This window comes from Solanum stenotomum, chromosome 8 (genome assembly GCF_019186545.1).
Source record: "Solanum stenotomum isolate F172 chromosome 8, ASM1918654v1, whole genome shotgun sequence".
In the NCBI taxonomy this organism is placed as follows: Eukaryota; Viridiplantae; Streptophyta; class Magnoliopsida; order Solanales; family Solanaceae; genus Solanum; species Solanum stenotomum.
The window spans coordinates 50,244,394-50,314,278 of record NC_064289.1 but is presented as its reverse complement, the minus strand read 5'-3'; the positions used below and the strand labels follow the sequence as shown (position 1 = coordinate 50,314,278).

The window sequence follows — 69,885 nt, the reverse complement described above, 5'->3', positions numbered from 1 at the left end:
GAATGAGGTGAAACGAAGTGCGTTAGGTAGCTAACTCAAAGGGCTTTCCATGGATATGTTATGGGCCACCCAATTATTTGTGTGCTAGGATATATGACCCTCCAAAGTAGACCCTCGAAAAAGGCTTCACTTGGAAATTTCGGATTTTGATACGGTTGCTCTAAAATTTGGGTTAGACCCATTTCCCACTCAATTTGACCCCCTAAACAATAATATGAAGTCGGATTTTCGAAAAATGAAACGGATCTTTTTATATACAGCTAAACAAGTTTCCGGTAACTTCCGAAGCACATTTTAAGAACTTTTTGGGTCAAATTCAATTATAACCATTTCATTAAGTTCTCGACTCCAAACTCACATGTGAGGCTCTAATTTCACTCTATCATTTTCCGGGTCGTTACATTTGCAGACTTTGCTAACTACTTGGCAAGTGGTTTGGTGCCATCAGATTTGTCTTTTCACCAGAGGAAAAAGTTTATGCATGATGTGAAGAAGTTCTTTTGGGATGAGCCTTACTTGTACCATAGTTGTGTTGATGGTATTATTCGTCGCTGTGTGCCCAAGGTCGTGATGTTGAGTGTACTAGAGGTGTGTCAATCATCGCCTATTGGTGGGCATCAAAGTGGTATTCAGACTGTGCATAAAATTTTGCAGTGTGGGTATTACTAGCCTACCATCCACCAAGATGGTCATGATTTTACCAAGTCGTGTGACCGTTGCCAAAAAGAAGGAGGAATTTCAAAGAGGCAAGAGCTTCTTATGAATCCGATATTGTTGATAGAGTTCTTTGATATATGGGGCATTGATTTTATGGGTCCATTTGTGAGTTCACATGGGATGAAGTATATTCTTGTTGCGGTTGATTATGTGTCGAAGTGGGTGGAAGCAATTGCGCTTTCCAAAATGAAGGTAAAAGTGTCACCACATTCCTGAAAAAGAATATCTTCTCTAGATTTGGTACACCTAGGGCGATTATGAGCGATGGAGGTTCCTACTTTTGTAATAAGTTGTTCTAGGCGCTACTTGAGAAATATAGCATCCGCCACAATGTGGCCACTCCTTACCATCCACAGTCTAGTGGGCAAGTTGAAGTGTCCAACAGAGAAATCAAGCAGATTTTGGATAAGACTGTGAATGCTAATGGAACTGATTGGTTAATGAAGCTTGATGATGCTCTATGGGCCTATCGCACCGCATTCAAGACTCCCATAGTTATGTCCCCCTACCAACTTGTATATGGGAAGTCTTGCCATTTGCCGATAGAGCTAGAGTAGCTAAATTTAGACTGGGGCGCTGCATCGAATCAAAGAATGAGTGACTTGAATGTTCTTGATGAGTTTCGCCTAAGAGCTTATGAAAGTTCAGCATTGTACAAGGAGAAGATGAAAAAGTATCATGATCAAAGGATTGAAAAGCGAGAATTTGTTGTGGGTGATCTTGTGCTTTTATTCAACTCTAGGTTGCGCTTGTTTCCGGGAAAGCTCAATTCCAAGTGGACCGGGCCATTCTTAGTCACTCAAGTACTCCCACATGGAGCGATTGAGCTCGAAAACAGCAAGGGAACAAGGTTTAAGGTAAAGGGGCAAAGGATCAAGGTCTACATGCGAAAAGCAGAGAATGTGCAAGAAGTTTTCGAGGCTTACTATCTTAATGAAGTCTGAGTAATCAAGACGCATGCGTTGTGCCGCGACGTTAAATCAAGCGCTGCTTAGGAGGCAACCCAAAATGTACAATCTAGCCAACAATAGGTTTTTCTTTTCGGTTCAATAGTTTTCTTCGTTTATTTACTTTTCTGTATTCTTTTAGATATATGCTTTATTTTTGTTTTAGTGTTGGCTACATATAGCACGTGTCTAAAAAGTGTCCGGAAAATGTAAAAAGAAAGGTCTAACGGTTGCTACATGTGCAGGGTTGAAAAGCAAAATCTGCAAAAAATATCTAGTGCAGAGGTCTACAGAGCCCATCGACGGTCCGTAGGTCAAACCACGAACCGTGAATGGTATCCATAGACCCTAGGTAAGTTTTCTAATTGTTTCTAAGTGTTAAGTGACCTACAGTCCGTAGGTCGACCCACGGCTTGTCGACGGGGTTTCTTGGTTCCAAAGCTAGGGTTTAGTTGACTCGACCCGGACCCCTTTTTAAATAAAACTTTTCATTTTCAAATCATTCCCCCCACTTCCCATATTCCATCCTAACCGTTTCTAACCCCTCCAAATTCCATAACTCCCTCATTATATCCCCAAATCACTTCCATCTTCCATACATATCATCACCTATACCTTAATACCATTCCTTTCTCCCCCAAAATCTGGTCTCTCCCAAGAAGAGTCCAAGGTCCGGGTTTGGTGTCCAAAAGGTCTAAGGAGTTTAAGCATCACACAATCATCCACTTACATTACTTGTAAGGTAATCGACTTCAACTTAACTCTGAATTTTGATAGTCATTGTTCAAAATAAGAAGTCATGAAGTGGATTTTGATCTTAGGTTGTTTTTGTATGAAATTGCATGTTAAACTAAAGTTAAAAACACCCTTGGGACGATAGAATGTGATTGTGTTGTCGTTGTAATAATTTAAATTAGAGAATAAGAGTCTAAATGCAAGTTTTGACTTAGGGTTCCTAGTTTTGTATGCAATACATGTTAAAGATTGAGTAATCGGAACCCTAGGGATGAAAAACTATCATAAATTGTGTTGAAATGCATAAAAGACTTAGGATGACTATTGAAATTGTTAAAAAATGGTGTCACCAAAGAAGAAAGTCTGATACCTGGCACAAACTTGACCCACAAGACCCCGTCTACAGACCATATGTCAATCTATGGATAGTAGGTCAGGTTTGTGGGTCTGCACACAACTAAGAAATTCCCAGTGTGGAACCACAGAAGTGGACTACGGTCCGTAGTTCGATCTATGGACCGTTCTGCACATCTGTGGTTCACATTAGAGACCCATATTTTGGGCACTCTAATCTACGGAGGGGACCTACGGACAGTGGATCCATCCACGGACCATAGGAACCCATCGTGGGTCAGCATTTCAGCTATTGTCCAAAAAAAATTTCAGTTTTTGTTTTGGTTCATTTTTGGTTCTAAGGTTTTTTCGAGTGTGTTATTGGTTTATTTTGGTACTAATTAAGCCTCCACATGTACCATGGCTCCTAAGAAACCAGTGACCTACACAAAAAATGGCAAGACCAAATCGGTGACGCCGACTTTTCACTGATTAATGAAGAGACGGATGCGATCCCTCATATGTTCCACCGGCCACAAGGACTTCCCCCACAGCACCCCAGACTACCCAAAATCAATCCAAGCAGGTGATTCCCGACGTAGTCACTACCTTCCAGTCTGGTGAAGAGGATACACTAATCGGATCACCAGCTATGTCGGCTTCCGATTCTCAGTCCGCCTCTGCTTCTAGCTCTGAGTCTGCCTCTACTTTTTGCTTCGGTTCCGGGTCGAGTTCACATGGTAGGGCTGCCTCGTTTGATGAGGCTACTAGTGAGGGGGATATTTTAGTGCCACAGAACACCGACCCTGCCTTAGTTGCAGAAGAGCCAAATAGGTGGTGTGTAGATGGTCAGTGGTAGATATACAGGGATGCCAAGATGATAACCGCGAAGAATAGGATGGCTCGGATAGTTACAAAAGGGCGCAGTGTACTCACGGTAGCCTGCACACCATGCTCGACATCCACCGACTCTTCCACCAGCATAAGTGTGAGTGGATGGCCCAGGAACCTGGGACGTATAGAGAGGAGATCGTGAGGGAAGTCTATGCTTCCTACACAACCACTCTCTGAGGCTCTATTCATAAAAATGCCAAGCCTGCAGCCCAGGCATCACTCACGGCTACACTAGTGCGTGGGGTTTCTGTGAATATATCTGAGATCACCATCCGTTGGTTTTTCTACGGCCTAGCCCGCACTTGGGCTCAACACGGCTCAGTTTGACTATAGATGGGACATTATGCGGAGCGTGGAGTTCCAACGGAGTGCATAGAAAAGGGAGACAGTATTGCACTGGCTGGTGAGTTACATTACTACAGACGGAGAGTGAGACGAGTTAGTCAGCACCTCGAGGTTAGGGATCAAGAAGGCCACTCTGAATTTTGTAGTCAAGTTCTTCTAGCTATTAGTGCCGAACTGGGTGTCGCCAACTGAGGGATACAATGGGACTGTGTTGTGATGGTTGCTGCTTTGGTAGCTGGGTTTGATATAGACTTCGTCTGCATGCTGCTTGCGGAGATCCATGAGCAGGTTTTTCGAGTTACCACCACTTTACCCTTTCCATGCCTTATTTTCCAGTTGTGTAGAGATATTGGGGTTCCAATTTGGCACTGTGACAAGCTGGTGCAGGCAACCAAAACTGTAGACATCGGCCTGATTAGGGATGAGGACAACATAGTTGCGCCGCGATGAGAGCCACAGGTTCAGGTACCTTCACTTGGTGCAGACTTAGTTGTAGATGTGGAGTAGATGCAGGGTCATGAGCCTGCCCCTCCAGCCACTACTGAGGATGCCTCGTCCTCCCATTCTCCGGTTGCTTGTCGAGCTCCTAGATGATCCAAAGCCACCCCTTCATTAGGATCCGCTGTCGTGCCCCTTGCTTGTGTTCAAAAGTTGAAGGCACAAATGGCCACACTACTTCAGCATGTGAAGCCATGGATGCATCAGTCTATTTCAGAGTCTGAGGCTAGAATGGAGTGGCAGATGGAGCATATGATGGACTTGAAGGTCCAGGCTGTTAATAAATGCCTGGACGCCTTCGAGTTGCGAGTCCTCAAGCGACCAGCCCCCACCACTTATGTTTTTTCCATTCGGAATGAGTTGGCTAGTCTCCGGGCCGATCTTGATACCATCATTGGTCCACCTATAGATGAGCTAGAGTCCACTCATACTGTACCGGCTGATGATACGATGTTTGATTCCCTATTCAGAGAGGACATAACACAACATGAGCCCACCCGTGCTCGAGAGAAGAGACCCCGCTCCAATCGCATTTCTGATGCTACTGAGGATGCACGGTTTAAGAAGCGAGAGTCCCAGTAGACCAAGAAGGCTAGGAGAGCCTCCATTCTGGATAAGGAATTGCGCCAGCATAGGGAGTGTGAGGATGCTGTTGGGGCCTTGAGTTTTGTGCCTACTACTGAGGCCGTTGCTGAGATGATAGATGGGAGCGCTACTGATGGTGTTCCCCATGATGTGAGCACTACTGATGGTGTTGCGATGATAGACGGGAGCACTACTGATGGTGTTCCCCATGTTGATCCAGCGGGCTCCGGGAAACTGGACCCATCCACTTATTGAGTTCTTCGGTGCATTTGCACCACATGTTTGCTTCACCTTCATCTTACACTTTATTGCTTATTTTTGTGTGCTTTAAGGACAATAGCACTTTATTTTGTTGGGGGTGGGGTAAACAAATTATGAGTGATAGGGTGAAGTTTGAGTAACCCAACTCATAGTCCTCTCTTGGGGTTTTCTTGCTTGTATTCTTTTCCCCCAAGAGACTGTTTTTATTTCTTTTGAACCGGCATGTGTTAGAACTGTATGTGTAGGAGCATGAGAAAGAATAAAGCATGATGGCATGAGCATCAAAGAAGAAAATGATACCCATCCAAAAAAAAGTGATATGTGCTAAAATTTGTAAACTTGAATGAGTTGAATGTGTTGGCTTTGAATTTGACATGATAAGAACCGATGTGACCCCATGACTTAAGCTAAAGAAAACTTGAACTGGGTAAATCTGATAATGAAACAAAATGCCAAGAGTGTGTGAGGATAGTTGAATGTTCAGACAGTTTTGTGCCAATCTAGAACTTGCCCTGTTGGTCCTGCTAGGATAATCTAGGCTAGAAGTTGGGAAGTGATCATAGGCCATTGTTCAAATTAGTCCACTTAAGCCTGAAATGATCTAACCAAATGGTAGCATTGTTTCCTTTTGATCTAATTATTTGAGCCTAAAATTGACCATTTCTTTTGATTCACCTAACTCACCTTCCCTTAAAACGTTGTCTTGGCCCCGGTCCCTCCTTGGACATATGCACCTTGACTTAGGCCAAAAGCCTAAGCTAAGGGTTGCTAAGTCAAAAGTGACCTTTATCTTGGCCCTGGTCCGACATTGGACATTTTGCACCTCAACTAAGGCAAAATGCATAAGTTGAGGGTGGCTATGAAAGAGGAAACCTACTGAAAAAAAGAGTTTAGTGTTGAAATGAGAAAAAGCAAGAAAGAGGATGTGACTTTGTGCGAAAAAGGCAAAAGAATGTGATAAGTGAAAGCATGAAAAAAATAAAGAAAAATAAAGTGAAAGAAAAAAAAGTGAAAAAGAAAAAAATAAACAAGTCAAAAGTCGCATCCTTGGTTGAAAAGAGAAGGGAAAGAAAAAGGGAAGAAAAGTTGCCAAAAGTAGGTCAAGGAAGAGGTAAAAAGCCAATGTAATGTCAAGGAGGGCACAAAATCACTAAAAAGTACCCAAATGTACCACACCTGAACCTGAGCCTACATTACAAACTAAGAAAGTCCTATAGTGATCCTAGCAACTAGTTCGGAGAGTTTAAGCAATGAAAATAAGGGCAAGCCTATAGTATTGAGCACTAACTGTACTCGAAGTTACTTCTGAGCGTGAGTGTTGAATGAATCTTTGTACTCAAAAATGATATTCATTATGTGAAAAGGATTTTATTTGAAGTGAGGGCACTAGTTACATTGTCGGAAAGTTAGTATCCTTATGATTGTGAAAAAAATGTATGTTGTGTGTCTATTGGTCGATCTTTGTCATATTTTGATCCGCATGAGTTAGCTTGTTGAGTCTAAAAGAAACGATTTGCACTATAAAAGAGAGTTGGGATAGAAAGCCATGTGATTGCTTGAGTTTGAATGGATGTTTCTACACAAGTGTCGTTTAGAGTGTTAGTGTGTCGCTTGAGGACAAATAACGGATTTAAGTTGAGGGTGTTGATATACTGTGAGTTTACGGTATTTTTAATACATTTCACTTAAGAGTTGTGTGTGTCTAGAGTCATTTTGTATTGGTTTTAATGTGTTTTTATCATGTTTGTAGGAAATAAGTTCGAACTAGGAAGTAGAGAGACACAACTGAAGAATTGTGCAGAAAAGGGCATCTAAGGACGTGACCTATGGACCGTAGGTCCAGTCACATTCCATAGGTGGTGGGCGTAAATCGACATGCAAGGTTTGAAGGAAAATCAAGGAATTCTTAACTAAGTGTGGAACCACGACTACGAATGATGGACCATAGATCGACCTATGGGTCGTCCTATAGCTCATTCAAATGATTCAGAGAAGGGGGTTCTAGTACCTGATTTCAAAAGTCTAAGTATGGAACTACGGAGGAGGATCCACGGACCATGGATCAAACCACGACCCATCCTACTGATTCATCGATTTTTACTGAGAAATGGAGGTTTTGAGATGTGGAAAATTGCCTAAGTCCCAAACCATGTAAGGGACCTACGAACCATAGGTCAGTCCACAGTGGGTAGGTCAGTGTCATAGATTGAAACCGAGTCCAGAAACTTTATTTCCTTATTTTGTTTCCTTTTTATTTGGGACATGTTTTTCTATATATAGGGCATGTAAACCTCATTTTTTGGGGGGTTAGACACTATTATTCTAGTTCTAGTTTTTGGCTTTGGAGATTAACTTGCAATTCTAGAAATTTTTCTTGATTTCCTAAGCTCGTTTTGAAGATTTTAACTTTGAAATTCAAGTTGGGTTTTTGGATTACTTCTTCTCATTACGTAAGTGCATGAATTCTTCTTCTACAAACATGAATTCTCCTTCTAGAAACATGAATTGTGTTCTTTCTACTATGGGTAACTAAATCTACAACTAGGGTTGTGGGAACCATGAGAGATTAACAAAGTATGAATAGTAGCTAAGTAATTCTTGAATAGTGTTATTGGATGCATTGATAATTCTTTTGTTTAGAAGTCTTTTTAACGGTTGCAAACGTTATAACTCGCCTTGTTGCTACTTGCCGGACCAAGGAGGTAGTTAATAAGAAAAGAATTATCGACATAGATTTAGTGTGATACAATCTAATAGTCTAATGTCAATTGGTGCGAGGGTGAAAACTAAGTCATACATTGATGTGATGTCTAATATGAGGTAAAGGTAAGGGTTAGTAAATTATACACAAGTAGCTGGACCAAGATGCGGGGTGAAATTCTCTATTTGTTGGACCAAGGATTTATGGATACATAACTTATCAATTTGCATGTAAAACACTAGGAAAGGATTGTTATTACTATGATTAATGTGTTATTAGCTTATGAGGAACACATACACCCTAGTTACTTTCTCTCATTAATAACAACTAAAGTTCAAATCTTGCTCACTTGCTCTCTAAACAACAATTAGTTATTTGTTACACAACCCCCCCCCCCTCTACTTACTTGTCTCGGAAATATGTTGACTAACCGAATATAATCGTAACTTAAAGTTAAGTCTAAACCATATTCCTCGTGGGATCGACCCCAACCTACAAGTTGGGTGCTTTACTTGGTAACGATCGCTTATACTTCTTAAGGAGGTGTAATAAACTGCAGGCAACTCTTTGTACAAATGTATCAACATGGTAATGAGTTGGCATTATAAAAAAATGATATAAAGTAACTTTATTTAGCATATATGGAAGAAAAATTTGATGTTTCTTCCAATACAACAAGAAATGTAAAGTTAGTGTTAATTACATTTTGTCAGTCCATGGCTTCTGTTGAATCTATAAAGGGTATATTGCTCTGCTGCATAATTGGATAATGTTAGATTGTTCCCTTTAGATATTAATAGGGTGAGCGGGAAGGATAGAGCCCTATCTTACATGAGGCAGTAAGATCATTCAGAGGTGAATATGGGAGATTAAATACAAGTGTGGTGTAATGACCTAGTTTGTTATTTTTTGGAAAATTACTATTTTGTCCCTCCTGGTTTTGACCCCGAGTTGATTCTAATTGAGTTTTGGAAGTTGGTTTCAAAATTTAAGTTTAATGTTGAGACTTTGTGTAAGTTTTGAGTTTGAAAGGCTTAAGTTGTCTATATTTGGTTTTCGGAGCCTTTTGGAATTTCGAGCGTCAGAATGGAATTCCGTTGATTCCATTAGTTCCAAAATGTCAAAATTCGTCTATGAGATTTATCGGTTTTAGATTTCAAAGTCTTTTTGAGGATTTGAGGTCCTAAGTTGGAAATTATTGAGATTTTAGCCTTAGGGTTACCTTTAGTCGACATTCAGAGTTTAGATGCTCGAATCAAAGTTTCGAGAGTTCCGTTGGATTCAGGGGATGATTCTAGGCCTATGTGAAGTCTTGGTTGAATTTTTAGAAGTCCCGAGCCTGTTTTAGCCTTTTTAGGCATTGTGTTAGTTTCTTGTGGTTTCCACGGATATCAGGTCAAGGATACCTCAGATTCAATTTTTGATGATTCCACTGAGTTCAAAACGTTGAATATAATCGATGTGTAATGTGATTTGTGAGTACGGATTTTTGAAGGAATCTCGAGGGTCCTTTTGATGATTTTGTGTTGGCTGATATTTCTAGTGCTATAGTCCTCACTTAAGAAAACCCTAGTTCACAAAAGTGAGACTGCTCTTTTGGGCGGGGCTCGCTTAAGTAGAGCCTGGTTTGTAAAAGTGAGACTGGCCTTTTTGGTGGGGTCTGCTTAAGTGAACCATGACTCACTTTAGTGATGGTCGCTTAAGCTAAACCTGGTGGGCAAAAGTGAGACCCCAGTTTTTACGGGGTTCTCTTAATTGGAACCTAGTTCACAAAAGCGACATCTGAGAAGTGTTTCGACCTGCAAATTTTGGGGTTTTACCCCCATTTTCTATTTTTTAGCTTAGAAAACCCTTGGAGGCAATCTGTGAAAGGTTTTCTTGTGCTAAATCATCTAGGTTAGTTTTAATGACCCTAAAACTTCATTTTTATTTGATTATTTATAGATTCTAACACAAAAAATTGGGGTGTTTGATTTGCAAATGATTTGGCTATTCAAGAACTCAAGTTTTAAACTAAAATAGAGATTGTGAACTGATTTTGATCCCTTAGTCGAAATGGTTTTCACTAATGAGTCCCTAAGGCCTTAAATATCATTTTCAAGTATTGGTTTCCAGAATCAAAACTCCTTTTTGAAATTGGATTTTGAGTTGATTAGCCTATTTTTCTAAATAATTGATGTGGGGTATTATTGTTTCTAGAAAGTGATTGTGAATACTTGATTGATATAGATTGTGTGGCTCTAGAAGTGATTTCTTCACGCCCCGAAGCTACCTCCAGGGTGTAAACATGGGACCTAGGATCACGAGTGACCCCAAGTTAACCCTTCTTGCATATCATAAGCATACAAAAATAAACTGAAACAAGAAATACTATGCAGAAGCTTAAAACAGGAGATCAACTGAAATGATGGGGAATACCCAATACTATCTGAATAAATAACTAAGAAGAGTTCAATAACAACTGAAGATAAAACTCAAAACTAAAGGTGAAACTGTCTATGTCTGAAATAAGCCTCTAACTGACTAGTGATGCTAGGACATGCCCCCAGCTAACTCTAGCAAATACTGAAAACTGAAATGAAAAGACTAAATGTAGAAACATGTCTATTGTCCTCGAAATATGAGGACTCACCATTAAAGCTGCTGAACTAAAGATCGGGAACTGATCTATGCGTGATCTGAATGTTGATGACCTGAACCTACATCACGAGAAGATGTAGAGCAGAGTATGCGTTAATACTTGAAAGGTACTGAGCATGCATGATAGAATAAAGCTGAACAATATACATAAGTGAACAAAGCATACTGAGCAATGATATAAGATGAACATCATATTTTATACTAAAAATATTGAACATGAACTAACTGAATGCAATGACCAAGTTTATAACATGTTGAATCTGAATATTGAACTGTGACTGGTAACCTGGTCAATGCACTAGAATCTGGCTGTGGGAGCTACTAATAACTGACATAAAACCACATGAGCTAAACGTGGAGTCCAATGTATACGCCCTATTGAGAGGACCCAATATACCCTGCCAAAGGTATAGAGGCATGACTGGCGTGATTACTAAACTGATACCCACATAGGGGACTTAGAAACCTACAGGGTCACGTAGTTCTGGGACTTGAGGGTGACTCACCTTAGTCCAACTCGGTATAAAGCCTACTCCCAACTGAATATGTAAAAATTATAACATAACTAGAGTAAATTGGATAGCCCAATAATCTGACATGCAATTCTGAAAATGCAACATTTATTTCTGATAATGAAACATTTGAAATCTGAGGCATGTATATCTGTTTATCTATCCTAGATAATCTAATTCATGAACTAAAAAAACTACATAACTAGGGTTCTGAGTTTATGCAAGAATCTACGCAAAACAATACTATAAACATGATAATTTGATTAAGAACATTACAATAACTAAATCATAGCCATTTACTGAAATTCTAGAAAACCTAGGTCTAGATAGTATCGAGGGAATCAAGAATCTGACTGAATTCTCAGGAGCTAATGGGTGAAAGGAACCCACAAGTGAAATCCCACATACCTGGAGATGAAATTCATGGAGAAATCTTTCGATTTCGGGGATAGAACTGAAGAAAACCTTGTTGCATGTTCTTCAGGGACTGCCCAACATTTCTCTCTATTTTGGTGTAAGATCGATGAATTTTTTGTGAATGATTAATTAGGTTACGTTCTAATTTAGTTTCTAGGCTAAAACTGACCAAAAATACGTAGTTAAGGGGGTTAAACGACGTAGTTTAGGGGTGCAACACATAGGGAATAGACCAAAACAACCCTACTTAAAAACCTGATGGGGCTGACCACGGGCCCCTCTGACAGACTGTCAAAGGGACCACAGACCGTCAAACTGGTCGTGATCCTTGGCTCAGTAGCTGCTCATTCCTGGGACGGCTTCCACGAGTGCCACCACAGTCTGTCGTAAGGACCACGGCCAGTCGTGGTCTGTCATCTGGGCCTGGTGGACTCTGCCTGGCTCCCACGAGTGTTAGTACGGCCCGTAAGGTGGTCCACGGCCCGTGAAGGGTCCTGTGGTCCACTAGTCCTGGGTTGGGTGTGAATCCACAGGCAGGTCGATGGACCGTGGTCCCTCTCACGGTTCGTGAACCCTATCATAGTTCACTGGTGCTGGAGTATTTCTGCTGCATTTTCTAAGTCTGGTTTCCGAGGTGTTACAATATCTCCCCCTTGGGAACATTCGTCCTCAAATGAAGTCTAAACTAGCTGGATAGGGAGGGAAAGAGCTGCAAATCCTACCACTAATTACTAGAAACTGAAATCTGACTAAACTAAGTTCCTAGGACATGCAAATACGCTGAAAATGCAAGTATAAATTGAAGGAACATGATACTAAGACTGAATGTATGCATGAGTAACTAAAAATCTGGAGAGGAACTATTACCTCAAGCTAGAATGGAATTGGAAGGAAATAGATGAGGATAATTGGTCTTCATGGCTTTTTCTGCATCCCAAGTAGCTCCTTCTACAGACTTACTCCTCCACAAAACTTTTACTGAAGCGACTTTCTTGTTTCTCAACCTTCGAACCTGACGATCAAGAATCTCAACTAGAACATCCTCATAAGTGAGACTATCCTTCACAGCCACACTTTCCAATCCTACTATGGATGCTGAATCACCTACACACTTCTTCAACAAAGAAATGTGAAAGACCGGAGGCACTACTGCTAGTTCTACTGACAACTCTAACTCATAAGCCACTTTACCAACACTTTTTAAGATCTTGTAAGGTCATACATATCAAGGACTAAGCTTCCCTTTCTTGCCAAATCTCATCACCCCCTTCATAGGTGACACTTTCAGGAAAACTCAATCATCAATTTGGAACTCCAAGTCCCTTCTCCTTACATCTACATAGGACTTCTGACAACTTTGAGTTGTCTTAAGTCTATATCTAATGAGCTAAACTTTTTACATGGCATCATGAACCGAATCTAGCCCTATCAAGGCTGCTTCACCTACTTCAAACCAACCAACTGGAGATCTACATCTACGTCTATATAATGCCTCATAAGGGGCCATCTGAATGCTGGAATGGTAGCTATTATTGTAGGTGAACTCTATAAGAGAAATATGATCATCCCAACTACCCTTGAAATTGATCATGCAAGCTGTCAACATATCCTCTAAGGTCTGAATGGTACGCTCTGCCTAACCATCTGTATGTGGATGCAATAATGTGCTAAGATTAACCTGAGTACCAAGACCTTTCTGAAATGACTTCAAGAAATGAGAGGTAAACTGAGGACCTTTATCTGAAATGGTAGACAAAGGAACCCCATGCAACCTGACTATCTCATTAATGTAAACCTTGGCATAGTCCTCCATCGAATCTGTAGTCTTAATAGCCAAAAAGTGCGCAGACTTAGTAACTCTGTCAACTATCACCCAAATGGAGTCATGATGTCTGCGAGTACGAGGTAAACCTGTAATGAAATCCATGTTGATCACTTCCCACTTCCAAGTAGGAATGTTGATCTCTTGAGTCATACCTCCTGGTTTCTAATGTTCTACTTTGACTTGCTGACAATTAGGGCACTTGGCCACAAAATCTGCTATATCACTCTTCAAGCCATTCCACCAAAAGTCTATCTGAAGATCACGGTACATCTTACTGGTTCCTGGATGAATAGAATACCTAGAGTTCTGGGCTTCTACAAGAATCTCCTATCTCTACTTACCCACCTTAGGAACACATAAACGACCCTGATAGCGAAGCACACCATCTCCCTCTTGGGAGAAAACCTCAACCCTATGCTGATGAACTGTACCCTTTAGTTGAAGCAATATAGGATCACTGTCTTGCTTTTCCTTAACCTCCACTACCAATGAAGATTTTGACCCATTGTGAACTGTTACACCATCATCTGATATGGTCATGAGGCAAACTCCTAAGCAAGAAAGACGGTGAATATCCTTTATTAATTCCCTCCTTTCACCCTCAACATGCGCTACACTACCCATAGATAGTCTGCTAAGAGCATCTCCTACTACATTGCCCTTACCAGGATGTTAAAGCACATTCATATCATAGTCCTTGAGGAACTCAAGCCATCTTCTCTGGTGAAGATTCAATTCCTTTTGGGTGAACACATACTGAAGGCTCTTATAATCTGAGAACACATCTACATGAACACCATACAAGTAATGTCTCCAAATCTTAAGGGTAAATACTACGACTGCAAGCTCGAGGTCATGAGTCAGATAGTTATTCTCATGCACCTTAAGTTTTCTAGAAGCATAAGCTATAACCTTACCTCGTTGCATCAACACACAACCTAGGCCGACTCTGGATGCATCACAATAGATAACATAACCGTCTGAACCATCTGGTAGAGTCAAGACAGGAGTTATAGTCAACCCAGTTTTCAATTCTGCGAAGCTCTTCTCACACTCATCTGACCACTGAAACCTAACTTTTTTCTGAGTTAACTTAGTCAATGGAGAAGCTATGGATGAAAATCCTTCCACAAGCCTCTGTAATAAACCGCCAAACGCAAGAAACTTCTGATATATGTAAGAGACGTAGGTATGGTCCATTGTTTCACTGCTTTTATTTTCTGAGAATCTACTCGGATCCCTTCACTAGACACAATATGCCCAAGGAAAGCAACTGATTGCAACCAAAACTCACATTTGCTAAACTTAGCAATAACTGGTGATCTTTGAGGGTTTGCACGACAACCCTTAAGTGAGTCGCATGTTCTTCCTCATTCCTAGAGTAAATGAGGATATCATTAATAAAGACAATAACGAACAAGTCCAAATACTGCTTGAACACCCTGTTCATGAAATCCATGAAAGCTTCAGGAGCATTAGTTAGTCCAAATAACATAACTAAAAATTCATAATGACCATACCTGGTTTTGAAGGCTATTTTGGAATGTCACTATCGCTGACTCTGAGCTGATGATAACCAGATCTGAGGTCTATCTTCGAGAAATGACTAGCACCCTGAAGTTGGTTGAACAAGTCATCAATCCTGGGATAAGCTACTTATTCTTGATTCTGACTTTGTTCAACTGCTGATAGTCAATGCACATCCTAAGAGAACCATATTTCTTTTTCATGAATAACACTGGTGCACCCCACGGGGAAATACTGGGTCTGATGAAGCCTTTATCTAGAAGGTCTTTCAACTGCTCTTTCGATTCCTTAAGCTCAGCTGGAGCCATTCTATAACGAGGAATAGAAATAGGCTGGGTATCTGGAAGAAGATCAATTCCAAAGTCGATTTCCCTTTCGGGAGGAACTCTAGGAAGATCTTCTGGAAACTCATTAACTACTGGAACTGACTCAAAAGTTGGAGTTTCGGAGCTTGAATCCTTAACCCGAACTAGATGATATAGATAACCCTTAGAGATCATCTTTCTGGCATTAAGGTAAGAAATGAATCGACCCATAGGCGCTAAACTACTACCCTTCTATTCTAAGATTGGTTTGTTTGGAAACTGAAAACGAACGATCTTAGTTCTACAATCAACTGAGGCATAACATGAATGTAACCAATCCATGCCTAGAATTATATCGAAGTCTACCATTTCTAACTCTAAAAGATCTGTTGAGGTGACTTTTTGAGAGACTGTGACAGGGCAATTTCTATATACCTATCTAGCTATAACTGGGTCACCAACTATAGTAGAGACTGAGAAGGGTTCTGGGAGGATTTCGGGACTGACACTGAAATTGACTGCTATATAAGGAGTTACAAAGGAAAGAGTAGCCCTTGGATCTAACAAGGCATAAACATCTAAGTTAAAGACTCGTAACGTACCAGAGACCACCTGTACCAGATGAGTTACTCTGCCGAGTCAGGTGACCTGTTGGTTCTGCTAAAGTTGTAGACTGAGCCGTACCATTGTTGCCTCCTTGACCCTATTTAGATAAAAGGACAATCTCTCAACCTGTGACCAGTCTGACCACACCCAAAACATCTTTCCTTCCCTGCAAGACACTCACTCGGATGATTCTTACCACACTTTGGACAATTTGGGTAGGTTCTGGTTCCTAAAACAATCCTCTAAGACTTAGATCCTGATGCCCTACCTTTCTGATCCTGTCGAAACCTGGAAGATGGAACACTAGCTGATGAAGGTGCTAGAGCTGAAGATTTCTGTGGAAATTACGAGCACTCGATTTCTGTTTAGAATACTCATAGTTGCTTGTCCTAGTTTTTTTGTTCTCCTTAGCCTAGTATCTAAGCTTGTCTCCCTCAACCCGCTGAGCATGAGTCATGAGCCTGGAGATGTTCATATCTTCCAGCAACATAGCATTTCTACACTCTGTTCTCACCAACTCAGATGTCGTACATAGAAACTTACTCATCTGAGCCCTGGAATCGGCAACCATGTGAGGAGCATACATGGAGAGTTAGGGGAACTTAAGTTTGTACTCTTGGACTGTCATCGAACCTTGCCTCAAATTCATGAACTACTGACCTCTTGCCTCTCTAAACTCTCTCAGAAAAAACCTATCTAGATAAGCTCCGGAAAAACACTCCGAAGTTACAGGAGCGGCATTTGTACTCCTATTTTCCTTTAATTGAGTAAACCAGATATGAGCTACATCCTTGAGCTAGTAGGATGCCAACTCTACCCTATTATTTCCAGTCAATTGCATCACTCCAAAGATCTTCTTGACCTTATCTATGAAGTTTTGGGGATCCCCACCAACCTGCGACCCCAGAAACTCAGGTGAATTCTTCCTAACAAAATTCTAAACTCTAGTTAAAGCTGACCCAACATTAGTGTTAGTAGGAACTGGGGCCTGCTGATTGTTCTGGTTGGTCACACTCTTAGCCAAAAGCTAAATAACATTCTGAAACTCTGCATTTGAAACCTATTGATCTGGGACTAGAGGAGTTGCGTTAGCGTTGTGGGTATTCACATTCCTTCTATAAGCTCTATGAAGAGGCATGATCTGAAAATACATAGCGATGGATTAGAATGAGAGATCATACCCACACACGATAAGAATATCAAGAAAGTGAAGTTTTCCTAAAACACTTCATAGCCTTTCTCTCCTAAGATGTGGTGATCTTCACACCTATGAAAATGACTCTACTTTGTGCAGCTTTCCAAACATCCTAGGACACTTAAATCTAGTGTTGTGATAACAAGTTTGTCATGCCCCGAAGCTACCCCCAAGGCGTAAAAACAGGACTTAGGATCCTGAGTGACCCTAAGCTAACCCTGCTGGCATATCATAAGCATACTAAAATAAACTTAAACAAGAAATACTATGCGAAAGCTTAGAACATGAGATCAACTGAAATGATGGGGAATACCCAATACTATCTGAATAAATAACTGAGAAGAGTTCAATAACAATTGAAGTTGAAACTCAAAACTAAAGCTGAAATTGTCTATGTCTGAAATAAGCCTTTAACTGACTAGTGATGTTGGAACATTTCCCCAGCTAACTCTAGCAAATACTAAAAACTGAAATGAAAAGACTAAATGTAGAAACATGTCTATTGTCCTCGAAATATGAGGACTCACCACTGAAGCTGCTGAACTGAAGATCGGGAACCGATCTATATGTGATCTGAATGCTGATGACTTGAACCTACATCACGAGAAGATGTAGAGCAGAGTATGCGTCAGTACTTGAAAGGTACTGAGCATGCAGGATAGAATAAAGATGAACAATATACGTAACTGAAAAAAGCATACTGAGCAATGATACAACATGAACATGATATTTATATTGAAAATACTGAACATGAACTAGCTGCATGCAATGACCAAGTTTATAATATGCTGAACTGTGACTGGTAACCTAGTCAATGCACTAGAATATAACTGTGGGAGATACTAATAACCGACATAAAACCATGTGAGCTAAACGTGGAGTCCAATGTATACGCCCCATTGAGAGGACCCAATATACCCTGCCATAGGTATAGAGGCATGACTGGCGTGATCACTAAACTAATGCTTACAGAGGGAACTTATAAACCTACGGGAGCATGTAGTTCTGGGACTTAAGGGTGACTGACCCTAGTCCAACTCGGTATAAAGCCTACTCCCAACTGAATATGTGAAAATTATATCATAACTAAAGTAAACTGGATAGCTCAATAATCTAACATGCAATTCTAAAAATGCAACATTTATTTTTGATAATGAAACAATCAAAATCTGAGGCATGTATATATGTTTATCTATCCTAGCTAATTTAATTCATGAACTAAAAGGACTACATAACTAGGGTTCTGATTTTATGCAAGAATCCATGCAAAAAAAAATACTTAAAGCGTGATAATCTAATTAAGAACGTTACAATAACTAAATCATAGTAATTTGCTGAAATTCTAGAAACCCTAGGTCTAGATAGTATGGAGGGAATCAAGAATCTGACTGAATTCTAGGGACCTAATGGCTAAAAGGAACCCACTAGTGAAATCCCACATACCTGGCGATGAAATTCACAGAGAAATCTTTTGATTTTGGTGCTGGAACTGAAGAAAACTTAGTTGCGTGTTCGTAAGGGACTGCTTGACTTTTCTCTCTGTTTTGCTCTAAGACCGATGAACTTTTGGTGAATTTATGTTAGGTTCTAATTTAGTTTCTAGGCTAAAACTGACAGAAACTAGGTAGTTGAGGGGTTAAATGACGTAGTGTAGGGGTCCAACAGATAGGGAAAAGACTAAAATGACCCTAATTAAAAACCTGACAGGGATGACCATGGGCCCCTTTGACGAACCGTCAAAGGGACCACGGACCGTCAAACTGGTCGTGGTCCTTAGCCCAGTAGATGCTGGTTCCTGGGATGGCTTCCACAAGTGCCACCATGGTCCGTCGTCAGGACCACGGCCCGTGAAGGGTCCCGTGTTCTGACGTATGGGCCTGGTGGACTCTGCCTGGCTCCCACTAGCGCCAGTACGGCCCATGAGGTGGTCCATGGCCTGTGAAGGGTCCCGTGGTCCACTAGTCCTGGGTTAGGTGTGAATCCACAGGCAGGTCGACGGACTGTGGTCCCTCTCACGGTCCGTGAGCCCTGTCGTGGTTCACTAGTTCTGGAGTTTTTCTGCTACATTTTCTAAGTCTGATTTCTGAGGTGTTACAGATTCGAAAGGGGAAAACTCAAGCTTCTAAATGATTAAGGCAAGTGATCTCTAAACCTATAGTCTAGTAGAATTCATGTATTCCCTTTATTGTTGTTTGTTGGGAATAATAGGTATGAGGTGAAGGGTTAATTGTCTACTTGATAAATCTTAATGAATAAAATGGGGTTGAAATGAAAAGGTTGTGTGATGATCAAAATGTTTGTAAATTGCTTTGTTATAACCCTTATTGATTGACTGATGAAATGTTTCATAGCATGAAAGTGAACTTGAAATGTATGTATTGTTATCTCTTCTGTGTGGTGTGATATTTCTTGTGTGCATTGATTTTGAACACCGTGATGAGGCATGTGTGAGTTATGATGCCGATGTCATTTCGGGTAAGTGTTATGATGTCGAGGTCATTTTGGGCAAGTTTTATGATGCCGAGGTTATTTTTGACAAGTGTTTGGGATGTCAAGGTCATTTCCGAGAAGTGTTTGTGATGCCGAGGTCATTCACGGTAAGTGTTTGTGCAAATCAAATACTTAAAATTGAACCGACCGATACACACCCCTAGTAAATACGTGCAAATCAAATACCAAAGTTGGACAAATTTGTGGCAAAAGAAATGCTAAATGAAAAAAAAATCAATTACCAAAATTTGTGATTCTGTCTGTCTGAAAGATAAAACCATAACCAAAATAATTCTAAGAGTTTAAAACTTCTTGAAAGTGAAAATGGGTAGGCCTAAAAACACTACACCATTTTAGGTATACAACAACACTAAATCTGGACAACTGTAAAGTGTTGTCTAAAATATTTTTGGCTACACTTTTAAAGTGCAGCCCAAACTTTTAGCTTTTGGCTTCGATAATATTGGCAACACTTGTAAAGCGTACTCCTTAATGTTATATGCTACACTTTATAAGTGTTGTTACATTATGATATAATGTGCAACACCTGTTTACACATATGACCACACTTTTAAAGTGTGTTATTTTTATAATGGTAAAAACAACATATTACAAGTGTGGCCCAAAAAAATTGACTAAAATTTTATATTCCCTCCAACATATTTAACTATCCCTCCAATTTTTATTTGGCAAAATAGTAAAATATAACACATAAAACATAAAAACCTCTCAACTATTAGGTCTTTGCCTAAACAAAAAAAATTCTCACAAGAACTCTTACGTCTTTGCCCCAATTCACAAATTTCTCACAAACTAGCAGTTATTTCTTCATCGATACATAGAGTAAAGATTTTTCACTAAGCAAATTGAAGAATAGTTTCAAAATAACTCTTAAGATTTTTCACATTCATGGTTGCTCACCTCTCGCATGAGAAAATCTCTCATAATTTGGTCATTTCATCAAGGACAGAACAAAATGCATATGGGTTTTGTTGGAATCGAGTTTATCAGGTAAAAATTTATATCATTAAAAGTCTAAATTTATTGCATATGGGTTTATTGCTTACGTTGGGTTAAAAATTTAGCTTGTGGGTTTTGATGTTCCTATGTTGTTGATAGAATTGTTGTTGATTTTTGGGAGTCTAGCTTGTAGTAGTATTACACACATCAGTTGATTCTTTGCCCTAGACGAATATCAGTAAATACACATGAGATTTTTTTTATTAGACTGATAAGCTGATTCAGGCTGAAATCATCTATGATAATGTAAGTTTTCATGTAAATTTTAGTAGTTGTACGCTTTTTTCCGCTCCGCCTTTAGTAGTTTCTAATACTCGAGCTTCTGATTCTAGCTTGTAGTAGTATTACACCCTCAGATAACAGAGAGTTTCTCTTTTCCTAGATAAAAAAATTGAAGATTTCTCTTTGTCAAAAGGAAAATCAGACCAATCGAGGGTTTCTCTGTGAGCAACTTTTGGACGAATTCCAAATTCTAAAGGGTTTCTATATTGTCAGGTAAATCAGATGAAATGGGTGATTTTTTCTCTCCCTCAATGAACTTATGTATCCTTTATCTAACAGGTTTCTATGTTATCATTTAAATCGACAAACTTCTGTATTCTAATTTTAAATGGTTGCAGTCTAAAAGGTATCCTAATTGACGAACTTTTTTGTATCCAAAAGAGCTTTTATGTTATCAGGTATGACTCAAAATGAATCATGTCTTTGTTCAAAAGCATTAAAAGTGATTAAAACTTCGTTAACAGGAAAACACTCTTGGTTATCTTTAATCAAGTGAGTTTTGAATCCTTGTTCTTCCTGATTTGATTTTCTTTGAAAGTTAAATGGTGTTGTCTAAACGTAAAAGTCAACAAAAAGTAAAAGAGTTTAGGCAAGATGGTTATCTTGATTAATTTTAGTATGTATTTGTCTTTTGCTGCCCTTTTCAGTTACATATGTTAGGTTAATGTCCTTGCTAGCTGTTAATTTGTTACTTTAGGATATATTCTACAGATGTTTGTATGGAGCTTTCAAATGGAGAAGGAATATAAATATTAGTCAGATGAATGCCATAGCTAGTTGAAAGAAAAATCCAAGAATAAGGTTCATGTAGCTCATCATGCTTGGTTTCTGGAATGCCTATCTTGAGGAAAAAGTTTAATCTTTTGTGTCTGAATACCTGGATCTATGTGGGAGATCATCTACTAAGACCAAATATGCTCATTGCCTGTACATTTGTTAATCATGATAATGTTAGTAAGTGGAAGATGAGATTGTTAAAATTGTTAAGTGTTATCTGTTGGGATTTTTTAATCTACCAAATTATTATTTTGTTGATGAACCTATAGCTCTAGCTTACTCCTTTTGTATTTGACTATTTGTTGGCACACATTTAAATGACTAATGTTCGTAATCTCTGCATCTTTTCTCGTATAATCATCAAAATTCATTCTGATCTTCAAACATGCATTGTTGTTGTTACTTAAATACAATTTGTATTATTATCATGAAGGGAATATCCTAAGAAAGATCACGAACTAAAGAAATTAGAGGCAGCACAGTTTTTCTAAAGAGGTAGCTCTCACTTTATTAAATCTTACGGGATTCTTCCTTTAGGTTACTTCTAATTTATTTTCTGGAATTTTTTGTGGGATTATTTTTCATGGATTTGTATGTATGATAATTTATTGTATATATGCATAAATATTTAGTAGTTTCGATGTAACAACTAATTGTGAACAGCTTAAGAGAACCCCACTCGACTTCCTTCCAGGAAGACTATCACGGATGTGTGGCCTTAAAAAAATATCAATTCTATATTTTTGTCCATAAAAAACTAAATTTTCTAGTACATTTTGATGCTCTGTAAATGTCAATCCTTTCTGTAAGTTCTAGTTCTATTTGTTGTATGATAGTATCTCTATGCACAGTACGGTCCCGTTACATTTTTTAATTTCTAGCTATCCAAGTGTGGCATACTAAAGCTCCCAATCTAACAACTATAATATATTTCTTCCTTCTCCCTTTAATTCTTGATCTTTCATTTGAATTGAGATGTTGCAACCTAGTGAAGTTGTCCCTTAATGCAGTAGTCAGATCACTTTCAGCAAATAGGCGGTGAGCAAATACCATGTTATCAATCACATAAGTAGCAGGTATAAGTTTCTTAATGAATTCCAATCTTTAACAGTGTATCTTTAATTTGAAATCTCTTACCGTCTTAATAGCATGTTCATATATAGTTTGCAACAATGTAAGATATGCAAGCTGGATCCCTAAGGCATGTCTGATGTGCAAGTTGTTATTCCTTTTTTTTAAAGACACAAAGCTCTACATGTATTAGGTGATATGTTATCCTAAAACTTGATTGAAGTACAATAATCAATCTTTTGTGTGTTTCGCTAAATACAACTATCTAGGAGTACTTCGATTGAAAATACTTTTTTTATTTCATATTTTATTTCTCTTTTGGAAGAAAAAGAAAAAATTACATTGGTGTACTCTCTTGATCACATTGATACATGGACAATAATTTTTTTAGCATGTGGCTTCTTAATTTGCAATGTCCTGTACTGACTGTGTACTACAATTCTTGAATATAAAGATCGTCATTTGTGGTTTAAGCCAAACAATACTCTGAAGTAATGTCAAGTCTACGTTTTGGTTCTACATCAAAGCACACATGCCTACATCTTCTGCAGGTGCTCTTTTAATCTGCATGAATTTTGTTTCAATTTTTCTCTATTTTTCCCTGCATTCTATTAGTTATTTTAGTTGTTGTCTTGGAAGTTGCCGAGGTAAACATAGGAGTTCAATAATTTATCTAATCTTAGTCATTTGGTTTATCAAAATACCTTATATGTAGCTGATTAATGTTTGTAAAGTAGGAACATCAAGCATGGTGACATTTGGCTAGGAACAAACATAATTATTTTGCAGTTATAGCAGGAGTGATATATTTTGTTTGGAGGATTGAAGGTATATTGAAATCAATTCATATGTATGAAATGTATTGTAGGAATTGAATTTGTTTTAACTATTGATGAGCAAGAATGGCATTTTGGTGCTTTGCTCGTTATACATAAAATTTAAAATATAAAGAAAGAGTAAATATCTACTTCTCTGATAGATGCAAAAAGTAAGGACTATACAGAATGAAGTTTCTTTTTAGTACGATTATGAGAGACAAAAATTTAAGGAAGTACATGACAATAAAGTCACTTCTCTTAAGGAAGAAATGTGCATTATACTACAAGCAGTGCAATGCACGAGCTAACTTTCCTTTAGCAGGGTGTGCCGGATCTAACCTTCCTTCACATGTTGATGCAAGCAATGCATGATCTGTAAAAGGGCAAAGTCTTCCAAATTCTTATGGCTCAACTCATGCTTTAGTTTTTGTAAAGGTATGTTATATATCACATTAACAAAACACTTAAATTCTGAACTTTTAAATGTGAGAAGGTGCAAGTGGATTTAAGATAATATAGGAACTCTATTTTTGTGTACAAAATCAGACTTACGCATTGAAATTTTGTGCAATTTTGCATTTGTTTAACGTACAGAGTCTCTTATACATCGCCTTTATAATGTGTATATTCAGCTTCAAAACTCAATGAATAATATAGTTTATGCTTCAATGCTATCTGTTTCCACTTAAATATTATGAGAAATCACAACTTTGAACTTCGGGGCATCATCAGAGATGAACAAATATGGCTAGAATTTGGAACCTGCCATAGTGAATTATATTTCTGAATTTTCGATTTATTTTTTCCCTCTCATTTGTGATATACATTTAGTTTTTTCTTGCCAGGTCCTGAAAATACAAGAGACGAGAGAACCGGAAATGAACTGGCTCTTGGTCTATCCATACCAGCGAACGGCCTGTAAGTACTTTATGTTCCTTCTTTAGACACTCACATGCAACCCACATAAATCATAGTGGTTTTTTTTCATTTGGAGGATATGATGTTGGCAACGACTAGTTGGCCTTTCAATACTTAATGTACTAAGTTGCGCGGACTCTTTGCTTCTGATGTTGCACCCGTGTCGGATTCTCCAAAAATACACTACTTTTGGAGAATTCGATAGGACCCGCTGACATTTTTGAAGAGTCCGAGCAACATATATAGTTACTGATGTTAGGTTCTCAGGGAAAAGCAATGTTGTTGTTCCTTCTCCCGGTTCATCTGAAAGGTTGTTATGCATGCCTTTCTTTTGTATTATATTTATGTATATTAAATGAGATATTGGCTATTTTTTGAAATGACATAGCTATTTTTTGGTGAAGTTACTTTGTCTACTAGGCCTTTTTTCACATCATTCCCCTACATAGGACTACGTTAGTTTACAAATTTGGATAATAAACTTGGACATGGCATAATAGCCCTCTTAGGAACTTATTGGGGCTCGGTAAATAGCCGTGGGGAACTGTTTGGAAACAACTCAATTGGTTGTTTGCTATTGCCTGTGCTATAGCAAGAAATTAAGAGTATCAAGATGAGAGTTGATGCAGTAAATATGATATGAATTTGTTTGTTATTTAACTCTGTTGACCTTTTCTCTTTCAAAAACGTAGCACTGTTTAGTAATTTATTCAAATATGGTGCATTTTAGACCCAATATTCTGTGAAGTGAATAAACTTCTGCCATGGGTATTTAATTTTCTTTTGAATGTGTAGGAAAATCCAGGAGATATGATGGCCCCAGGTCAACTCAATATATTAGAGCGAACGATAGTGTATTTGAACTATTATTATATATGTTTGAATACATTGTGAAATTTATTGCTAGTACACCTCTTTAAGATATTCCTTTCCAAGTATGCAGTACAAGACATGTTTTTTGAAGTTTATTATATTGAATTTTTTATAAGCTTATTTGATGTTTGAGATCATTTATATTATACAATTATGTGATAAGTAAATCTATCCAAACCAAAATTATTATTTTTCAATTAGAAATTGTGACTATAAAAAATCTAGACAACGTTGCCACACTTTAAAAGTGTGGCTATAGGGATGTCAATGGTGTGGCTTATTGATAATAAAATGTAGTATGTACATTAGAAAAGGCTACACTTTATAAGTGTTGTTGAAGAGGTATTAAAAGCTACACTTTTAAAGTGTTGCCAATAACAAAGCAAAGGCCACGCTAGAAGGTGTAGTTTTATCAAATATAAGTGTTGGCAATTAGATGCTACAAAGTGTGGCCGTTGTACCTCATTGGCAACGCTTTTTAAGCGTACCTGCTACGGCAACACTTGAAAAGTGTAGCCTAAGGTCAAAGGTTACGCCTTTTTAGGCCACCCCCGAAAAAGCGTTGCCTAAAGCCTTTTATCAAAGGCCACACTTTTTTCTAGTTTAGGCCACACTTTACAAGTGTTGTTGTATGCCTAAAATGGTGTAGTGAAACTTGAAATTACCAATATTCATTCTAAACTTATGAGATGATTTATTATTATAAAAAGGGAAAATACATACTCCTCCCCCTAAACTTGGCAGCGCAACTTAATTTAGTACTTAAACTACGCAGGCGTTTAAATACCCCCTTTAACATCTTTGAAGTGATTGTTTTTCCACCCAGAGATTATAGCACCACTCTCACCCGCCACATCATAGCCACATAAGCGCCACATCATAACCATGTAGACACCACGTCATTAATTTTCTTTTAACTTATTCACCATTTTTTCCTACACACTTTTTAAAATTAATTACATCAATTAATTAATTTATAAATACATACCCCTTCCCTTCTCTTTCTTCTTCCTTGTTGTTCATCATTTCAACCTTCAATACTTTTCTTATTCTTCACTATTCAACAATTTTTTAAATAACTTTAAATACAAAAATTCACTATTATATTCACATTATTTTCTTCGAACCCTCCCATGAATTTACCCTCTTGGAGAATGAATTTTGTTGAAAGCCAATTTGTTCTTGACAACTCAAATAAGAAATGAAGATTGCATAAGAAAATTGATCCAAAAAAATATAAATTCTATGAGAAATGTTTGAATGTATCTACAAATGTTTGAATGGATCTAGAAATCAAAACGAGTCACTCAAAATTCAAGAAAGTTTACATTTGCGAAATCGACATCAATAATATAGAGTCAAATTGATGTAAATAAAATGACATTGGTATTAAATTTTAAGGATTATTAAAGGACTAGTGAAATGAAAATAGTGGATAGAGGTGGAGATGAAGATGGAGGAGGAGGTGTTTCAATAGTTTAAATCAGTGTTTTAAAAGACTTTGTTGGGACTCACCTCAGGACTCACCCTGGGGCGGGGCTCTACCCAAACGTCCTGAGACTCAAAGTGTGGGGATTAGTTCGATAAGACTTATGCCCCAAGCGCCCAATTGTACGCCCTAAGCATACCCAACGACCAATGCTCGGGGCTCGCCTAACAAATCTTGCATAAATTATGTATTAAAATCTTTAGTTAACATTGTTGACCCTCATAATTCTTGAATAAATGAATGAAACTTTATAATTTTTTAATCTATAGAGTTAAGAAGATTGAGAGTAACTCAAATAACAAGTTGTAGTTTCACATCTTTGCTATTTTTTAACACTGTGAAGGTGATTATATATTACATAACATTTCTTTTAAAAATACATAGTGAAATTTTATTTTTTCACTTATGATTAGTCTTCATGGTTTTGTCATGTGTCTCAAAATTATCATATTTTGTTTAGCTATTTGAAAGTAATTTTATTTATAGTCATGATGGAGTGATGTTTTTATTATAATACTAGTAAGTTTTATTGATTATTTTCTTTTAGGGGGCTAAATTGTATAGTATGATAGAAATATTTTTTTTAGAAATAATGATTCTTTTATTATTAGAAAGTTAAGATGTTAGATTATTTATACTTGTATAATCAATTAATCATGTCAGAAGTTTTATTTTCTATAAGTTTCTTTAATCATGTTTGTAATTATTTCAAACTATTGATGTATTTTTATAATTTTGTGTTATTATATTATTATACTATATTGTAAATTAAAAAAATTTAAAGATCCAAAGGGCTTACGCCACGTCTCAAGGCTTAGGCCTCTCCCTATACTAAGTAAAACGCTCCGCCTCACGCCCCGCCTTTTAAAACACTGGTTTAAATGTTAAAGTAAATTGTGTTGCCAAGTTTAGGAGGGTTTTTATGTACTTTCTCTTATATAAATATATTTAGTTTATTTTTAATAAAATATTTAAAATTATTTAATTGACACTATTTTAAAATATAATTTTGTGAACAAATATTGCACCGGCTTTCCATCACTAGTGTTCAAGCTAAGCAAGAAACTGAAGATTAAAGTATAATATATAATTAATTAAAGTTCAAATATTATTGTTGACTTTATTCACAATATACAGAGTTCTTCAAAGATAGACCTAACACGTAAGCTAGGTCGTTTGGTAGGAAGTATTAGGAGAAATAGTCTATGTATTATGTATGATATTATTTAGTACTATGTTTGATATGAATTTTGGGTCTAAGTACGACTAATCCATGAATTAGTTATACACCCTGCATGATATTAAAAGATGTATTACTAATGCCTTCCATTTGATGGTATTAGTAATACATAGGATTTAATATCATGGATTAATCAATGTAAATACAAAAATATCCTCAAATTATTTTAATCATTTTATTAATTTTTTAATTTTATGTTTTATATTTGTACTAGTAAATTTATTTAAATAAATTAGCTTACAAATTTTATTATTTAGAGAGAGTTGTTTGTTGCTAAATAAATGCAACACAAATCAATACTATATTTGAAATGTGAGTTTTTTCACATTTACTAATTGAAAAGACAAATATATAAACACATGACATTTATGATCTTAATTGAATATATTATTTGTTGGTATATATGTGGTTTCTAATTATTTATGTTTTGAACAATTTATAAAATTGCATACATATTAAAATTAATACTTGTAATTTTTATGTATAAATGTTGATGATTTAATCGATTTTACTATTGTTTATCGTCTTTTCGGTTTTAAAAGTAGATGATATATCTTTTTTAAAATTGAAAATTGACGTTTTGTGAGTGATCAATTTATTAAGATACAATTATTTGCCTTCAAATACTTCAAGTGAGAAAATAGCAAACATGACGACAAAATAATTCTTCTCCTAGCTAGTTAGAAGGTCATAAAAGAATAATATTATCTAGCGATTATATACCTTGACCTAATTATATGAAATAGAAAATCTCATAATAATTCAAGGGTATAATTGAAAATAATTTTTTTAGAGTCTTCATACAAAAACAAGATGAGGTGGAAAACATTGAACCAAACACTTGATAAAAAATAAACCATGGATTACTAATTCATGCAATACTAATCTATGCATTACTAATCGTTGCGTTATTAATCTTTGTATCAAACGATCCCAAAAAGTCATGTTTATTGATGGTATAAAATGGAGATTACATCTAACTTTTATCGTATCAGGTACTGTTTATATCAAATCAAATAATTTAATTTAAATTGAGAATATACATCATGTAACTTTAATAAGTGATAAATATATGTATCAAAGATAAATCTTCTATTCATTTAGTATAAACACTGAATATGACACACTTGAAAGATGCAAACAAGTTCAATTCATACGAGTAGTATAGATCCCATTGAATAAATTATTGTTGTTGTAATCAAGTTGATTCTCAAACACAGAAAAGTGCAATCAATATAAATACATGGAAGAACTATAAACAAGCAGCACCAGTGGTCTAGTGGTAGAATAGTACCCTGCCACGGTACAGACCCGGGTTCGATTCCCGGCTGGTGCATTTGGGAGAGCAATGATGTTACTTGCACAAATTGTGAACAATTGGGTTGTCACATATCTGATTCAAGATGAAATATTGTGCATCTGAGCTCTTTTTTGCTCCTTTCTAACACGTACATCTGTAACTTTCACTTAAGAAATTGAAGTCATAAATTAGATTTTCATTACAATCTTTTTTTTTTTTCACGATAATAACAAAACAACAATTACGTCTCAGTCCCAAAAGGATAGGAGGACTGAGGTGAGGTTGTTATACTGCAACACTAAGGATCAACCAAAAACATATTTTTATTCTCAGATTTTGAAAACAACAATATACATCCGAGTCATATATATGACGGTCCTTTTCCATTTTTATTACAACTCTTTTAGGTTATGTTGTTGAGACTTTTCAAAATATCTGACAGAAACATGTTGAATCCTCCAAAAGTATTGTATTTTTGAGTATTCAACACGAATACAACAACAGTTTTTCTTGAATTTGACTATTCGAGAAACATAACTTTTAATACATCAGAGAGAAAAGACATAAAGTCATCACTGAAGTTGTTTCGGATTTTCAAAAATACACCTTAACTTTGCAATCGTCCTATTACCCCACTAGACAATTTTGAAAAGATATTATTATATCATTTTTCGATTAGCCCCAGATTTTAAGAAGCAAGTGTGTTTATACAACAATTTTGAAAAGATGTAATTTTTTATCATTTTAAGTTTTTTCTTTATTTCTCTTTCTTACTTTTTGACTTATTTTAATTTTGATTTCATCTTAAATTCCACTTGAAAAAGGAAGGTGAAGTTGTGGTAAAAATGGTGAAATTGAAAGTGAGAAGCTTCAATGGAGATGACAATGAATTTTTGAAGAAGAAAGAAGAAAGAAAGAGAAAAAATAAAAAGGGAAAAAAGTTAAAATAATAAGAAAAATAAGAAAGTGTATTTACAATAAAATACTTGTAAAAATAAAATTATATTAGTTATTTTAGGTTACTCACTCTCTTTGAGAGAGTCCACACACTCTCTATGTCAGGTGGACAAAAAATGATGTAATAATATCAGTTCAAGATTGTTTAGTGGGGTAATAGAACGTCCACATAGTTAAGGTGTCTTTTTGAAAATTTGAGACAAATTCGAATGTCATTTTATGTCTTTTCTCTCTATTAGAATATATAATGATTATGCATAAAACAACTTACCCAAGATCAACATGTCAAAGAGGAGAACTGATAAATTGAATGTGAATCTTCAATGTTTAACTTTGGGATCATTGTATTTATAGAAAGTTGGTGGTTTTTTATTTTTAATTAATAAAATTGGTGGATGGTACTTATATGAAAATTTCATATTTAAATAGCTTGATTCCCACATTGTCAATATTATATAGTATTCATTGTATATTTTATCATACATAAAATAATATATAAATTGACGCATAATTTAATACAAATATATTAAAATATCATGGACTAAAGTCTAAATATATATTGCATTAACTATAATGATTATAAGAAATACGGTAAGAAACATACGAGTAGAAAATTAAGAAAAATAAGAAGGAAATTAAACAAATTATATCTGGAATATAAACAACTTAATATCACAAAGACTGATAACGTAAAATCAGATCAATTAATAGATAATATATCTAAAATAGAATATAAATATATTCAATACTTAAAAATACAATGAATAACGAGAATAACGAATATAGACAAAAACTTAATGAAATAATTATAGCACAAAGACAAGAATTAGAACATAGGCAAAATAGACTTAACAATAATATATTCGCAGGAATTTGTCACAAATCTATAATAGCACAAAGAAAGACTATTTTATATCTAGAAATACAAATAAATAACTTAGAATATAAACTACAACATAATTTATAAATGAATAAAGAAGAATACGCAATAGATGAAAAAACATATGAAAATTATGACGGATTAAAAATAAAGATAATATTTTCTAATCTAGGAAGAAGATATAAGAAAATAGGTGACAATATAAGTTTNCTCCAAGTTATACAATGAACAAATAGAATCTGGCAACCTTTTTATCTGTCCAATTTGATAAACAAGTCATCCAGCAAATCCAAAATCATAGTTTCATACACAGAGTACAAATGTTTTATGAAAGATGAAAGAAAGATAGTACAATAGTTTAAGTGAAGTGCGTGGACTTCCTCTAATCCTAAGGCTGGTTTGTATAATCTAGCTCTTTGCTCTTTTAAGGAAAACCCATGGGTATTTCATTCAATCAAGGATTTGTAGTGAATTCCTTGATTGAGTCTGATTTAGGGTAGATTGTGATCAAGTCCATATCATATATGTTCACGATCTTCTTTCTTCTTGACAAGATTTGCCTTCCTTTCCAGATTCCTTGATTTGTGAAACTTTGTCCAGTAGCTTGGTTTTGAAGATTCTCTGATTTGATTTTGCCTATCAATCTTGGTCTTGAAGATTCTCTGAGTTGTCTTCCATTGATGTTGGTTTTGTTGATTTGATTACGTCGCTTGATTACAGGAGAGTAAATCAATTGTCCTTGAATTTCTCCTTTGGATGAATTCAATCTCTTGTGCTTCCTTCCTTATTTGTGATCTGTTCTCATTGATTCTGTAGACATAATATTTGGTTAATTGTTATTTATCAAAATCCATAAGTTGTAGGTTCGTGAGGCTAACATATTGCTCCAGAAATCCTGATATGTCTCTTGTGTGTTACATTAAACAACTTTTAGCTCATGTACCTGTGTGTTACAACAAGTCATGCTTCATCTCAAGGAACTAGTAGACGGCTATACGAGTTGGAAATCACAGCCTTCTTACTGAAAGTAATCAAAAAGAAATTTTAGAACTCTTAGCCAATCCCATATTACAATTACAGACCACACACATCTATATATATAGCTGACAATTCATGAATTTAGTTGACTGAAGTTTAAGAACATAGAAAAGATCGAAAAACTCCTAAAATAACAATCGATCAACGACCAAATCAACCTAATACACAAGCAAAGAAGAACTCCACAAAATTAACTGTCAAGTTATCTGGACATTAAATGCAACTAAGCGTAGTAAGACAACATCATATTTGAACAGCTTTATCCATCAGCTAAAACTAGAATTAATAAGAGATAACTCTTTCTTTGTTATGCTGTCAATTCTAAGAAGTAAAATACAACATACTAGCTAGTACTAACAACTACAACATATCCAGTATAGTACCATAGGTGGGGTATGAGGAGGGTAAGTGTATGCAGACTTTACCACTACCCTTGAAGGGGCAAATAGGTTGTTTTTGATAGACCCTCGACCTTAGAACATGTTTGAAAGAAGAGCAAGAGTAAAAAATAATGAAGAAAGAAAAGTACTAAAAGTAAAATCTTTTCCGATTTAACGGACTGTTAAATTGCAATAGTTATATCACCGGCCAGTTAGGAAAGTAAGGAGGAGAAGTTCTGAAAGAAAAGTTCTGTTCATATTGATGTAACAGAATCTTGCAAGACTTTCCATACCTTAGACATGTTCTTTTTATGTCCTAACAAATAGATGTGCTGATGACCATTGTCTCCTCGTAAGTATACATTCCCATGGATGATTGATGCATATTCTTTCTTCTCATGCTTTCAAGAATATCCCCAGCCTACATAAATATTTGTAAGGAAATCTATATGTTTCAATAGAAAACTCACCTTATATTCAATTTAACAACCAATTGGTAAACCTTAGTTATCATCATCTTGTTGTGGCACAATTAAATATGTATCCTTCATAGATTCATTTAAAAATATTTTCTATAGTGACATCAGATCTTCATTCTACTTCTACTGTTAAGAAAAGTTTCATTCTAGACATGGGATCTTTGACGCTTACAAGAACTAAAAAGTTTCAATTAAGCATGGTTGCACAAGCTACACATGATGTTTTCGCAATTGAGATGTGAAATTAAAACGTGATAAGATCATAATCAATAAGCAATATGAGAAACCAATCCATTACCTGCCATCCAAGAAATATGCAATTATATAATGCACAACAATTAGTTGCTAGTCTGTAATTGACTCAGATAGAATTTCTCCCTGTTATGAGATAAAAATTTTAAAATGTGTAATTGAAGCATCACAATTAGGAGCTCCAGAAAACATTTTTTTTTTGATAAAATTTTTTTAAAAGGTATTTTAGAATACCTATTTAACCATTTTTTCTCGAGGTTACCAGCCTCGAACCCGTGACCCAGTGGTCAGGAGAAACTCCTCAACCAGTCAGCCACTGTGTCAAAGAAGGCCAGTTACAGAAAACAATTCTAAACAGGGAAAATGGGACATAATACCTCAGAAAAAGTTCTCAACGGTGATCCATATCGAAATTAATGCCATCAAAATTTCAGTCTTTATCGCAACTTTGTATTCTTAAAAAAATACCGGTATCATTCGAGGTTTTTCCTTTTCAACGGTAGACCAAACATATGCATAATCTTGGGTCAAAAATTAATCCAGTGGAATCTGAATTAGGTGACAGAAACTTAGCAAACATTTCATAAAGGAATTTTGCAATTTCTCATCTTCTATGGAAGCAAAGCATGTATTATTAACTCAATCAGAAGATGTGTAAAACAACATATAGAAGAGGATAAGCAGAAAAATAAAAATTTAGATCAACAAAAGCCAACCGTATGTTAAACAACTTTCGAACAATGAAAATGATATTTTCAACAATATCTAAACTTACTAATCGATTTCACATGTCCTTATTAGTGGAAAAACTGCTTTAATCATGTGGGTTGAAGTTGAACATGTCACTAGTATGATTGCTTCTTTGTTAGAATACCACTTTGAAAGTGTCTCAAAACAATTATATCTGAATAGCTCTCCACCATTCTAATGGTTTTTTGCTCAACAACTCCAAACTAACTCACCTCCAACAATTGTGTTGGATCCTCACAAGTCGGGCAGATCAGACAAGTCTTAGAAGCAGGGTGCAACCACTGTCTGGGTCACACCTCCAAAAACACTGAAGTCTCAAGCTAAGCAACAACTACATGTAGAGAGTAAAGACACTTTTCAGGTACTGAACAAAGAGGGTAAGAATAAGAAGGCTACCAGTAACAGTGAAGAAACAGTGGGAGGCCATCCTAATCCCAATATTGGGAATGTATAGTTGTCTTTGTCAGAATGTGAGAGGGCTCAATGGACCTAATAAGCAAAAGGAGGTGAAACTATTTTGTAATAATGAAAAAATTGGGCTAGTAGGGTTACTGGAAACAAAAATAAAAGTAGCGAAGATCGATTTGATAGCTTAGAAGATGTTTGGTGGCTGACCATTCATTACCAATCTTGCTTCTCATTACAATGGTAGGATTTGGATAACTTGGAGGCCGGATTATTATACAGTTACACCAAAAGAGTCAACATCTCAGTTGATTACTTGTGAAGAGAGAAGTGTTCCTCTGCAACATTCATTTATCATGACAATGGCTTATGCCTATAATACAAAGGAAGGCAGAAAAGAGTTATGGGAATCTCTTATGGCTTACAATGTGGTTTGTCAATTACCTTGGATCATCCTAGGCGATTTCAACTCAGTACTAACAACTGAAGACAGGATTGGGGGCTACCCTGTGGTGTGGTCAGAAATAGAAGATTTTTCAGAATTGTATTGCAACATGTGGTTTCATAGAAATGTCTTACCAGGGTCAAAGATAAACTTGGAATGATAAAAGTGATAATCAGAGGATTTTTTAAAAAAATTGATAGGGTCTTTATTAACAGTGTATGGCTAAGCACACTGCGTTCCAGTGTAGTAAAGTACCTTCCTTAAAGAATAAATGATCATTGCCCAATTAAAGTGACACTAACTAATGCAGACTCATAGAACAGGAAGTCATTTCAATTTTGTAGTGTATGAGTGACTCAGCCCAGATTTAAGGGGAAAGTGAGAGAAGCATGGGACACTTAGGTAGAAGGTTGTAAGATGCTAAAAGTAGTTAGAAAGCTAAAGATCATGAAATATGGATTAAAGGAGCTTAATAATCGGGACTTCAGGAATATTGTTTCTGAATGTCAAGAGGATAGGGAAGCTATGTTGAAGGCTCAACAACTATTACAGCAGGATCCTATGAATGTTGATTATCAGGAAGATGAGAAGGAAAAATACCAAAAATTCAGACAGACCTCCTACAAGGTATAAATTTATCTTCAACAGAGGAGCAAAGCTACAAGAATAAAACTTGGAGACGATAACACCAAATATTTCTTCTCTGTCATAAAATATCGAAGCCTACAACAAGCAACAACTCAACTTAAGGATGACTCTGGGAATTGGAAGACTGATCTAGAAGTAATAGTCATGCTGTTTGTAGACTATTACGTAGAGTTACTAGGGAAGAAGTGCAGTCAAAGGATGCGAGCCTATGGAAATTTTTTGAAGAATGGACACTGTCTTATAGTGGAATATATTAAATACAAGATTCGGTAACAACAAAAGAAACAAGGAGATTGGTATTAAATATATTAAATTTTACATTTACAATTGAAGTAATAAAAACTGATAAGAATGTTATTGCAGATTACCTATCACGACAAAGCTACTCAGACTGAGACTGAGGAAGAAGATACAATCGAAAAGATACCCAAAGCTATTACTACACTTTGTACAAAAGTAGATAGTATGGACAACGAGATACAAAAGCTAAAGATTAATGAAGATAATCTGAAGTCTAAAGCTAGTCAGCAACATGACTATAAAAATGCGGAGCTACGTCGATCGGAAGACGGAAAAAACCCATAATGTTTGTTTAAATACAGCTGCAGGTCCAAGCAAACAAGTTAGCGATAAACACCATAAAAATGCGAACTTAAACCAGCTATTCGCAAAACCATTTACCCAAAGGACACCTAGACATATGTCCATAGAACCACAAACATCTACATACGCAGATAGTTTGCAAAACCAAAATGAGAAAAAGACATATAACTACATCACACGAACCTATATTGAAAATATCCACAAAATCCAAACCTATTTAAACCGCAACCCCATATCAACTACAAAAGAACCAAACCAGGATTATTTGACACAAAAGTTACAAGGATATAACAAGTTAATTGCACAACTGAAAACTAACGCTAATTTAGTAAGAACATGTTACAACTACGGACTGTTAAATACCGTATACACATACGACGGAGAAGAAGTTAGTGGAATACCAGAACTACACAAAGCATTCGTCACATACAAAAGAGTTACGAAAGGAAATTTATTTTATATAAAATTCTATACAGCACCAGTGGGGATATTATACAAGGAAATAAAACCTCCAATACAGGTTATCAAAATAGGATTAACTAAAGATATGATTATACCCGAGGATATCGGACAACAAGAAGAGATATGCAAAATAGAGATATCAAGTTTTTATGCCAACAAAAGGATAATTGGTATATCAACGATTATACAAAAGCTACCAAATAATTATTTAAACGGAAACGCTATATGGAGCTACTATGCAAGAGACCAGCTAATGATTTATTCCAATTCAAGGGAGCTAAGGAAAGCAGATATGGATGAAGTCCAAAGATGGATTTTATCACTACTTAAGCCAGAAGAACGACCTACGACACGAGCACTAAAAGAATGATTTATTTAAGCAAAATTATTAACCATATATTGCAAGCTAATTGGTCATAAATACCTTGACCATATGTGTTCAAAGTGCAACGAAGAAGATAATATAATTCCAGACGTCCAGCTAGAATAAGAGATAAAAACGGAAGCCCAAAAGATAAGGAGATGATAAAGATAAAGATGAAGGAAAAGAAGACATATGGCAGAAGAAGATAAAGACGAAATAAAAGTCCTAAAGTTATAGAGAAAAGTATGTAAAGTCGTAAAATAGATAAGTATGGTAGTAGGTATGGTAAAGTAAATATGGTAAAGTAGATAAGATGTGAAGATATTTGTCCTACTGTAAAAAAGTCATGTATGGTGTAAATAGTATATAGTAGTGTGTCATAAATTAGGTATGTGTCATCATAAAGTGAATAGTGCATGGTATGGTGTGTGTCATAATAATGATGACAAGTGTAGGATAGTACGTATAAAGTAAGAACTTCCTTTTTATATAAAGAAAGACATATGTAAATGAAAGGGCAGGCAACGCCTAAATAAAAATCCTCTCTTTTCAAAAACTCTTTCAAGATACTAACTACTTAAAAGTTAATGGATAAATCTGAAATCCAATCAGATATTTCAGATAGCATGGATAAGCAAGAGGCAAAGGTATATTGTTCAAAAAATATGCGAAACTAATTTCATATATTCCTGAATATCATATATATGATTGAATAAATTTATGTTAGTTATTGTGTATTAGAATTATTTGAATCATGATTTCTAGTTTATTAGCACACTAGAAACAGGAAGAAAACTTCTATACTATGCCATCCTAATGTTGAAACCTGTAGGCGAGGAAGCCGTTTAGGGGAGTAAACAAAGTTGAGGCGCTGATAAGAAGAAAGTATCCGCTAAAGTACGATGCTAGTAGTGACAGGAAAACATGAAAAAGATAATTTAGTTCATAATGATCTAATATGAATTTAATCAATTATGAATATGATAGGAAGGAATAATTTGAAATAAAAAACCTGCATAATAAAGAACATGACTATATACGTGCATGATGAAATGATAAAAAACTATGAAACTTTAATCTTATACATACTTAACGGTATAGAAATAATTGAATTAAGAAGAATAATATGGGAAAAAATATTTAATGATTACGAATCAGAAGATATATTAAATCAAGAATGGTATGAAATAGATTTACAAGATCTATATTTAGATAATGAAAGAATAGAATGGTACGATTTAGAAATAAATTCAGATTAAAATGAATTATGAATATTTACAATATTGGATAGGAGCTATGGAAGAAATAAAATTATTAGAACAATTAATGGCGGAAAATTTATATATGTACCAAAAAATCCAAGATATGTTATATCTAGAGTATATCATAAATAATATTAAAGAAATATTCAAATTAAAACAACTATAGGAAGAATATTACAATAAATATTATTACATATTACCATGAATTTAGCACTACCAAAAAATAATATTAAAGAGATATAAAAATTAAGACACTTAGCAAAAGGATATTATAATAAAATCTTTAAAATAAAATACTCACCTACCACACTACCATCTACCACACTACCACTTTCATGAATTCACCAACTACCAGTTCCGCAACGAAAAATAACTTCGAGCATTGTTTTTCAAATTTTTGGAAACAAAATATGTATTCGAAAACCGTAAGAAAAGGTAAATTAATTTATTTTTTTCTTTTACAAATTATTATAAACTAAAAAGGAAATAAAGCTTAACCCTTCGAATAATAATACTGTTATCCAATATGAGTAAAGCCTTTTCTCATTTGAATTATTATCTAAACATCTTTTTTCTTATTTAATAAACACGCCACAAAAAATAGATAAACTATTTGTGACAAATCATAATTTAAAAATTGGTAAGAAAATTCAGTCAACAAAATTTATTTTGCAACAACTATGGTTGATAGCAATTTGGGAACATAATTATTGATTCAAAATTTTAAGCAAATCTTAACTTTAAATTATTACAAACAAAAAATTAGAGAAAATAAATCGTGACAAATAAATAAAGAAAAAATTTCAACTTTCATTTATTTGTTAGTGATGAGATGAAATGAAAGTTTCCCTATTTATACTATGTGTAAATATATTTCTAAATAATTTTAAATTTCCATTAATATAAATATATTTAATTGGACTAGTCTCTTATATATAGTAGTAAACTACTAGAAGACATTGTCGGTGATAGCACGGGCCCAATAATATTGAGAAAGTTCTTCAAAAAGTAAGACATCTTCAACATAGTGTGCAATACTATGTATTAAAGTAACATTGCAATCTTCCTATACATATCAATACACATTTCATTTCAAAAAAATCCGAGCACATGAATTTATTAAGATCATACATGCTTCTTAAAAGTTGACTTGTTGTTCAACACTACTTAGAAGAGTAGTAGGGAAGGTTTTATTTTGTACGCTAATTAGGTATCTCCAACCCTATCCTCTATTTTATTCTTCAAATATAGAGTTTTTTTAGATAATTAAATCCAACCCAATTCTCTATTTTACTCTCTAAAAAAGAATCTTCTTCTCTCTCTTCAATATTATATAATTATTTTTATTTTATTCTTATTTTCTTATTTCATAATATAATTTATTTTTTCAAATAATCACTTTATATAATTTTCATGTAATAATTTTTTTAATTATTTATTTAATATAAAATTATATTTTATTCTATATTTCTAAATAACATAAATTGCAAGCAAACATTATATAAAATACAAATTAATGGACATAAATTGCAAGCAAAATTGTTCTGATAATATTATGTTATATATTGTATTGCTATCTTGTATTTAAATTATTATGTCATGTGTTGTATTTTTGAATTAAAATTTTCATGTTATCATTTTAATTTTGTGCATTCTTCACAGTGAAATTGAATAATAATAATATCAAATTATATTCAAGTTAAGAAAATTTAAAAAATTTAAAATATTATTAATTTGGGATGGAAGTAGTATACATTAAATAATATATATTTTAAAAATGTTATATTACATTAAAAAAATTACTAATATTAGAGATTTAATTAATGATCTTATATGAAAAATAATATGTTAATTAAAATATAATATAAATAATAATAAAATAATGAAAAAGTGAAATAGAGGGTGTGAATAGTAGTTCTTCATATTTGGAGAACTATTATTCACCTCTCTATAAATGAAAAATAGAGAGTGAATAAAGTGTGGTTGGAGATCCCATTCTCTATTTTATTCTCCAAATATAGAGAATGGAGAGTAAAATAGAGATCGGTTGGAGATGGTCTAAACACTTTATTAACATATGTTCGGTTTGTCTTTCTTCCTTTCACCCTTAAAAGAAAAACTATTTCGGAGCTATTTATTAAGAAATCAATTGTAGCCGCAAGTACAGATTTAAATTTAGGGTTATGTAATTAGCAACCAATATAAACACAGGAAAATATGCGAAAAATTAGGGAACCTTGACCAATTTATATAACAAAAATCAAACACAAACAAAAAAGAAAATATGAAAAATAACATCGGCGAAAAGTGATAAATGAAAAATTATGAAAAATCTGAAGTGTAACACCTCACAATCAGACTTGGACTGTCAGCAGAAAAACAACAGAAAAAGGTGAACCACAGAGGGTTCACGGGCCATGATCAGGACCACAGACCGTCACCCTCATCGTGGCTCCACCCACCCAGCAGTGGTGGACCATATGACCCTTTACGGGTCGTGGACCACCACACGAGCCGTGGGAAGGCTCATGGAGGTGATACAGAGCCACTAGGGATCAAGCGTCAGACCACGAAACCCACCATGGGTCGTGGTCTTGATGATAGGCTATGGTGAGGCTCCTGAAGTTGAGCCAGTAGGCCCTTAGCCCAAGTGAAGGACCACGGTGGCCTTACGATCCGTGGTCCTTCACACGGTCTATGAAGTGGACCGTAGAGAGAAAGGCTCTAAACCAGTAGACACTGGCTAAGAACCACTACCCATACGACGGACCGTGGTTCCATCAGCAGTCTGTTAGTGGCTCCATGGATGGGCCCCTTCAGATTTTAAGTGGGGTCGTTTTGATCTTTTCCCCTATGCGTTGGACATCTAAACTACGTCGTTTAACCCCTAAACTATGTCGTTTTACTCCATTTAAGCCTAGTAACTCAGTTAGAACTTACCCAGAACGATTATTCTCCAAAATTCATCAAACTTAGAGCAAAAGAGGAGAAAAGAGTCGACCAAGACTTCTTCAAGAAATGCAACCGGTTTTCTTCAGTTCCAGCCCTGAAATCAAAATATTTCTCCATGAATTTCGTCACCAGGTATGTGGGATATCACAAGTGGGTTCCTTTAATCCCTTAGGTCCCTAGAATTTAGTCAGATTTTTGATTCACTATATCTTGGTTAGACCTAGGGTTTCTAAAACCTTAGATATTGGTTGTGATTTAACTGTTATAGTATTGTTAATCAGATTATCATGAAATAATTATTTTGTTCCTTGCATGAAACTTAGAACCCTAGTTGTGTAGATTCATTTAGTTCATAGATTACACTAGCTAGGTCAGTTAAACAGATATATATGCTCCAGTTTTCGAATGTTTCATTGTCAGTACAATGTGCATTCTCAGTTAGCATGTCAGAATATTGAGCTAATCCAGTATTTCAGTTAAGTTGTGTCATACACATTTCCAGTTGGGAGTAGGCTTAGCACCGAGTTGCACTAGGGTTCAACTTACCCTCAGAGTCCCAAAGCTACGTAGGTTTATAAGTCTCCTTTGTGGGCATCGGGTTTAGTGATCACGCTAGTCATGTCTATATACCCCTAGCAAGGTATATTGGGTCCTCTCGATGGGGCGTATACATCGGACTCCACGTTTAGCTCACGTGATTTTATGTCGGTTAATAGTAGCTCCCACAGTCAAATTCTAATGCATTGATCGAGTGCTCAATTATTACCTCAGTATTCAATCTCATCATGTTTTGTTCATGATTTGTACTTGGTCATTGCATTTAGTTTAGTCATCAGTTATATTTCAGTATTAATTATCCTGTTCAGATTATCATTGCAGTATGCTTTGTTCAGTTATATAATTGTTCGGTTATATCCTTTATCCTACATGCACAGTACATTCCAAGTACTGACACATATTCTACGCTACTTCCTTTCATGATGTAGGTTCAGGTACTCAGCATCCAGATCACCCATAAATTGGTTTCCGATCCATATTCAACAACTTCAGTGGTGAGTCCTCATACTTCGAGAAAAAAAAACAGATTTTCATGTTTCATCATTCATTTTAGTTTTTGCTAGGGTTAGCTGGGGGCATGTCCCAACAACTCTTGTCAGTAGAGGTTTTTTCAGACATAGTATTAGATTCAACTTTAGCTTTTGAGTGATTGTTCAGTATCACTAAACTCTTAGAAATTATATCTATATTCAGATCAGTATTGGGTATTCCCCATCTTTCAGTTAACTATTGTTTAAACTTTCGCATAATATAACTTTATTTAGTTGTTTAGTATGCTTATGATATGACTACATCAGGATTAGCTTGGGGTCACTCGTGATCCTAGGTCTCGTGTTTACGTCAAGGAGGTAGCCTCGGGGAGTGACATGAAGTATCTCTCACCTGAAATAAATCGAAGAAGTTGAAGGAGCATGTAAAACACAAAAGTGTGAGGTAATCGAAAACGTAGAAATAGCGAAGAGAAATCCAAAGTAAGAATCATAAATTACCCACTGTTTACCCATGAAAACGGAAATTACCAACCTGCCCTCAGTTGTGCCAGGCAGGAATATTGACCTCCTGCCTGGTTGAGTTGATAGAACTCCCTCTTATAGTCATGTCACAATTCTCAATATTCTAGTCAGCGAAATTCAAGGAATATATCATATTATTCATCTATAATAGTTTTAGTTGTAGAAGCATAATTTAATTCTTTTTTAAAGTTCATTATTTACTGTTCTTCTTGTATTCAAAGTGAATAAAATGGTACACTGATTTACTTTTTCTATCTTTAAGAAGAAAGCTATAAAGTATGACTTCTTTTATTGTTCTTGTTGTTGTAAAGTACCATATTAATGCATGCATTAAAATCATTGTATTTCTAATACCTAGAAATTGTTCTTGTTGTTGTAAAGTACCATGTGAATGCATGCACTAAAATCATTGTATTTCTAATACCTAGAAATCCATGGTATTAGTAATACATATCTTAATACATAACATAGGTTGAAAAAGAGTACCAAACAATGTATTAGTAATACACAAAGCTAATGCATACATTTTTTTTTTATCTAATACACTCAACCAAAAAAAAAAAGATAAGTATCATATAAAGGAATAAAGCTTTGAAAACCTACTTTGTTGATATTAATCACATATATCAGTTTCCATGTCAATGAATATAAAATCAAATTGTCACACCCCGAAGCTACCCCCTAGATGTAACACAAGACCTAGGATCACGAGTGACCCCAAGCTAACCTTGAGTTTGGCATTTCACAAGCATACTGAACAGATAACAAAGATAAGCAGAAGCATAACTAACAAATGAGTCCAAAACTAAGGACTCCAAATGAGGATAAATCTGAACATGTCAAGGGGAAACAACCCAAAACAACTGAATATTGACTCTATGCCTGATAGCCTCTACTATTGATGAGTTCCTGGGACAAGTCCCCAGCTAACTCTAAAAATACTAAAAAGAAGAAAGTAACTAAATAAACCAAGCATAATGAAATGTCCTTGAATTATGAGGACTCACCACTGAAGTTGTTGAATGTAAGCTGAGAGTCGAACTAAGTGTGATCTGGATGTTGAGTGCATGAACATACATCATAAAATGATGTAGCGCATAGTATGCGTGAGTACATGGAATGTACTGATCATGCAGGATTTAGATACTAAGCTGAAACAATGATCTAAAATAATGAATATGAAAATAGACTATACGAAAGTGTAACTGAAATCTAGGCTAAATGTAATGACCAAGTCCTAATCATGTAACTAATATGCAGAACTGAATGCTGATAACATGGTCAATGCAATAAGAGTATGACTGTGGGAGCTATTATTAACTGACATAAACCACGTGAGCTAAACATGGAGTCCGATGTATACACCCCATCGAGAAGACCCAATATACCTTTCCAAGGGTATAAAGGCATGACTGTGGTGTGGTCACTAAAATTGATGCCCAACTAAGGGGACTTTTGAACCTATGTAGGCACGTACTTCTGGGACTGTGAGGGTCCGCTAAACCCTAATCCAACTCAGTGCTAAGTCTCCTCCCAACTGAATGAAAAGCTAAAATGCACTGGAATACTGAGTAGCTCAAAATGCTGACATGCTATCTGGGAATGCACATAATTATATTGAAAGTTATGACATGCAATTTCTAAAGCATGATTTTCTGACTGATCTGCCTAGCAAGTATAATTTATGAATTGATAGTTGATGCAAGCTAGGGTTCTGAATTCTATACATGCAAATTAAACTAAATCACCAAGAATCATGTTATTTAGATCATGGGAACTATAACAGCTAAAATCACAATAAATCTTCGAAAGATAGAAACCCTAGGTCTGAATAGTTTATGAGAAATTGAAGAACTGACTGAATTCTAGGGACATAATGGGTGAAAGGAACCCACTAATGAAATCCCACATACCTGGTGATGAAATCTATGGAGAAATCCTTTGGATTTCGGGGTTGAACTTCGAAGAACACTCCTGTTTGTTCTTCGGAGAAACGGTCTTGGAAAATTAAGTTTCTTAATATTGGACCTACGACTTGATAGGACAAACTGTAGAGAGTTTGGCGGGTCATAGCACGGAATCATAGGATTGATTTGGAGATTTGATGTAGGAACTCAAGTAGAAAATAATTGTCCTAGGTGGAGCTTCAAAATCCTCAAAAGTCTTGAAATGAATTAATTTTTTTTTTCATTTTCACGGTTTATTTTCATGACATTATTTCCCTTTGTGATCATGATTGGGTCATCCACGATCACAAATTGAAGAGATCGCGAACCTTTTTATTAGACCATGATTCCATATTTTTTCCTCATACAGGATTACGACTTATTCTCTAACAAAGATGAAGACATATACCAACATTAAGAAAAACAAAATCTGATGCTATCGAAAATGATTTTTTTTGTTCAAAACACACTAATCCCTTTGGCCCAACATAAACCTCTCAAATAAGTCCCAAATGGTAAATATAACTTCTACATATTCATGGATAACAAAAAAGAATGTTAAATCTTAAATTCATAATCATGTTGAAACATTATTAATAGGAGATTCCATTTAAACGAACATTGAAAAGTAAAATAAAATATGATATTATGGATAGTTAAAGGAAGCTTTTTTTTTCACACAGTGTTTGATACCCATTTTTCCATCCAACTAATTTAGATTTGAGTCGAAAAGTATCGTTTTGGCAGTAAAACGCCCCTACCAGATGTTATTTAATCCTCAAAGCCCGAACCCCAAACTTTTATTCAAGGGTGAAAATTACTTGCCACCTACCACTATATAAGAGATTAAGACTAATAGAAAAATAAAATGAAATTAGTTACAAACTTCATCGCTAAGCTATCACTAAATATCTTGTGACTTATAATATCTTATTAATTAATCGATAAATATAAGAAATAATTTTTTTGTTTCACTACATAATTTGTTCATCGCTAATTTCTATTCATGACTTAAATGCTGCCTAAGTGGCTTCAAGACAAGCTTCACAGGCGTCATGATGACCAAGGCCTGTCTAGCAGCTCATGAAGATGCCCTGCCCAATAGGGCTTCACTAAAATGAGCATAACTTCTTCATCTGAGCTTGGATTTTAGCGAACTCAGTGGCGTTGGAAAGAGGACTCAAAGATCTTTAATTTGATAGGTCGTGGGCTACCTAACTCATTTTTTTTTATAGAAATATGTGGTCGTTTAAAGTTGACACAAAACTTCAAGTCTAGAAAGTCCCCTTCACGGATGACTTTACGGTCCTTGTGGAGCTTCACGGACCATTTAGATGTCCGTGGTGCTTGACCAGTGACTTTGAGGGTGAAAACTCAATTAAAAGTTGACGAAGTGACTTCAAGACAGGATTCACAGGCAATCTAAAACACCACAACCCGTCAATTGGGTCGTGAAGATGCTATGTCTGATAGGGCTTCACTAAAATGAGAATAAATTTTTACTCCGGGTTATGAATTAGGCAAACTTGGTGTCGTTGGAAAGAGGACTCAAAGACCTTTAATTTGATAGGTCGTGGGCCACATAAATTTTTGTGTTGAAAGATATGATCGTTTGAAGTTGACCCAAACCTCAAAGTCTGTCAAGCCTCTTTCATGAGCCACTTCACGGCTCATGTGAAGCTCCACAGACTATCTAGTGGTCTGTGGTCCTTCACAGTAGCCATGGTGGTTCTGTTTCCCCCTTACTGGTCACTTTACGGCCTGTGTGGAGCTCCACGGACCACTAAGTGGTATGTGGTCTTTCACCTTTTGTTAGGGGCACAACCATGAGCAGGGTGACGGGTCGTGGTCCTCTTCACGACGCGTGGACCCCCTCTGTGGTTTGCCCTTCTCTCTTGTTCAATCTTTGTTCTGATTTTTGAGGTGTTACACAAATAGCCTTACATACCTTATTTGATAACCAATATAACTACCGTGTTTCAGCCTTCCCTTTAAGGCGTTAATCTATGATATATACAAGGTAACAACAAAAGAAAAACACATACAATAAATACAATGACCGCCAGACCACAAAGAGAAAAATCGAGAATCCACAATTATACAGAAGCACAGAGTAGCACAAAACTTAAAATTTTTGGGCAAGACGAACTATGTAAGAAGCGCAAAGAATAGGCGAGAAGGTAAACAATTCCAAGAAAATGGACAGTAGAGTTGAGGAGATGAAAACGAAGCGGTGGGATGATAGCTGTAAAGAATTTGTATTACATATGGTGAATTACAGGTGGAGCTCTGGAAATTCAGAAGAGCCAAAATGTGCTTTTGATGACACAAGCATGTCGACCAGCTGTGTGGTTATTGCCTGTTGTCATTTAGGAGTCATAGGACTGTATACTTGTTTTTGTTTGTTTAAAATGTCTTAGGGTTGAGTTTGTCGAACTTGGTGACATGCAGCTGGCAAACAAAATACAAAAGATGTTTAAAGGAAGACGATAAAATGTGAGTATGCTATTTTGGATAAATGACGTGTTGTACACATTTCCAGAGGAAATACATCGGCAGCATTAAGCTAATAAAAATGGAAACCTTTTTCAGGAAGTATTGGAGGTTCTCGGATGATAAGTGCAACCTGTTTTGGAAAACAATCTTTGTACCAATATGATGTTTGCTGCATTTGGGGTGCAAATAATGGGATTTTCAAGAAGGTTATGCCTTGAAGAATATGTTTTCAGATCGTGAGATGGCAATAATGCCTCCTTTGTTTTAGCAGACACCTGGCTATATGTATTAGGTCATTTGAGTAGTATAGAAACCTTCTTTTTTTCTGCATATGAAAAATTGTTCATTTTTTTTGGAATCCACCAGCTATAGAATTTAATTTTCGTTTGTACTTGCAAATGTCAGAATTCCTTGTGAAATATTTTGTCGCGATCTAAAGTATATCCTAGGTGTAACATGGTGTATAGGACCCCAAGAGGTCTTACACAAGCCACTTCGCATACACCATACAAGATAATAGAATAAAGAACTCAAAATCATAGTCTTATATCATAAAAAAGTTTTGACAAAACGGAAGTCTAACATAAGTCTCCATAAGCCATCTAAACATCATAAGAAGTGGTTGGGACGTAACACATACACTACATACATCATTCGAAAATTAGAAAGATATAAAGCATAAAAGTATCTCGATTCTCGGAACATAACGACTCACCAATCTTCAATGCCAAAAGAATAAATTAGGCATGAGTATGGGATGTTGGAGCATCAGACCCTACATTAGTGTAAAAATGTAGGCACAAGTATGCATTAGTACATGGAATGTACTAAGTATGAGGGCAATATGCATAAAAATAGGCATGGTAGTATGAATAGCTTAAAACATGTAATGCATAACCAACATTTGAACATTTGAATGCTTAAAGAAACAAAACATAAAAATCATAAGATATAGTAAATGCATATGAAATAAGGGACATAAGAAAGCTTTGAAGAAACATAATCGTTTTTGTGGGATATTAGCTTTAACCAACAATAAGACCATGAGAGCTGTATCATGGAATCTGATATATATATCCCTCATACCAAAATAAGGGGATGTTACTTGCCAAGGTAGGGCCCGTAGATATCATCTTTTGCCAAAGTGGATCCACTAGCTAGGTCATTGACAATCCTCTAGGGGCACGTAGTTTGGACTACAGGTTCCTACTAGAGACTACAATATTTGAGCATCCACCTCAAAGCCCTCTCGGTACTAATTCTAAATCCCAGCAGAATAGATAAAAGTCAAATATCAATATACCATAGGAAAGGCAATGATCAATACCAATACACACCTTCTTAGATAAAAAAAAATAGAATAGTTCCTTAAACACAATTCAACATGGATGAGAAAACTTTTCACCACTCAATCCATAAGTGAGAAATACCTTTCACAATCAAGATCATAATAGCATGTGAGAAAAACCTTTCACAATAACATTGATTCATTCCTTTCAAACCATCTCCAAATCATTTACAATAATTTCATAAAAACATGCTTATCTTCATAAATTCATAGTTCATAGGTTCATGGATTCATCATAGGTTCATAGTTGAAAATTATAATTTAGGCACGGGTCAACATAATTTCAACTAAATATCATGTATTAACATTAAATTATGCATTATAAGAATTAATCAACAATAATAAATCATAATTGAGTGAAACCCATACAGATTGAATTGAAACCCTAACTTGATCAATTGAGATTGAATTGAGAAATTGGAAACCTTAGGACCTATGGAGGAATTGACTATATGGGTGAATAGCCACATACCTTGCTACTTAAAGCCCAAGATGAATGGTGAATTGAAGACTTGAATGGAACCCTAGCTCTTTTTCTTCCTTAGGTTGAGAGGGAAATTGGGAAGTGAATTTGGTTAGGATTTCGGGAATTAAGAGAATGGGGTTTGAGTGGGTAATTTAGGAATCAAAATGTCATAAATATATCTTAGGATGAAGGCTAAAATGACTTAGTTTTGATTTAAAACATTTAGGGAAAATACTCAAAAACCCATTAAGCCCTTCTACAGTTTGGACCTATTTTTGACAGATGCAGTCTACTGTTCCTAGGTCTTCCTACCACCCGTAGACACCAATTGTAGTAACCAATCTTGACCGCCAAAATTTCACGAAGTCTGGGATTCACCTATGAGACCTACCTACGACTCGTACAAATAATGACGGGCCGTCCTAGTGAACCGTAGAAAAGGTACTAGGACTTGGTTTTAAAAATTTATTTCCTCCATTTTTACGAGTTTATTTTACAACCCGTAGAAAGACTTACGAACCATAGTATGGTCTTGTAGACCTGAACCAACTATTGTAATCTAATGCAATCTTTCCCTTTCTAAAATCCGAGGTGTTAAATTATCTCCTCCTTACATTCGTCCTCGAATGTAACTCAAGGCAGTACAAAAAGAGTAGGGGAAGAGATCTAATAGCCTAATATGAATGCAACTGCATCAAAAAGCACATAACTAAGGAGGAACATCGACTTCAAGACAAACATATTTAAACATCATTTCAAAAGGCGCACATGAAAATCATACTCAATTGCACATAATCATGTAACAATCAACTAATCATATTCAAAATCTTAAAAAAATCATTTTTTCATGAGCATGCATACATAAGAAAACATGAGAATGACTATGACACATGAGCATGCATGCATAAGAAAGCATGAGAATGACTAAGACACATTAATCCAAAAGAATGAAACATGAAGAGCTAAATACCTCAAGCTAGATTTGGATTAGAGGGAAAGTGATAATGCTCAAAGAAACCTCCAAAACCAATTAAAAGAGTGAGTGATCGTAGTCAGTAAAAAACCCAACAAAGAGTCGGGTTGAATCCAATAGGGACTGTATATCATAGAGAATTCCTTATCAAGAAATTTGGAGTTCAAATTATCTCATTTGTAATAGTTAGAACAATTGGGTGGATGGCACCAGCAACTTAATATAAAGATTTAGCTATCAATTATTGCAATCAAACTAAAATCGCAACAAAATTAAGAGTTAACAAGCAATCTAGGGGTGTGGAGATTGGAAATCGACATCACATAGGGGTGAATGTGTTTCTCTATAATGATGAACATTCATGAATAGGCTAAGTCATTTCGTTGACACTAATCATCTTTCGATCTTAAAGCATCTATGCATAGAATGTCCTTCTATCTCATATATATGCCATTTCTAAATAACCTAATACCTTACTCTATTCTCTCTTTCAAGAATATGATAAATAGATCCGACCCATAACCTCTCTTTCAAGCAAGCATGTAACACCCTAGATTCGAGAAAGGGAAAAATGCAGATTTTCTGAAATTGTAGGTGTCGACTTAGGGAGGCCACCTAAGACTCTTGGATGGGACCACCGAACGTAGGTGTGGTACATGGTTGATCACCTCTATTTCTCCTAGTTGGCCTAGAACCACGACAGGACCTACAAAATGTAGGTGGGACCAGGGTCCGTGGTCAAGGTCTGTGGTTCACAACCCAGCTTAGAGCCTTCAGACACCAATCGACGGACTGACAAGACAGACCGTCGGTCAGACCAAGGTTTGTCAATCAGGGTCCGTAGGTCGTGGCGACTTTTTAGCTTAGGGGTAATTGGGTTTTTTCCTAATTATTTTATCCCTAAACTTCGTCATTTTGTCAGTTTTAGCCCAATACTCTAGTCCGATATTACCCTAAGCAAATATTCACCAAAATTCGCCGGAACTTAAAGCTAAAAAGAGGAGAAAAAGTCGACTAACCCCTCAAGAACAAGCAAGAGATTTTCTTCACTACCAGCCCATTTCTCTATGAAATTCGTCACCAGGTATCTAGGATTTCACTAGTGCATTTCTTTCATCCACTAGATCCCTAGAATTCGGTCATATTCTTGATTCGCTATATCTTGTTTAGACCTAGGGTTTCTAAAACCTTATATATTGGTTGTGATTTAGCTGTTATAGTGTTCTAATCAGATTATCATGTTTTCATGAAATCATTGCTTATTTCCTTGCATGAAACTCAGAACCCTAGTTGTGTAGATTCTCTTAGTTCATGAATTACATTTGCTAGGTCAGCTAAACAGATATACATGCTCCAGTTTCGAATGTTTCATTGTCAGTACTCAAATGTTGCATTCTCATATTTGCATGTCAGGATATTGAGCTATCCAGTATTTCAGTATGTTGTGTCATTTACATATATAGTTGGGAGTAGGCTTACCACTTAGTTAGACTAGGCTTTATCGTACACTTATAGTCCTAGAACTATGTGCCCCCGTAGGTTGTAAGTCCCCTCTGTGCGCATCAGATTTAGTGATCACTCTAGTCATCCCTTTATACACCTGGCAAGGTATATTGGGTCCTCTCAATGGGGTGTATACATCGGACTCCACGTTTAGCTCACGTACTTTTATGAAGTTAATAATAGTTGCCACAGTCTAACTCTAGTTCATTTGACCAGGTTTTTAGTTATTCCTCAGTATTCAATCTCAACATGTTTTGTTCATAATTAGTACTTGGTCATTGCATTTAGCTCAATTTTCAGTATATTTTAGTATTATTATTCTGTTCAAATTATTTCATTGCTCAGTTATATATCTGTTTAGCTATATTCTATATCCTACATGGTCAGTACATTCCAAGTACTGACGCATACTCTCCGCTACATCCGTTCATGATATAGGTTTAGGTATTCAACATCTAGATCACGCATAGATTGGTTCCCGATCCGTATTCAGCAGGTTAGTGGTGAGTCCTCATACTTTGAGGACAATAGACATGTTTTCATATTCAGTCTTTTATTTCAGTTTCTAGTTTTTACTAGAGTTAGCTGGGGGCGTGTCCCAGCAACTCTGGTCAGTAGAGGCTTTTCAGACATATTATTAGATTCCACTTTAGATTTTGAGTGGTTGTTCAATGTCGCTAAATTCTTAGAAGTTTTATTTATATATTCAGATCAGTATTGGGTATTCCCCATCTTTCAGTCACCTAATGTTTTAGCTTCCGCATAGTATCTCTTTATTAAGTTTTTTTAGTATGCTTATGATATGCCATCAACATGGTTAGCTTGGGGTCACTTATGATTCTAGGTCCCATGTTACGTCAAGGGTGTAGCCTCGGGGTGTGAAAAACTTGGTATCAGAGCATTAGGTTTAAGAGTCCTAGGATGTCTGAAAGTTGCACTAAGTAGAATCTCTTTTATGGGTGTGAAGTGAACCAAATCTAATGAGAGGGAGGCTACAAAGTGTTTTAGGAAAAATGTCACTATCTTTGCTACTCTTATTGTGCGTGAGGTATGATCAAATTTCTCGTCTCTAGTTTGTCGTTATGCGTTTCATATCATGCCTCCTCGTAGAGCTTATGGACGGAATGCTAATGCATGGAACACTAACATAGTTCCTCCACTCCCAGACCATGAGGTTTCGAATGTAGAATTTTGGAATGCTATCCAGCTCTTGGCTAAGAGTGTGGCAGACCTAGTTCCTTCTAACACTAATGTTGGATCACTGCAGCTAGGGTTCAAAACTTTCTTTGGATGAATCTGCCAGAATTTCTAGGGTCTAAGGTTGATGAGGAGCCATAAAACTTCATTGATGAGGTTAAGAAAATCTTTGGGGTGATGCAAGTGACTAATAATGATAGGGTGGAGCTGGTATCCTACCAGCTTAAGGATGTGGCTCACATTTGGGTCACTCAGTGGAAAGAAAATAGGGGTGCAGATGCAGCTCCTGTGACTTGGGAGTGTTTTAATGGAGCTTTTCTGGACAGGTTCTTCTTGAGAGAGTTGAGAGAAGCTAAGGCACAAAAGTTTATGAACTTAAAGCAGGGTTCAATGTCAGTCCAAGAATATGGGTTAAAGTTTACTCAACTCTCCAGGTATGCTCTACATATGGTTGCCTATTGAAGGGTACAAATGAGTAAGTTTTTGTTTGGGGTATCTGACTTGGTGAAGACAGAGTGTAGGAATGCTATATTGTTAGAAGATATAAATATCTCTAGGCTTATGACTCTTGCTCAACAGGTTGAGGGAGACAAGCTTAGGGAGCTGGCTAAGGAAAATAAAAAGGCTAGAAGAGGGAACTATGAATACTCTCAACAGAAATCAGGTGGTGGAAATCGTTCATAGTTTCAGCAAAGGTCTACAGCCCCAGCACCTTCATTAGCTAGTGATTCATCCTCGGGTTTCGACAGGATCAGAAAGGTAGGGCATCAAGCTCTAAGTCTCAAGGGAGTACTTCAGGTAACATGACCTACCCAACTTGTCCAAAGTGTGGTAAGAATCATCCGGGTGAGTGTCTTACAGGCAAGGAAGGGCGCTTTAGGTATGGTCAGTCTGGCCATAGTTTAAAAGATTCTCTTTCTGCTAGGCAGGTGCAAAGAGGTAACAACAATAGGTTCAGTCTACAACTCCAGCAACACCAACAGGTAGCCCAACTCAACAGGGTGCTTCATCTGGTATAGGTGGCGGTCAGTGCCAGAACAGGTTGTATGCTCTCCNCTCATATTCATAGTGGTGGTTTGTCGGTTAGAGAAGCTCCCACAGTAGAAAGAGCATGGTTCCTCGAGAGTTCTGCTTAGTATGGATGAGGGTATGAGACTTAATTCATACATTGCAGAAGTAGACCTTGAGAGGAAACATGGTATTTTCATGATATTATAAATATGATTTTTACGTCATGTTTTAAGAGTTTTACAAGCTTTATATATTGCATGTGTCTTATTGCTTTATATATTGAGTTCAGTTATTCATGAGTTGAACAGAGCCAAGGTAAGTGTTCTCTTGTACTCTTTTCAAGCTTAAGTTGTGGTTTAGCTTCCCAGCTTGCATACTCGTACATTCAATGTACTGATGCCAGTTGGCCCGCATCTTTTGACGATGCAGACACAGGTACCCCAGATTAGCATCCTGCACGTCGTTGATCCAGCTGAGCACTCCAGAGTCAGTGGTGAGCCTCCTTGCTTTCCGAAGGACTCGGTTATTTCGTGTTTCTAGTTTCTAATTTGTTAGGATGTTGCGGGGTCTGTCCCAACATCCATCTCAGTATGTAGAGGCTTCATAGACAGTCAGTCAGTTAGTATTGAGTCTCTCATCTATGTATATATGTAAATATTCTATTTTGAGACTCGAGCTGCCTTTTTGGCATGTTATGCATCAGTTGGTTGTTTTATAACCTTTCATTGCATTGAGTTATTCTGTTAAGTCAGGTTTCCGCTGAGTTAAGAAAGCCAAGCCAAGGGTTCGCTTGGGAACAACAATGGTCTCCGAGTGCCGGTCCCGCCCAGGGTGTAGGCTCGGGGCGTGACATATATGGAAGTGAGAAGTGATAAATATGGACTTCATTACGGGGTTACCTCATACTCGCATGCAGCATGAATCCATTTGGGTGATAGTAGACAGAGCCATTAAGTTAGCTTACTTCTTGGCTGTCAAGACGACAGATTCATTGGAAAACTATGACAAACTCTACATCAATGAGACAGTCAGGTTGCATGGGGTCTCCTTGTCTATCATCTCAGATAGAGGTCCTCAATTTACCTCTCATTTCTGGAAATCGTTTCAGAAAGGTCTTGGTACTCATGTAAATTTCAACACAACATTTCATCCACAAACGGATGGCCAGATAGAGCGCTCCATACAGACCTTCGAGGACATGTTGAGAGCTTGCGTGATTGATTTCAAGGGCAGTTGGGATGATCACATACCTCTCATAGAGTTCGCCTATAATAAGAACTACCATTCCAACATTCTGATGGCCCCTTATTAGGCATTATACGAGCGTAGGTGCGAATCTCTAATTGGTTGGTTTGACGTAGGTGAAGCAGCATTGATTGGGCTAGATTTAGTTCATGAAGCTATGGAAAAAGTTCAGCTTATTAGGGATAGACTATAGACAACATAGAGTTATCAGAAGTTCTATGTAGATGTGAGGAGAAAGGACTTAGAGTTTGAGATCGATGATTGGGTTTTCCTGAAGGTGTCACCTATGAAGGGGGTGATGAGATTTGGCAAGAAAGGGAAGCTCAGTCTGAGATATGTAGGTCTTTACAGAATCCTGAAAAGGGTTGGTAATGTAGCATATGAGTTAGATTTACCAGCAGAACTAGCAGTGGTTCACCTAGTCTTTAACATTTCCTTGTTCGACAAATGAGTGGGTGATTCTACATATGTAGTACCATTGGAGAGTCTATCTGTCAAGGATAGTCTCACTTATGCAGAGGTGCCAGTTGAGATTCTTGACCGTGAGGTTCATAGGTTGAGAAATAAAGAAATTGCTTCAGCGAAGGTTTTGTGGAGGAGTCAGTCCGTAGAGGGAGCTACTTGGGAAGCAGAAGCAGCCATGAAGGTCAAATATCCTCGTCTCTTTCTTTTCGATTCCGTTTCAGCTTGAGGTAATAACTCCTCTCCAGTCTCTCAGCTTACTCTTGCATAAATTCAGTCTTAGTATCTTATTCCTTCAGTTGTTCATGCATTTCAGCATATGTGCATGTTCTTGGAACTCAGTTCAGTCAGATATCAATTTCTAGTACTTAATGGTAGGGTTTGTAGCTCCTTTCTTCCAAACTCAGCTAGTTTAGACTTCATTCGAGGACGAATGTTTCCAAGGGGGAGATAATGTAACACCCTGTATTCGAGAAAAGGCAAAAAACAAATTTTCTAAAATTGCAGGTGTCGACTATGGAGGACACCCACGACCCGTGGATGGGACCATGCCCGTAGGTGTGGTCCGTGGTTGATCACCTCAATTTCCTCAGAAAGCCCAGAACCACGGTAGGACCACGGTCCGTGGTTCAAATCCTAGCTTACAACCTTCAAATACCAATCGACGCACTGACAGGACAGACCCTCGGTCAGACCATAGTCCGTCAGTCAATGTCCGTAGGTCATGGTCGACTTTTTAGCTTAGGGGTAATTGGGTCTTTTCCTAATTATTTTACCCCTAAATTATGTTGTTTTGGTCAGATTTAGCCTAATATTCTAGTCAAATATTACTCTAAGCGACTATTCACCAAAATTTACCAGAACTTAGAGCGAAAAAGAGGAGAAAGAGTAGACCAACCCCTCAAGAACAAGCAAGAGATTTTCTTTAGTTCCAACACTGAAATAGAATTATTTCTCCGTGAAATTCATCACCAGGTATGCGGGATTTCACTAGTGGGTTCCTTTTATCCACTAGGTCCCTAGAATTCAGATGGATTCTTGATTCACTATATTTTGTTTAGACCTAGGGTTTCTAAAACCTTAGATATTGGTTGTAATTTAGCTGTTATAGTGTTCTTAATAATATTATCATGCTTTCATGAAATCATTGCTTATTTCTTTGCATGAAACTCAGAACCCTAGTTGTGTAGATTCTCTTAGTTCATGAATTACATTTGCTAGGTCAGTTAAACAGATATACATGCTCCAGTTTCGAATGTTTCATTGTTAGTACTCAAATGTTGCATTCTCATATCTGCATGTCAGGATATTGAGCTATCCAGTATTTCAGTATGTTGTGTCATTTACATATATAGTTGGGAGTAGGCTTACCACTTAGTTAGACTAGGCTTTATCGTACACTTATAGTCCTAGAACTATGTGCCCCCGTAGGTTGTAAGTCCCCTCTGTGCGCATCAGATTTAGTGATCACTCTAGTCATCCCTTTATACACCTGGCAAGGTATATTGGGTCCTCTCAATGGGGTGTATACATCGGACTCCACGTTTAGCTCACGTACTTTTATGAAGTTAATAATAGTTGCCACAGTCTAACTCTAGTTCATTTGACCAGGTTTTTAGTTATTCCTCAGTATTCAATCTCAACATGTTTTGTTCATAATTAGTACTTGGTCATTGCATTTAGCTCAATTTTCAGTATATTTTAGTATTATTATTCTGTTCAAATTATTTCATTGCTCAGTTATATATCTGTTTAGCTATATTCTATATCCTACATGGTCAGTACATTCCAAGTACTGACGCATACTCTCCGCTACATCCGTTCATGATATAGGTTTAGGTATTCAACATCTAGATCACGCATAGATTGGTTCCCGATCCGTATTCAGCAGGTTAGTGGTGAGTCCTCATACTTTGAGGACAATAGACATGTTTTCATATTCAGTCTTTTATTTCAGTTTCTAGTTTTTACTAGAGTTAGCTGGGGGCGTGTCCCAGCAACTCTGGTCAGTAGAGGCTTTTCAGACATATTATTAGATTCCACTTTAGATTTTGAGTGGTTGTTCAATGTCGCTAAATTCTTAGAAGTTTTATTTATATATTCAGATCAGTATTGGGTATTCCCCATCTTTCAGTCACCTAATGTTTTAGCTTCCGCATAGTATCTCTTTATTAAGTTTTTTTAGTATGCTTATGATATGCCATCAACATGGTTAGCTTGGGGTCACTTATGATTCTAGGTCCCATGTTACGTCAAGGGTGTAGCCTCGGGGTGTGAAAAACTTGGTATCAGAGCATTAGGTTTAAGAGTCCTAGGATGTCTGAAAGTTGCACTAAGTAGAATCTCTTTTATGGGTGTGAAGTGAACCAAATCTAATGAGAGGGAGGCTACAAAGTGTTTTAGGAAAAATGTCACTATCTTTGCTACTCTTATTGTGCGTGAGGTATGATCAAATTTCTCGTCTCTAGTTTGTCGTTATGCGTTTCATATCATGCCTCCTCGTAGAGCTTATGGACGGAATGCTAATGCATGGAACACTAACATAGTTCCTCCACTCCCAGACCATGAGGTTTCGAATGTAGAATTTTGGAATGCTATCCAGCTCTTGGCTAAGAGTGTGGCAGACCTAGTTCCTTCTAACACTAATGTTGGATCACTGCAGCTAGGGTTCAAAACTTTCTTTGGATGAATCTGCCAGAATTTCTAGGGTCTAAGGTTGATGAGGAGCCATAAAACTTCATTGATGAGGTTAAGAAAATCTTTGGGGTGATGCAAGTGACTAATAATGATAGGGTGGAGCTGGTATCCTACCAGCTTAAGGATGTGGCTCACATTTGGGTCACTCAGTGGAAAGAAAATAGGGGTGCAGATGCAGCTCCTGTGACTTGGGAGTGTTTTAATGGAGCTTTTCTGGACAGGTTCTTCTTGAGAGAGTTGAGAGAAGCTAAGGCACAAAAGTTTATGAACTTAAAGCAGGGTTCAATGTCAGTCCAAGAATATGGGTTAAAGTTTACTCAACTCTCCAGGTATGCTCTACATATGGTTGCCTATTGAAGGGTACAAATGAGTAAGTTTTTGTTTGGGGTATCTGACTTGGTGAAGACAGAGTGTAGGAATGCTATATTGTTAGAAGATATAAATATCTCTAGGCTTATGACTCTTGCTCAACAGGTTGAGGGAGACAAGCTTAGGGAGCTGGCTAAGGAAAATAAAAAGGCTAGAAGAGGGAACTATGAATACTCTCAACAGAAATCAGGTGGTGGAAATCGTTCATAGTTTCAGCAAAGGTCTACAGCCCCAGCACCTTCATTAGCTAGTGATTCATCCTCGGGTTTCGACAGGATCAGAAAGGTAGGGCATCAAGCTCTAAGTCTCAAGGGAGTACTTCAGGTAACATGACCTACCCAACTTGTCCAAAGTGTGGTAAGAATCATCCGGGTGAGTGTCTTACAGGCAAGGAAGGGCGCTTTAGGTATGGTCAGTCTGGCCATAGTTTAAAAGATTCTCTTTCTGCTAGGCAGGTGCAAAGAGGTAACAACAATAGGTTCAGTCTACAACTCCAGCAACACCAACAGGTAGCCCAACTCAACAGGGTGCTTCATCTGGTATAGGTGGCGGTCAGTGCCAGAACAGGTTGTATGCTCTCCAGGCTCGCTAAAACCAGGAAGATTCTCTTGATGTGGTCACTAGTACGTAAGAGTAATATATAGTTAGAAGGTTCTACTAAATAAATAAAATGCAAATATGTATAATGGAAATAAAATTGGATTCCAATCGATGAATCTTGCAATGAGATATGCCCTACAATAAACCAATAAACAAAGGAAACTAGGCGGTTCGACCAAAATGAATTCTTGTTTTGACTAAATAGTTATGGATGACTTGACAATTCCTATTTGAATCGACCAATTGAATTCGGTATATTTTCCACATTCATAAAAGTGCGTTTATGTTTCTATTTTACGAATATGATTTTTTTGGGCATTTCTAATGATATCTATGATTGAGTACTCGATTTTTATTTTCTATTTATTTAAAATTGTAGAAATATAACATGTTCCTCTTGTTGCTATTGTTAATATATCTTTTTTATTTTATTTCAGAAAAAAATACAATTTTGAATACGAGCATTTCATCTAGATGTTTATGCATTGTTAGATCAAGGGGCTACTCTTTCTTTTGTAAAAGTCCAAAAACTCTTTCAGAACCCTTCTCAATCTCTACTCCAGTTTGACCCAGTTATAGCTAGACGGGTATACAAAACTTGTCTTGTCATAGTCTCTCAAAAATTCACCTCAGTAGATCTTGTACACTTAGAAATGGTAAACTTTGATACCATTTTAGGCATGGATTGGTTATATTCATGTTATGCCTCAGTCGATTGTAGAACTACGATCGTGCAGTTTCAGTTTCCAAATGATCCATTCTTAGAATAGAAGGGTACCTTAGTGCCTATGGGTCGATTTATCTCTTACTTTAAGGCAAAAAAGATGATTTCCAAAGGGTATGTCTATCATCTTGTTCAGGTTAAGGATTCAAGCTCCAAAACCCCAACTCTTTAGTCAGTCCCACTAGTAAATGAGTTTCCAGAAGTGTTTCCAAAAGATCTTCTCGGAGTTTCCCCCGAAAGGGAAATCGACTTCGAAATAGGTCTCCTCCGAGATGTCCAGTCTATTTCTATTCCTCCTTACAGAATGGCTCAAGCTGAGCTTAAGGAATTGGAAGAGCAGTTGAAAGACCTTCTAGATAAGGGCTTCATCAGACCTAATATCTCTCCATGGGGTGCTCCAGTGTTGTTCGTGAAAAGAAGGACAGTTCTCTCAGAATGTGCATTGACTATCGCCAGTTGAACAAAGTCACAATCAAGAACAAATATCCTAGCCCCATGATTGATGACTTGTTCGACAACTTGAGGGTGCTAGTCATTTTTCAATGATAGACCTCAGATCTGGCTATCATTAGCTTAGAGTTAGAGATAGTGACGTTCTGAAGACAACCTTCAGGACTCAGTATGTTCATTATGATATTGTAGTTATGTCTTTCTAACTAACCAATGCTCCTACAGCTTTCATGGACTTAATGAACATGGTGTTCAAATAGTATTTGGACTTGTTCGTTATCATCTTTATTGATGATATCCTAATTTATTGTCAGAGTGAGGAGTAGCATGTGACACATCTTTAGAGTTGTTCTACAAACTCTCAAGGATCACTAGTTATTTACTAAGTTCAGAAAATAAAAATTCTGGTTACAGTCAGTCGCTTTCCTTGTCCATGTGGTATCTAGTGAAGGAATCTGAGTGGATTCTCAAAAAATAGAGACAGTGAAGCAATGGCCCAGACCCACCTCTCCAATAGATATCAGAAGTTTCTTGGGTTTGGCTGGTTATTACAAGAGATTTGTTGAAGGATTTTCATCCATAGCTTCCCCATTGACCAAGTTGACTCAGAAAAAGGTCAAGTTTCCGTGGTCAAATGAGTGTGAGAAAATCTTCTCAAAACTGAAGACTAGGTTGACTAGAGCTCCGGTCTTGACTCTACCAGATGGTTCAGAAGGTTATGTGATTTATTGTGCTGCATCCAGATTCAACCTAGGTTGTGTGTTAATGCAGCGAGGTAAGGTCATAACTTATGCTTCTAGACAACTTAAGCTACATGAGAAGAACTACCTAAGTCATGACCTTGAGCTTGCAAGTATTTGCACTAAAGATTTGGAGACATTACTTGTATGGTGTTCACAGATCATAAGAGCCTCCAGTATGTGTTCACCCAGAAAGAGTTGAATCTTCATCAGAGGAGATTGCTTGAATTCCTCAAGGACTATGACATGAATGTTCTTTACCATCCTGGTAAGGCCAATGTAGCAGCTGATGCTCTTAGCAGATTATCTATGGGTAGTGAAGCACATGTTGAGGAAGAAAGGAAGGAATTGGAAACAGATGTTCACCGACTTGCTCGCTTAGGATTTGGTCTTACGGATATGTCAAATGGTGGTGTGATAGTTCAGAATGGATCCAAATCTTCATTAATAGCGACGGTTAAGGAAAAATAGGATAGTGATCCTATATTTCTTCAGTTAAAAACTGCAGTTCATCAACAAAAAGTTGAGGTTTTCTCCCAACGGGGAGATGGTGTGCTTCATTACAAAGGTCACTTATGTGTTCCTAATGTGGGTGAGTTGAGGCAGTAGATCCTTACAAAAGTCCATAAATCCAAGTATTCCATTCATCCAGGTGCCACTAAGACGTACCATGATCTATGGTAAGTCTTTTGGTGGAACGACATAAAGAGGGACATAATAGATTTTGTGGCTAAATGCTCCAACTGTCAACATGTTAAGGTAGAACATCAGAAACCAAGAGGTATGACTTAGGAAATTAGCATTCCTATATTGTAACATTCGACAATTTGAAATAGCTAAGAAGAGGCTTGGAATTTGAAAATTTTCATTTTTGGAAAGGATTTGAAAATCTGGAATTTGGCTAAGTGTGGAAATCAGTGAGTTTTTGGCCAACTTTGAGTAGTCATAATTTCCAGCTCGGGATGAGTTAGGAGCAGTTCCAGTTATGGTTGTGAATCTTGTGGAATGATCTTTCCAACGCCACCGAGTTTGCTCGATTCCAAATTTGTATGAGCGAGTTATGCCTTTTAGAAGTTTGGCAGTTCGCAGGGAAATCTGTCCAGGAAATTAAGGGCATTTTGGTCTTTTTCCCTAGCCATTTATTTTGGGATTATATGGTGTGTTAGACTGACTTTGGATTATTTTTATTCCATTTTAAAGAGAGAAAGTTAGGGTTCTTGAGAGTGAAGAAGAGAAGAAGAAGGAGAAGAAGAAGAGAAGAAGAGGAGATCAACAAGTTTTCGTCGTGGAAATCGTCGGGGGTGATCCCTATAAGGGTATGTGAGTTCTTAGTGTGGGTTGATCCTTTACCCCACACACCAAGCTCATTTTATGATTTGAGGAAAGATTGGAATTGTTGTTGAAGTTGTTAGTTGTTGTTGATGTTGTTAGTTGTGTTGTTGAAGTTGTTGTTGGTTGTGAGACATGATTGGGTTGTGTTTTGAGTTGTAATCCATGGTATGTTGAGGGATATGATGATCCTTAGTGTTTGAGGTTAGATCCTTTGAAGTAAGGATGGTTTAGAGTTGAAGAACAAGGGGAGAAAAGTCGAGTTTCTGGGCAAGGGGGTTGGCGCGTCGCGCCTACCAGCGCCCCCCAAAAGGGGCTCTGAGGTTTTCCCCTTGGGGAGCCACGCCTCTTAGTATGCCAGCAGGCCTTCTTTGACGTTTTGGGTCTGGCGCTCCATGCCTCTCAAAGCGCCAAGTTTTCCTATTTCTTCCATGCTTTCTCATGTATGTTCCTAGGTGTTATACCTATGTTCTCTAGTTGTTTCCAACACCCCAAAGTGTTTCTAAACATCCTGAACTCATCCATATACGTGTGATCATATACCTTGAATCGATAGTTCAATTCAAGATAAGTTAGTATCAAGTTAAAGAGAAGTTAGAGTCAAGTCAAGTCAAGTTGAGAAGTAAGTTCAAGCAAGTCCTCCAAGCTTTTCAAGAGTCTTCATTGAATGTTTTAACTTCATTTTTAGACTCAAGCTTCAGTCAAGAGCGTAAGTTGAGTTCATTTCTCACAAGCTATTAGGGAACTATGTATTCCCAAAGAAGTTTTAAATGTTTTTACATTTGAGTAAGAAAGGAACTATGATTCCAAAAGAGCCTTAGGTCTAGTTTTCAAGAAAAAGAAACATCGTTTCCAAGTAAGCCTTTGGGCTAGATTTTGACTAATTATCTCATTTAAAGAAAGATGTGTTTAAAACACTTATGAGTCAAAAGCAGTTTGGGAGTAGTATCGAGCACCGATTTGGGGACGCGAGTTCATATTAAACTCAACTCTCCATAAGAACCATGTAGCCAACATGGGAGTTAACGGGTCATACTTTTTAGATGAACCCGTAAGATTAAGCTAGTGGATCCACTTAGTAAAGTTAGCTTCCTATATCAAGACCAAGTATAGGATGGTCCTCAGGCAACGTATGGTAAAATGTTGTATCATTAGCTTCCTATATCACGGCAAGGTATAGGATGGTCCTCGGGCAATATGAGGTAAAACGTTGTATCACCACTCATATTCATAGTGGTGGTTTGTCGGTTAGAGAAGCTCCCACAGTAGAAAGAGCATGGTTCCTCGAGAGTTCTGCTTAGTATGGATGAGGGTATGAGACTTAATTCATACATTGCAGAAGTAGACCTTGAGAGGAAACATGGTATTTTCATGATATTATAAATATGATTTTTACGTCATGTTTTAAGAGTTTTACAAGCTTTATATATTGCATGTGTCTTATTGCTTTATATATTGAGTTCAGTTATTCATGAGTTGAACAGAGCCAAGGTAAGTGTTCTCTTGTACTCTTTTCAAGCTTAAGTTGTGGTTTAGCTTCCCAGCTTGCATACTCGTACATTCAATGTACTGATGCCAGTTGGCCCGCATCTTTTGACGATGCAGACACAGGTACCCCAGATTAGCATCCTGCACGTCGTTGATCCAGCTGAGCACTCCAGAGTCAGTGGTGAGCCTCCTTGCTTTCCGAAGGACTCGGTTATTTCGTGTTTCTAGTTTCTAATTTGTTAGGATGTTGCGGGGTCTGTCCCAACATCCATCTCAGTATGTAGAGGCTTCATAGACAGTCAGTCAGTTAGTATTGAGTCTCTCATCTATGTATATATGTAAATATTCTATTTTGAGACTCGAGCTGCCTTTTTGGCATGTTATGCATCAGTTGGTTGTTTTATAACCTTTCATTGCATTGAGTTATTCTGTTAAGTCAGGTTTCCGCTGAGTTAAGAAAGCCAAGCCAAGGGTTCGCTTGGGAACAACAATGGTCTCCGAGTGCCGGTCCCGCCCAGGGTGTAGGCTCGGGGCGTGACATATATGGAAGTGAGAAGTGATAAATATGGACTTCATTACGGGGTTACCTCATACTCGCATGCAGCATGAATCCATTTGGGTGATAGTAGACAGAGCCATTAAGTTAGCTTACTTCTTGGCTGTCAAGACGACAGATTCATTGGAAAACTATGACAAACTCTACATCAATGAGACAGTCAGGTTGCATGGGGTCTCCTTGTCTATCATCTCAGATAGAGGTCCTCAATTTACCTCTCATTTCTGGAAATCGTTTCAGAAAGGTCTTGGTACTCATGTAAATTTCAACACAACATTTCATCCACAAACGGATGGCCAGATAGAGCGCTCCATACAGACCTTCGAGGACATGTTGAGAGCTTGCGTGATTGATTTCAAGGGCAGTTGGGATGATCACATACCTCTCATAGAGTTCGCCTATAATAAGAACTACCATTCCAACATTCTGATGGCCCCTTATTAGGCATTATACGAGCGTAGGTGCGAATCTCTAATTGGTTGGTTTGACGTAGGTGAAGCAGCATTGATTGGGCTAGATTTAGTTCATGAAGCTATGGAAAAAGTTCAGCTTATTAGGGATAGACTATAGACAACATAGAGTTATCAGAAGTTCTATGTAGATGTGAGGAGAAAGGACTTAGAGTTTGAGATCGATGATTGGGTTTTCCTGAAGGTGTCACCTATGAAGGGGGTGATGAGATTTGGCAAGAAAGGGAAGCTCAGTCTGAGATATGTAGGTCTTTACAGAATCCTGAAAAGGGTTGGTAATGTAGCATATGAGTTAGATTTACCAGCAGAACTAGCAGTGGTTCACCTAGTCTTTAACATTTCCTTGTTCGACAAATGAGTGGGTGATTCTACATATGTAGTACCATTGGAGAGTCTATCTGTCAAGGATAGTCTCACTTATGCAGAGGTGCCAGTTGAGATTCTTGACCGTGAGGTTCATAGGTTGAGAAATAAAGAAATTGCTTCAGCGAAGGTTTTGTGGAGGAGTCAGTCCGTAGAGGGAGCTACTTGGGAAGCAGAAGCAGCCATGAAGGTCAAATATCCTCGTCTCTTTCTTTTCGATTCCGTTTCAGCTTGAGGTAATAACTCCTCTCCAGTCTCTCAGCTTACTCTTGCATAAATTCAGTCTTAGTATCTTATTCCTTCAGTTGTTCATGCATTTCAGCATATGTGCATGTTCTTGGAACTCAGTTCAGTCAGATATCAATTTCTAGTACTTAATGGTAGGGTTTGTAGCTCCTTTCTTCCAAACTCAGCTAGTTTAGACTTCATTCGAGGACGAATGTTTCCAAGGGGGAGATAATGTAACACCCTGTATTCGAGAAAAGGCAAAAAACAAATTTTCTAAAATTGCAGGTGTCGACTATGGAGGACACCCACGACCCGTGGATGGGACCATGCCCGTAGGTGTGGTCCGTGGTTGATCACCTCAATTTCCTCAGAAAGCCCAGAACCACGGTAGGACCACGGTCCGTGGTTCAAATCCTAGCTTACAACCTTCAAATACCAATCGACGCACTGACAGGACAGACCCTCGGTCAGACCATAGTCCGTCAGTCAATGTCCGTAGGTCATGGTCGACTTTTTAGCTTAGGGGTAATTGGGTCTTTTCCTAATTATTTTACCCCTAAATTATGTTGTTTTGGTCAGATTTAGCCTAATATTCTAGTCAAATATTACTCTAAGCGACTATTCACCAAAATTTACCAGAACTTAGAGCGAAAAAGAGGAGAAAGAGTAGACCAACCCCTCAAGAACAAGCAAGAGATTTTCTTTAGTTCCAACACTGAAATAGAATTATTTCTCCGTGAAATTCATCACCAGGTATGCGGGATTTCACTAGTGGGTTCCTTTTATCCACTAGGTCCCTAGAATTCAGATGGATTCTTGATTCACTATATTTTGTTTAGACCTAGGGTTTCTAAAACCTTAGATATTGGTTGTAATTTAGCTGTTATAGTGTTCTTAATAATATTATCATGCTTTCATGAAATCATTGCTTATTTCTTTGCATGAAACTCAGAACCCTAGTTGTGTAGATTCTCTTAGTTCATGAATTACATTTGCTAGGTCAGTTAAACAGATATACATGCTCCAGTTTCGAATGTTTCATTGTTAGTACTCAAATGTTGCATTCTCATATCTGCATGTCAGGATATTGAGCTATCCAGTATTTCAGTATGTTGTGTCATTTACATATACAGTTGGGAGTAGGCTTACCACTTAGTTAGACTAGGGTTCATCGTACACTTATAGTCCTAGAACTATGTGCCCCCGTAGGTTGTAAGTCCCCTCTGTGGGCATCAAATTTAGTGATCACCCCAGTCATGCCTTTATTCCCCTGGCAAGGTATATTAGGTCCTCTCGATGTGGCATATACATCGAACTTAATGTTTAGCTCACGTGGTTTTATGTCAATTAATAGTAACTCCCACAGTCTGACTCTAGTGCATTTGACTAGGTTTTCAGCTATTCCTCAGTATTCAATCTCAACAGGTTTTGTTGATGATTAGTACTTGGTCATTGCATTTAGCTCTATTTCAGTATATTTCAGTATTATTATTCTGTTCAAATTATATCATTGCTCAATTATGCTTTGTTCAGTTATATATCTATTCAACTATATTCTATATCTTGCATGCGCAGTACATTCCAAGTACTAACACATTCTCTGCACTACATCCTTTCATGACGTAGGTTCTGGTATTTAGCATCCAGATCATGCATAGATCGGTTCCCGATCCATATTCACCAGCTTAGTGGTAAGTCCTCATACTTCGAGGACAATAAACATGTTTTCATATTCAATCTTTTATTTCAGTTTCCAGTTTTTGCTATAGTTAGCTGGGGCATGTCCCAACAACTCTTGTCATTAGATGCTTTTCATACATATTATCAGATTCAACGTTAACTTTTGAGTGGTTGTTCAATATGACTAAACTCTTAGAAGTTTTATTTATATATTCATATCAGTATTGGGTATTCCCCATCTTTCAGTTACCTCATGGTTTAGCTTCTGCATAGTATCTCTTTATTCAGTTGTTTTAGTATGCTTATGATATGCCAAAAGTAGGGTTAGCTTGGGGTCACTCGCGATCCTAAGTCCCATGTTACGTCAAAGGGGTAGCCTCGGGGAATGACAAAGCTATAGACATCAAACCTAAATTTCTAATACTGAACTAGTTGCCCACTTCAATTGGTCTCTTTCGAGCATCAACTAGATATTGGAAGTAGGAATTAAGTTTACACTTTTAACCCATAAGTTAACCCTATGGTAATTAGACCAAATTCATGCATGAACAATACCAAAAACAGATCATAGAACAGTACCAACTCTATTAAATCAACACCCAGCCTCATTTGAGTACCTCTAGATATTAAGGTTTTAGGCACCCATCATAAGAAGTAAAGAAAATATACCTTCCATGAAAGCAACCATGGGTAACGTGAAATCAAACAATTAAGAGTAAACCCACTTGGGATTCAACTCAATTTATCAAATTCAAGTTTCAAATTACAAAACCCCAAGACCAGAAAAGTGTTCTTCTCCAAGGTAAAAATGTTTTACTCACTATTCAACTCTCTCACTAGACTCTAAAAAGAACTCAAAACTACTCTCTAAAAAAAAACTCCCCTACAAATTGTATCCTTTGGGCTATTTATACTTTCCAAAAATTTGGCCCTAAAATCCACTTTATAACTAATTCAGCGACGTTAGTAGGGTTTGCCAAGCCTGATCCTTGACTCGCCCTTGGCTCCTTAGCTCGCCTTGTGATGCTCTAGGCTTCAGGTGTTTTAACCTCAGTGGGCGATTTTGCTTGAGTTAGCCTTTCACATTCGGAAAATTTCCAAATACCACTTTAGTCTGCCTTTTGAGTATTAAATCTTTGCCTTTCACACTACCACTTTTGGCGATGTGTGTCCCATTCTAACTTAGCACATCACATTTTCCACTGGAATTCACTGACCTTCCTTGATAGACACAAGTGTTATGCACTATCAATTTGGGCCAAGTATTGCTAAGTTGGCGATCCTCCCTTCATGTTAGGCGATCAACAATGTTTACTCTTCACTTCTTTTTGTATTTTTGGCCATTCTTTTAAACATCTGTCCTTGCATTGTCCAATTTCCTTCATAGCTGCAATCATCAACATTTAATTAGAAAATGACAAAGTTAGGCATTGAGTACACTAATTATTGAGATAACTGGACCTTAAATGAGTACAAATCTACCAATCATCAACACCCATAACATAAACTTTTGCTTGTCCTCAAGTAAATTAAGAATACAATAAGCTCAATAAGAGTGTCTACAACAATACTTAGTGAGAGCTAGTATGCAAGAGCCATAGCAAGATTACACTTAATAGTATATTACCCTAAATCAAGATCAAAAGCTTCAAATGATGACTAGCTATTCTCAACACAAGATCAAGCTCACTTTAGCTTCTTGTCTAATGCAAGGACACATTTCAACAAATGAATTCAAGTGCCCCCATATCAAGAACGATTCCATTATCTCACAAAAAAAATTAACAAAGGTAATATGAATCAATACAACTTTCACTCTCTCAAAAGAGAAACACATGCAACCTTTGTCCCATAGGTTTACCCATATTTTCCAATCATCACACAAGCTAGTTAATGGAAGATCTCAAGGGTCTTTTAGGCTTTTAATGGGGCTGAGGGTTACGTTATGGTAAATTTGGATCGATGACTTAGACCCTTTTCAAACCACTATTGCAATTATCATCACCTCTTCTCAAGTTATTTTTCTTTCTTTTCATTTGAGAACTCAACTCTTGACTTTCCACTCAAATTATTTTGAATCCCTTTATTTCATTCACTTTTCTTTTTCATTTTCATTTTTCCAAGCTATTTCTGTCACACCCTGTGCGGGACTGGCACTCGAGAACCATTGTTGGCATCAAGTGAACTCTCCGCCTGACTTACTACTCAGTAGAAGACTTTACTCAACAAAGATAAATTCATGCAATAACTAAAATGTTGTAAATGAACATTCAACTGGCCATTAAGGCAACTCAAATCTTATAACAAAACAACTTAAATGAATAAGACTAATGAACTATAACTATCTGTCTATAAAGCCTCTAATACTATGAGGGATGTTGGGAAAGCAACTGAAATACTAAAACAATATAAAAGGGATCCTCCAGAAAGAAAGGAGGCTCACCAAATGACTCTAAAATGCTCAATTGGATCAACGAAGCGTTGAATGTTGATCCTGATTACCTGTATCTGCATCATAAAATGATGCACGCCAAATGACATCAATACATTGAATGCACGGGCATGTGAAGGGAAATCTAAACAACACATAAGCTTGAACTTGAATCTGAAAGAAACTCTTACCTCAACTTTACTCAACTTATAGATACTCAACTCAATGCAGAAATAAACAACAGTAAAGATGCAATTTATATAAAGCATTTCAAATAGTAGATAACATCTCAAAGTATTGGAAAATACAATAATATCTCAGTTGTATATAAGAATACAAAAATA

General features: G+C 36.7%; 2 long non-coding RNA genes, 1 other non-coding gene and 1 pseudogene across 4 annotated transcripts; 3 read left to right on the top strand and 1 right to left on the bottom strand.

The window, feature by feature from the left end:
- Window positions 1-21,194: 21,194 nt before the first annotated feature.
- LOC125874114 (uncharacterized) lies at window positions 21,195-24,843 on the top strand. Of its 2 annotated transcripts, XR_007447228.1 has the most exons (6): window positions 21,195-22,107; window positions 22,623-22,688; window positions 23,138-23,234; window positions 23,421-23,511; window positions 23,824-23,936; window positions 24,347-24,843. It is a non-coding gene; the product is annotated as an uncharacterized LOC125874114 (long non-coding RNA). The 2 variants fall into 2 exon arrangements; XR_007447227.1 differs by having other exon boundaries at window positions 22,076-22,688.
- A 4,443-nt stretch (window positions 24,844-29,286) lies between these two features.
- Window positions 29,287-29,357, top strand: TRNAG-GCC (transfer RNA glycine (anticodon GCC)). The gene has a single exon. It is a non-coding gene; the product is annotated as a tRNA-Gly (tRNA).
- A 7-nt stretch (window positions 29,358-29,364) lies between these two features.
- Window positions 29,365-29,448, top strand: LOC125875307 (small nucleolar RNA snoR114; annotated as a pseudogene).
- Window positions 29,449-32,909: 3,461 nt separating this feature from the next.
- On the bottom strand, window positions 32,910-35,754 carry LOC125873239 (uncharacterized). Its single transcript, XR_007447196.1, has 3 exons — window positions 33,685-35,754; window positions 33,354-33,433; window positions 32,910-32,997 (listed from the first exon to the last, which is right to left on the bottom strand). It is a non-coding gene; the product is annotated as an uncharacterized LOC125873239 (long non-coding RNA).
- Window positions 35,755-69,885: the final 34,131 nt, after the last annotated feature.